The 69743-nt window shown below is 46.5% G+C and overlaps 8 protein-coding genes across 11 annotated transcripts in view; 2 read left to right on the top strand and 6 right to left on the bottom strand.

Moving 5' to 3' along the window:
* Positions 1-484, bottom strand: part of LOC8076983 — a 2350-nt gene extending 1866 nt beyond the window's left edge. The window contains exon 1 of the mRNA XM_002439897.2: positions 1-484. This exon is cut by the window's left edge and continues 1866 nt beyond it. Coding sequence (XP_002439942.1) covers positions 1-159 — 159 coding nt within the window. The 5' untranslated portion in view covers positions 160-484.
* Positions 17076-19524, bottom strand: LOC8076982 (pyruvate decarboxylase 1). Its single transcript, XM_002439896.2, has 3 exons — positions 18046-19524; positions 17825-17942; positions 17076-17716 (listed from the first exon to the last, which is right to left on the bottom strand). The coding sequence occupies exons 1-3, from the start codon at positions 19395-19397 to the stop codon at positions 17357-17359; spliced, it is 1830 nt and encodes a 609-aa protein (XP_002439941.1). The 5' UTR covers positions 19398-19524; the 3' UTR covers positions 17076-17356.
* LOC8061796 (RING-H2 finger protein ATL66) lies at positions 29183-30456 on the bottom strand. Its single transcript, XM_002439895.2, has one exon. It carries the CDS (start codon positions 30001-30003, stop codon positions 29386-29388), a length of 618 nt encoding a protein of 205 aa, XP_002439940.1. The 5' UTR covers positions 30004-30456; the 3' UTR covers positions 29183-29385.
* LOC8073071 (UPF0098 protein CPn_0877/CP_0992/CPj0877/CpB0906) lies at positions 36339-37396 on the top strand. The gene is made up of 2 exons (XM_002441199.2): positions 36339-37083; positions 37187-37396. The coding sequence occupies exons 1-2, from the start codon at positions 36655-36657 to the stop codon at positions 37277-37279; spliced, it is 522 nt and encodes a 173-aa protein (XP_002441244.1). The 5' UTR covers positions 36339-36654; the 3' UTR covers positions 37280-37396.
* Positions 37529-40586, bottom strand: LOC8072566 (ammonium transporter 2 member 1). Its single transcript, XM_002439894.2, has 3 exons — positions 39704-40586; positions 38734-39019; positions 37529-38252 (listed from the first exon to the last, which is right to left on the bottom strand). Exons 1-3 carry the CDS (start codon positions 40328-40330, stop codon positions 37690-37692), a joined length of 1476 nt encoding a protein of 491 aa, XP_002439939.1. The 5' UTR covers positions 40331-40586; the 3' UTR covers positions 37529-37689.
* On the bottom strand, positions 44776-54161 carry LOC8061795 (UTP--glucose-1-phosphate uridylyltransferase 3, chloroplastic). Of its 2 annotated transcripts, XM_021447833.1 has the most exons (17): positions 53347-54161; positions 52670-52823; positions 52361-52510; positions 51876-52037; positions 51570-51742; positions 51403-51469; positions 51090-51256; positions 50609-50767; positions 48949-49040; positions 48752-48846; positions 47435-47512; positions 47155-47250; positions 46322-46396; positions 46153-46244; positions 45908-46070; positions 45761-45830; positions 44776-45301 (listed from the first exon to the last, which is right to left on the bottom strand). In XM_021447833.1, exons 1-17 carry the CDS (start codon positions 54069-54071, stop codon positions 45189-45191), a joined length of 2631 nt encoding a protein of 876 aa, XP_021303508.1. In that variant the 5' UTR covers positions 54072-54161; the 3' UTR covers positions 44776-45188. The 2 variants fall into 2 exon arrangements, with proteins under 2 accessions (XP_021303508.1, XP_021303509.1); XM_021447834.1 differs by lacking the exon at positions 51876-52037.
* On the top strand, positions 55541-56876 carry LOC8072565 (GDSL esterase/lipase At2g31550). Its single transcript, XM_021446989.1, has 3 exons — positions 55541-56223; positions 56349-56604; positions 56689-56876. Exons 1-3 carry the CDS (start codon positions 55585-55587, stop codon positions 56874-56876), a joined length of 1083 nt encoding a protein of 360 aa, XP_021302664.1. The 5' UTR covers positions 55541-55584.
* LOC8072564 lies at positions 58725-61997 on the bottom strand. Of its 3 annotated transcripts, none has more exons than XM_021448256.1 (3): positions 60592-61997; positions 59969-60070; positions 58725-59271 (listed from the first exon to the last, which is right to left on the bottom strand). In XM_021448256.1, exon 1 carries the CDS (start codon positions 61972-61974, stop codon positions 60799-60801), a length of 1176 nt encoding a protein of 391 aa, XP_021303931.1. In that variant the 5' UTR covers positions 61975-61997; the 3' UTR covers positions 58725-59271; positions 59969-60070; positions 60592-60798. The 3 variants fall into 3 exon arrangements, with proteins under 3 accessions (XP_021303931.1, XP_021303932.1, XP_021303930.1); XM_021448257.1 differs by having other exon boundaries at positions 59969-60058; XM_021448255.1 differs by having other exon boundaries at positions 59969-61997.

Here is a 69743-nt window from a genome sequence, read left to right as displayed (position 1 = left end):
GGCAGCCGAGGACGATGGAGACGACGAAGACAGCATCGGGGTGCCGAGCGCGAGGTCGGAGCCGAGATCGGGGCGGCGGGCGCGCGGGGCGCGGGGGAGGCCGAGGTAGAGGTTCAGATCCATCCGTCTGCTGCTCCGCGCCGCGTCATCGGCGGCCATCCGGCGGGCGAGGCGCCCACCTTAGTTGTCGCGCGCTCCCACGCCCCTTCCTCCGCCGGCGCGGTCGCGGGCGAAGCTCACGCCTTCCTAGCTCCACCCCATCATGGCAGGCCTCGGCGCGGGGCACGCGCGAGCAGGCCAGGGAAAGCCGGTGGAGTTCGGCGCATAGGGGCGCCGGTCCTCGCGGCGGCCGCGGGCGGCGGCTATGGCTTCGGATGCGGTGGAGTTGGTGGCTGCCTGGCTGCGGGGGCGGCGGGGGCGGCGGCGGTGAGGATGGGGAATTGGGAAGGGTGCGGGGTGGAGAGAGAGAGGGAGGGGGATGGGAAGCACGCAGTCCGTGCGCGAGGTTTTGTTGTTGCGGGAACGGAGCACCACGTCACTGTGCACCCGGCCCACGGGTGATGAGGACTGAGGAGGCTGGTCCGACGAGCAACCGGTACGGCTCTCTCACGGTCGGCTTACGAAAAGGAACGCCGCTATACTTGCTGCAACGAAAGTCGCGATACCGTATACTGTAGTAAGACTTATTTAGGCAAGTCTCCATGCATGTTTGATGAGAGTGTCATACACATTAAATAGGGTGCCACATAAGCAAAATTGCTGACTTGGCAGGGTTATTAAATGAAGGAGTTTCATCACATGAGAGAGGAGTTTCATCCCCATGAAACTTTTGTGGCTCGGTTACCTAGTTTATAGTCTTGGTAACTGTGTCATGAAACTATGCATTGAGACTGGCCTTATGTATACATTCGATAGTCTCTCTATACAGTAAACCCATCTAATTTAGGCCAGGACTTCTCCAGCGGCCTTAGAGCTGTTTGAAACAATTTTCTGTGAAACGGGCTAAAATAAAACGGCTTCACCATGAAATCTCTAAAATCATGTTCTCTAAGAACTTAAGGGTAGAAAGGAGCCACAAAATAGCGGCTTCTCTCAGCTTCATCTCATCCTACATAATGTTTTGTGAGGGAACTCTATATATAGAGCTATTTTACCAAACAATTCAACAAAACGGCTCCAACTCCACTAATAGAGTTCATGAAGCTGAAGCCCCAAAAGATATATAGCTTCACTAATAAAGTGGAGTCATGCAAAACGGGCCCTTACTAATTGAGCTTAAAATGACCTACATATATAGCGCTCAAAATGTGTAGGAGCGAGCGCCCTAATTCCATTCCGGTGGTCGATTGGAACGATGAATTGTTCCCGCAAGTTCCCCCTTATTTGGAAAAATGTATTATCCATAACTTTTCAATGTTAAAAAGTAACTAAGTTGTACATATATCTTACGGGACATAACTTATTTCTATAACTTATACTAACACATTTCACTACTACACAAACTTTTTTTAAGGTGGGCGAAATAGATTAACCAAGGTGGCATCACAATCGCCTTGGTATAAAACTCATGATAAACCAATCCACTGCTGAGATCCAGCCTTCGGCCGCCGGATCTGTGCCTGCACGCTCCCCGCTGCTGGGGATCTAGCCTTCGGCTGCCAGATCCAACCATTTCGTAGATGCCGCAATCGCCGGATCCAGGCACCGAGGACACGACGCTTGGGGAGGGGAGCAGGAGGCCTTCAGCTGCCAAATCCAACCTTTTTCGCAGATGTCGTAGTCGCTAGATCCACGCACCGAGGCCACGACGCTTGGGGAGGGGAGCAGGAGGCCTTTGGCTGCCAGATCCAACCTTTTCGCAGATGTCGCAGTCGCCAGATCTAGGCATCGAGGCCACGAAGCTTGGGGAGGGGAGGAGGAGAGGGTGGTGGCGCCGCTCACGGAGGGAAGAAGGAGAGAGAGGTGGAGAAGGAGGGGCGCTCGAGGAGGGAAGAAGGAAATCGGTGGCATTGTGATGTCGCGAGGAGAGGGAAGAGAGGAGCCATGAGCCTATTAGGAGAGGAGGGAGTCGGTTAGAGGGGGCGGAGATGAAATGAAACCCTAAGTTACGTATTTATACATGAACACCCATATCGAGCCTCGCCTGGGTTGTTGGGCCTCGGCCTGTCTGTGAAAATAGAGGCTTTTTGAGCCTCCATTAATAGATTTTGGGAGGCGGTTATTTTTAACCATATCTGCACCTCTCTAGCTTGTTGCTCAAATTCTTCACTTCATTTTTGAGCTCATTGTTCTCCTTCAAAAGGTTAATCTCACAAGACATAGAGGTAGAACAAGCATCTATATGTGAAGAACATGGCATAGATAGTAAATCATGGCAAGAGGTGGATACATGCTTCTTCCCTACATCACAAGGGTTAGTAATAATATGTGATTGATCATTTGCCCCAAATGATGAGCTCTCACTAGTTTTAGTTTCTTCATTGGAAAGCTTCTTAGTGAGTAAAGCATGGTCTTGTACCAAATTATCATGAGCAACACTAAGTTCCTCATGTGCCAATTTTAGCTCCTCATGTGAACAAGTAGTAACATAGAGTAGATGGTTTTGTTGTTCACATGTGGTCTTTAGAAATGAGTTTTCATTTTTCAAATTTCAAAGTTTTAGCTTTCTCATTTTCTAAAGACATGGTCATGCTAGCAAGTCTACTGACAAGCTCATCGTATGAGACAACATGATCAACCACAATAGCATTATATACCTTGGTGTCACCTTGTGACATGAAGCTTTGTGGTGTAGTGCATGAGCTTGTAGTAGCATCATAATCATGGCTCGAGCATGAACCATCATCTTCACCATCAAGTGTGCATGAAGTAGTATCATCATTTGTATCACTTATGGCATCATCATCAATCTTGTCAAGTGAGCTTGTGGTAGACCGATCATCATCATCACTTGACCATGAGGTGGAGCAATCCTCCACAACCACCATGTTGTGGTCATGCTCAACATCCTCATGTGCCTCCACATTTGGATCCCCCTTTTGAATTTGCCATCATCCCATGTGGAGGAATCGCCGAAGGTGTGTTTGATAGACTCTCACATTTCATAAGTGGTTCCTTTAGAGTTTATCCTATCAAACAACTCAAAGCTCAAAGATCTCATTAAACAACAATAAGCTTCACAATCAAGTTCGAAGAGAACCTTTTGAGCTTTGGTGAGATTCTTATGGTCTAAGTTGTGTGTGAGATCATTAGTGACAACCCACCAAAACTTAGGTCTCTTTGCACGAAAATGATCAAGCATGTGATTTTTCTAAAGTGCAAAGTTTATACCATAAAAAATGTGTGTCTCACAATCATCTATCCCACTAGACGCCATCCTCTCGGGTCGGTAAAGACCATAAAAGAGAGACCTAGCTCTGATATCAATTGAAGGGTCGAGATGACGGACTAGAGAGGGGTAGTTCTTTCTAAAATTTATCGCACTGGCTAACCGAAACAAATGCAGAATTAAAACTATCGGTCTAGCTAAGACTACACCCCTCTATCTAAGTTCTCTAGCACCTTGTAAAAGATCCTAAACAAGCAAACAAGGTGCTACATTAGCAAGAGCTCATCTAACCAATTCTAGAAGCAAGGTCACACAAACTTATGCCACTAATACTTTGCAAACCGGGGAGCCACCGGACGTTCGAAGCTAGCGTCCGGTGCTCAGACAACAGCCACATGTCACTAGCCATTTGAACTCGACCGTTGCTGCCAACGGCTAACGCGCGCGTGCCCTACACCAGCCACACCGGACTCTCTGTTGTTCCACACCGGACGCGTCCTGTGCACACCGGATGTGTACACAGAGAGTAATGCAAACTCGTAGGGTCATCGGTCTCACACCACCGAACGCGTCCTGTGCCTCTGAGGCCAGTGTCCGGTGAGAAAAACACTTCCGCAACTTCTTCAAACTTCCTACTGGCGCAATAGAAAATATATGTTTCATTTTCTCAAAAGCGTCGAATCCCAAAATCCCTCTCTACCCTAGGAACTCCACCTCCTTTGCAAATGTGCTAACACCACCAAGTGTACACCACCATGTGCAAGTGTGTTAGCATTTTCACAAACATTTTCCCAAAGAAGTTAGCCTCTCAACTTGCCACGCCACTCGATCCTAACACGTATGCAAAGTTAGATCGCTCAAGTGGCACTAGATGATCGATATGCAAACAAGTTTGCCCCTCTTGATAGTACGGCCATCTATCTTAAATCCAGTCATAAACTTCTCTACACACCTATGACCGGTGAAATAGAAATGCCCTAATTTATACCTTTGCCTTGCACATTCCATTCCATCTCCTCCAATGTTGATGCAACACATGCACCAACCAATCACCAAATGATATGATCCACTTCATAACATCACGTGATCGTATTGGTTCATCGATCCTGACCTCACTTGCTCTTCACCATTGCCTCGGTCCATCGACGACAAGTCTTGCTTAAGCTTCACCATCACACGCGGTCCCTCGCTTCAAAGCCTCCGACTTGCCCTTCAAGCCTTCACTCTTGCAACCGGCTATCGAGCCAAGCCTCATCTTGATCTTCTTCACCTTGGTCACATGACTCTATATCATGTCTCATATGCAATGAGCTCCTCCATCATCACATAATCATCTATGGACTAATCTCCTATGTATCTCACATAAATACTATTAGTCCACCTAAGTTGTCACTCAATTACCCAAACCAAACAAAAACCTTTTAGTGGCACCAAATGGGATTAGGGTTAGGGTGCACCCTCCCCTCGGCTTATATACTGGCCCGAGCCGCTAACGGGCCAGACGTTGTTAGCGAGTCGGGTCGTGCCGCCCGGCATGTCGAGGCATCGGCCCAAGCATGACCTGCTACATGCCACGGGCCGACACGTGCCCGTTTCCCACCGTGCCAAGCCATGCTCGTACCAGGCCAAATTACCGTGCCTTGGGCCGTGCCTCGGGCCCACGGGCTACATGCACATCTTTACTTACAGCCGGCTCAGGCACAAGAACCAATAAAGTTTGTGAGAGAAAAAGTGGGTCATGTATTAATAGTGATGAGCTAGCCACTATATAAGTGGGTTGCAAATAAACCTTATAGCTAGCAGCTGGCTATATTATTAACCTTGCTCTTACTTGCTGGAATAGAGATCACGATACACGATACCATCTAAACATTTGGTAGTCTCTATATGGGCTTTGGTGGACATTAAACCCATCTAATTTGTTAATGGGCCTAAAATGACCTATAGCTATAGCGTCTCAAATTGTGCAGTGAGCAAGGACATTTCTGTTTTTTAGTGCTACAAAGATCAGGCCTCTCTATTATTTCTCTAACAAAGAACTTCCAGTTGGCAGCTGCAAAAGGATCAAAGATACACCAAGGATGAAGGAAACCCCGTGAAGAATATATTATGTTTAACATTGATGCGTCTTATGATGATAATAATGGTTGTGGAAGTACAGGTGCAATAATTAGAGATAGTTCTGGAGAGATGATTACATCAACAAATAATTATATTCCTCAGCTGGTAGATGCCCTAATGATGGAAGCATATGCGTTGAAGGAAGGGATGATGTTAGCCGAATATATTGGAGGTAACCGTCTTATTGTTCAATCCGATTGCATGGAAGTGGTTGAAATTATAAAGAATGGAGGATTCATGCGTAACTCAGCGGCGGCAATATATGATGAATGCAATATTGTGTGGGGTGGCTTTCAAGAGATTTCTATCAAACATTTAAGTAGGGAAGCAAACCAGGTGGCACATGAATTAGCTAGGCAAGCTTTGCTCACAAAAGTTTTTTTTGTATGTGGGACGATGATCCCCCAAGTTTTATTGTTCCTCTTTTAGTAAATGATGTAACTTTACTAAATCAATAAAGCTTGCCTACGGAATTGATAAAAAGGTCTTAATTATCTAATTATCTTGGTTGCTTGGGAACTTTGGAAGTATTAGAAACACTTGTATTTTTGAAGTTACAAGGCCGAGATTAGAAGTTGTCTTATAGGCTATTTGTATCTGAGATCAGCCTATGGTGTTTTGCCGATGCTTTAGGGCGTGTTGGTTGCTCGTATAGGATGGTGCAAAGACCCATCCGGGTCTATTTACGTCAGCAGGCTCATGTTTGGTTTCCCTACTCGCACTATTTTCCTGCATCGCCTTGTGCTTTTCCACCCCTCCATCCTAGCTCCCCCCGTCTTCTCCAGGCGAGCTTCGCTCGCAAGCTGGGACGGTGCGGCGCAGCGAAAGGAACCCTAGGTGCGCGAGGGAAGGCTTGGCGGGGGATGGATCCATCAGGGTGTGCACAGTTCTAGAGTTAGGGTTACCGCCGCCATTTCTCCAGTCCTCTCCTGCCTCCACTTCTCCGGTGAGATCTCTGCTTCCCGCTCCCGAGCGTTTTCTCGTCGGCATCTCCGTTGCCTTGGTTGGAAAACCTCGCCTTACCCCTCTTCCTCTTTCTCTGGTTTCGTCGTCTTTATTTTTGCCTAGGGTTCGTGTTCTTTTTCTTGCTTGTACCCATAGATCTATGAGTTCATGATGCAAACCGCTAGTTCTTGGCTCAGATGTGTTGTTTTACTATGATTCTGCTATGGATTTAACTGAGCACAGTGCATGGGTTGATGATTATTACTGTTTCCTGCTAAATTAGGCGATGGAGGAGCACCTGATGGTGCGGCAACCCTGTTTGTCTATGTAATCTGAGGTGGGTTCTTGCTTGGCCTATGATGCAACTACTTCTAATCTGAGGTGGCTCTTTTTGTTACCCTATTTCTGATCCTTTATCAATGTAACCGAATGGTGAATTCCATTCTGGATGGCTGACAGTGGGCTTTTGTGAAGTCATTGTTTATTTGTGCTACCAATGATGAAATTATTATGCATGTTCTTTAGCTGAGGCTAATTAGTTTTATATAACTATACATGTTCTTTAGCAAAGGTCCACTTTTTAGGCCAATGATGATACAATTGAGACTTATCCTCATTTGTTTTCTGTCACTTGATATTTGTGTATCTAATGCAAAACATTGGTGGTAAGGTTACCAAACTCATACATAGGTGATCACAACTCATTCCTATATATTCAACCAAACACATGCAACCAAACTAGTCCATACAGCAAAATGGCACATGCGGGCAACCAAACAGAATCATACTCATGTTGTACAATACCTTTTTTTGGCAACCAAACACGGGTACTTGTATGGTTTTGGCTTGGCTAAAACCTCTTTGTCCCGGATCTATTGCTCAGGAGCAACCAATCATGCCCTTAGGGTGTGATTGGTTGCGATTGAAGGAGACATCTAGGATGGTGACGAGGTTTAGGTCCATGATGTTCAGTACACAACTATACAAGTAGGTTTGTTTGGTTTGTAAATAGACTAGACCAGGATGAAGAGAGTTGTTGATTGTTTGGGTGTATGAAGAATTTTTTTGTGTGGCTGCAAATGGACCCTAACATCTTACCTGTATCATCTCAGCTTGTATCACGAGGGAAGCTCGATTTCTGCGTACACATTGCCTACATCAAGTTAGCCTAAAATGCATGGTCTCATGCATCATTTTCATTCAGTAGAGGAAACCAAACGCAACGCTCGTACAAGACCACCCAGGTAAAGCATGCGAGGATAAACAGATCCACCCTACCAATCAGCCCCTTAGGGTTCCAAGAGTTGCTCTTGACTCTTGAAGTCACTTGTCCTGGGCAAAAAAAACTCTTATTTTACTAGAAGATGTTGGTGGTGTGTCTCTCTCTCTATGAGCATCCTTATGAATCTCTAAAGCTCGCTCCGAATAATCTAGATATATTCTAGAAGGAGCTGATACAAGCTACCACGAGTCTCATTAGTCATATGGAAGTCGGAAGTTACTTGAGCTATTCCGCTAAATATTCCTCTTCAATTTGACAGTCTTGATTTTTTTACCCTCTGAGCTGGTTTGACACTTATACAATAGGCTTCTGACTACTTCAGTCGTGCAGTTCAAACCACACCATAGAGCTATTGGATCGCTATACCTTGCCGCCAAATTTCACGACACGGAATGGGATAATATGGTCGCACGAGTTCAATGTTGCTCATGAAAGGTATGCGACATGAAGTTACTTTCCTTTTTCGTTCACTGAACAATACAAATTTGTTTATTTTTTTAAAAAAAAGATCCGGTTACCAGGTATTTCATTAAAATAAGCAGAGAGGGGCAAACAACAGTTTTACATGCACGAGTGGCGCTACCTAGACAGCCTAGGCTGCAGGGGTATACCATCACTTTCCTGTCATGTCTGACGATCAAATACATTTGCTGCTGTTGTGCAGCAAATGACTGAGTTATTTTAAGAAAAGAGCCTCATATTGCTCCATGGGTCCTGTTATCGAGCTAGTGCCAACTTCAAGTGCGACGGATAAACATCAGATCAAGCCGACTCCATCTCCAACTCCAGTGGATAAGCATCAGATCAAGCAGATTCTAACTCCAATTGATAGACATCAGATCAAGCCAAATTCAACTCTAATTCCAACTCCAATGAATAAATGACAGAGCAAGCCAACTCCAATTCCTATGGACAAATAGCAGATCAAGCTTGTTGCAGCTTCACTTCCGACGAATAGCGAACAGGCAGTAAGCACCTCAGTTCCTGCTCTGAGGCACACACAATCTTCAAGATGTGTGCTTGTGCGCAGTTTATTTGAGAAGAAGGCCACAGGCCACAAACAGGTCACCAAGGAATGAAGAGAATCGGTAATCACGAAACAACGAAGAGAATCAATATTGGCGGAGGCACATAAATCATAACTTGGAGCACAAGTTAGAAGAACAGTATAATCAGAGAACTCTGAAGGCTGGTCTTGCTTCCTTTAAGAGATAAAAGAGATCAAGAACCTCACCAGATGGAAGAGAATAATTTAAGAGATTCTGGCAATACATAGCGCAATAAAAATGCCATCAACACATTCAGCCATGGCAATCAGTCAACAATCTGAAAGTATGGTGGTCTGATCTAGTGCGTGGAACATTGTCAGGCGACATAGAATATAGAAATCTGATCATCACCTATACGCCATAGAACATTTGGAAGGAAATATGTCGTCGAGTATACAACAACAAGGCGATGACAGAAAATACATCTAGTGGCTGTAAGGTCATCCTCAATGGGAGTTTCACATCAATATTTTAGAAACAGTGCATTAGAGTTTCATGGAGATGAAACTCTCTCTACTCCAATAAAAATCTTATCATCTCTCTTTTCATTACTATAGCGCCACATCAACATATTTATAGTGTGTTTGGTTGAGTGGCCAACTCTTATCCAGGCTCTAGGAAGCCAGTTTTACCTTGTTTGGTTGTCTGGTTAGTAGTTAACCAGGCTTGCTGAAGCCAGCGACCACCTGTTAGCCAGGCCAGCCGAAAACAACGAGACCGACCGTTTTTGTGTGGCCAGGCCAGAGCCAGCGCAAAACTACGCTCGCCTCACCTCCCACTGTCCACGGGCGCACCGCCCACCCGTTGACCGCTTCCCAGCAGGTCCTCCGCATCCGTGCGTGGCCATTGTTTCCGGCCAACTCCTCTGCTTCCCAGGTCAGGCAAGCTCGTCGGCGTACGCGTCCGTGCAACGGCAATCGCTTCCCAGCAACTCCTCGGTGTTCGTCGCTGGCCAATGTTTTCGCGGCCATCTCCTTTGCTTCCCAGCGGTCCGTTCCCAGCACGCTCGTCGGCGTCTGCTTACCGCTGCATCTGTGCACCAGCCACCGCCTCCTCAGCATTCAGCAAGGTCATGGGCTTCGCCACGTGATGAGTGTGAGACCCTCACGGAGGTACATGCACAGCTACGTAGGTGCACTCGTGCACGTGAGCTCCACAAACAAGCAAAACTCTCATATCCGTATGTTTTTGCTTAGCTTATCTTTACTTCTCTACATCGGCCAATGCCATTGGTGGCCGTTCTGCTCTCCATCTCCGGCAGCAGCATCCTCTCCATGGGCGCCCGCCTACTCCCTAGCCAGCACATCTATCGTCGAGCATGGCATAGCCACGCCATCGCTGGAGCGGAGGAGACAGAGAGATTGGGAATCCCAATGACCGGCTCACTGGTGGCTGCCGGAGAAGTGCGAGGCGAGCTCAGCTGGCTGACTCGCAGAGGCACCACCTGTTCCATAGAATGTTTAAAAGGAGGTAACCATACCCGACTAAAGACGTGGTGATTCAGGCCTTGTTTAGTTCCGAAAAGTAAAAAAATTTTGATACTGTAACATTTTCGTTTGTTTGTGATAAATATTATTCAATCATAGACTAACTAGGATCAAAAGATTCGTCTCGTGATTTACAGCTAAACTGTATAATTAGTTTTTGTTTTTGTCTATATTTAATGTTTCATGCATGTGTCACAAGATTCGATGTGATGGGGAATCTTGAAAACTTTTTGGTTTTCAGGATGAACTAAACAAGGTCTCAATGCAAGATAGAAATGTAACCAAACAAACTCTCAACACAACCAGACTAGGTGTAGCAGTCAAACCAAACAAATTATATTGGCTTGCTAGGGACAGACTAAGTCTGGCTTAGTTTTGCTAGCCAGGCTTATCTTGAAAATGAACCAAACACAACCTTAATGTGCATGAAACTCTCATGAAACTCCATTGAGACTGGCCTAAAAAGGCAGGAAATGGCGGTGCTCATGCAGGCGAGAGAGATGTTTAAGACTTAGCTGGCATTGATTTTTCTCATCTTTTTCTATCCACCGTTCTTGTTAATTTTTCCTGACACCTAAATAACTACTAATGTATATGTTTCAACCCCCTACTTTAATGAAAAGGCAGAGCACCTGCCATTGCCCTAAAAATTTAATTCAAGAGGTTGGAGGGCTCCCAACTCTTGCCTATGTCTTTTTTTTCGAAAAATGCTGGCAGAAATGTCAGGCAAATATATTAATATAGAGAAGGTTGTCTATATGTCTGATACAGATGATTGGAGGCAAGTTAGTGTTGTGGTTGTTTTTGAAACAACTTCATCACGGCAGAAACATAGGACCATAGGAGTTGCCATTGCCATTGCCATTGCCATTTATTTGGTGGATAGAGTTACAGACTGGGTTGTCTGCTAGACTGCAACCGAGATAAAATGTGTCTAATGTGGACGTGTTACTCCTCGTTTGCATCCAGCTTGTACTGCAATGCCATATTGATTGGATTGTCGAGACATTTTTTCAGCTTGGAATCACTAAATTTAATAAGCAATATGCAGGTTACTCAAGAGTAAATTTTGAAAACATATTTATCATTAATGAATTCTCTAGATGCAATAATAAACAATTCTTATCCGTAGAAGAACTGGAGTGCAAAACAATTAACACATTATTTGGGTCCACACTACTCAACTTCCTAGTAGGAACAAAAAGTTGTAGGGTGCCAGAGACTACATAGTAGTACGGCCACCAACAAAAACACACTGATAATGTGTTATTTGAATCTCTTGCATTTGAGGTTTGCGTTTTGGTAGTTTGCTAAAATTATCGAAATGAAGTATCCAACAGTTTTACATTTGTGTTTTGCAATTTGGGCAACTTGACAATTTAGAGAGGGAACTTGGCATAAATGTAAGGCCACGGGTCGCTTGGCAAACGCCGATTGGGCGCTCCTCCCACGCTACTCCCGCGCGTGAGGGACTCTTCGCACCGTATATAGTCCGTCTGCTACTTTGTCGCGACATAAACTTCCTCCTCCGCATCTCGGATACAGGTACTAGGAAACGACGATGACCTGGATGCTCGCAAACTAGCGGCGCGGCGACGAGAAAATGCCGCAAAGAAGAAACGCGCGCGACCAAAAGCGCGGGACCAGATACGGCGTGGAAGAAAAGTCGTGGCAAACAATTTTGGTATTTGGCAAGTCAATTATGCCAAACACTTGAAGATGACTATCCACTTGCCATATCGTTTTGGGAGTTGACAAACTACAATAAATGGCAAACAAAAAATATCAAACTGTTGGAGATACTCATCGATAATACACATAACAAAAAGACACTGATAACACACTAATCCTTATTTAACTCCGACAGGAGTTTTTTTTTCTTCTGTTCAATGGACAGGAGCTCTTCTTGGAGGCTTTGATCGATGTCACGCCGGAGCTTCTTTTTTTTTGGATCCAATGCAACATGCTATCATATTGCCGGCTAGGTAGCCCACTGCACACAGCAATATGGCCGAGCGTTTCTCCCGTCGAATAATCCGAGTGACGATGTCTTCGACCTTTTGAGTGTCCAAGTCGCTACGTCGCTGGGCCTCGACGGAAGCCCCCGACGGCGCATGACCACCAGCGGTTGGTGTTGGCCGAAGTGCACGCTGAGCAGCGCGCAGTACTGGATTCATCTTGGATTTGGTGAGTCGATTGCTTCGGTTCTGATTTGTGTGGCGCGCTTCGTTTCTGATGTCTTCTGCGGTGTTGTGCATATATATTGGAGAAAGGAAGATTCGGTAAGCTGACCCTGTTTGGATTCGGGAGTTCAGAGTAGAATTCGGACGTTAGATAGGTAGAGCTCCAATCCTGTTTAGATTCGGGGGTTCAGTACTGAAACCGGACCTTCTAGGTCTTCGGATCCGACTTGGAGACGAGCAACTCCAACCCACCTGCTAAACAAGTCCCTATTCTAAATCTAGAGACTTGATTCAAAAAAAAAAATCAACTTCAACCCACCTTCTACCTGGGCTCCCATTTTCTATCCTACTTGTTTATGAGGTGGGTTGGAGTTGAGTCTTAATTTGAGCTCCTACTTTTTTTATCATAGTATGTAAATAAAAATTTAAGGGCTTAATTTAGGGACTTGGGTTGGAGTTGCTCTTAGGCCTTGTTTATAGTTCACCTCAAAAACCAAAAAGTTTTCAGGCCCCATCATATCGAATCTTGCGGCACATGCAAACAAACGAAAATGCTACAGTAACGAAATTCAAAAAATTTTCGCATCTAAATTAGTAATCCGAGGACGGCGTCGCAACGAGTTGCGAATGCTGGAATACGAAGCACTGATGAGGACCATACACCGTTAACACACCTCTCCTCCATGCTCTGATGCTCAACTCCATCCGTCCACCGTCTCCCTGGAGCCGGTAATAGTAAGCCCCCGTGCTTTTCGATGAAACGGCTGTCTAGATTCTAGAACTCTGTAAGTTGCAACATTTCATATCGCTGTACATCCCTGTAATTTTTTTTTAATGAAATCCCTGTACTAAATTAGTTCCGGTAACTCTGAAGGTGAAAACAGACAGAGGGAAGTGGAAAATAGGATGTTTAGAAGTCGAGAAATTTGCAAGAAAAAGTTTGAGGCCGAGAAAGCTCATAGGTCAACTTTATTGTGGCGTTAAATTAGTTGCAGTGTACGACAATATTAACTTCTGAGTTTTTAACCTATTGTCAATACAGTGAGATATCATCACTAATACTTTTTTCTTCTAAACTTTATGCAACAAAGTAAACTTCGTACAAATGTGCCTCCAAGCAACAGAAGAAGTTTCTTTTTAGGTGATTTCATTTTCCATTTTCTGCCAAACTTCAGCCCACACTATTCTGTCCGGCAGTGATCTAGGATCTATCTTGGCAGGAGTCTATCCAGTTATACCACAAATCCATTCCCGCGAGCGTTCACTCCTTTCCGTTTGAGCGAACGATCCCGAGACGGACGTGTGCTGTCGTAGGTGCATCATATTTATTCCTCCACTGAACATACGCTACCACAAGTGCATTCATCTTTATCTTTTTTATATATTTTTTCTTTTTTCTTTATATTTTATTCTTTTATATGTTAACTAATTTAATTTTATTTGCACTATTTTGATCCCTTCTTTCACCTTTTCTTCTTCCTATTTTACTTAATCTTATGACCATAAATTGTATAAAGTTATGTATATAACCTGTTTTTTCATATGTATGCTATCTAATTTAGTTAATTAACTTATTATACAAAGTTATATATGTAACTTGTGTTTTTATGTGTATGCTATCAAACTATTTGATTAACTTATTGTACAGAGTTATATGTATCTAACTTTTGTTGTGTGTGTATGCTATATAACTTAGTTGATTAACTTATATTATCCAGAGTTATGTATGTAATATGTCGTTTTCATATGTATGTTATCTAAGTTATTTGATTAACCTATTATACAGAGTTATGTATCTAACTTGTGTTTTCATTTGTATACTGTCTACTTATTTGATTAACTTATTGTATATAGTTATGTATGTAACCTATTTTTTCATGTGTATGCTATGTAACTTATTTGGTTAACTTATTGTTTGAGTTTTTTTTTGAAGAATAACTTATTGTTTGAGTTATATGTACTTTTTATGTGCATGTATCCTAACTTATTTGATTAACTTATTGTAGAGTTATGTATGATTAACTTAGTTTATTAACATAATGTATAGAGTTATGAATGATTAGTTTCTCAGATGAAAAGAAAATGCTGATGAAACCTAAATAGAATGTTCTATAACTTAGCACGCTTAACTTATTCTTTTGAAGTTATGTTGTGTAACTTAGTTTGTGTAAGTTATGTGCGAGAGAAAACATAACGATAGGTTCGTGTACACGCGCGTGAAAAGAAAACGAGATCAACACGTCTGCACGCGCAACAGATAAAAAAAATGTCTGCTTACCGAATAGGGAAAGTGGTGGGATTTGTTTATTCCTAAAATAGAAATTGCAGCCGCTGTCGGATCGTTCGCTTGATTCAAATCGAATGAACGTTCGCGATTTAGTCAGGTCGTACACGAGCCATATATATATAGTGTGCTAATAGGTAATGTTACTCTTGGTATTATTATCATAATATAAATTGCAATTTCTGAAACTATCTTGCTAATAATTCTGTATTGCAATCAAGCAAGATTGCAATCTGCTATCCAAAGTAATACTTTTGCGAGGTTTGCCCCATTACTATCTCATCAATCCATCACGTAACACAAATGCTTTCAGAAAAATGTGCTATCTCACAGGTGATTATTAGTTGAAGAATTGTTAGTAAGTCAGGAGATGCTATCCTTTTGCTCTAAGTTCCTCTGGTCGAATTTCAGTGTACAGTAGCATTGTAATTTTCACAACACCTTATATAATCAAGGAAGGAGGATGTTTAAGCCTCCTATTTACACCCGTGGTTGGAGGCACCTGGTGCTGCAGATTGGGTTATTGCTCTCGATATATACCCTTTATCATTATTCCTAAATATTCCTATATTTGCGGGCAAGTTGTGTTAACATTGCACTGCTAGGAGACAACATTGTCTTATCTTTTAGAGCAGTGTTGTACTACTTGCATTTCATACCAATCTTGAGCTATGAGATGCAATTGCCGTCGCAGTAATAAGCATCATGATGGCTGAGCTTAGGCCATGACTACACCACAAGAAAGTCACTTCACCCCAAATTTCCTTTGCGATGCTGTACATCAAGGTAGAGAAGGTTGATCGTGGCAATATTAACCCTCTATGATGAGAATGTTTGAACAGGTTATCATAAACACTGTTTTAATCAGGTAATAACTAACTAATGCAAGGAAACAGCTTATTCAGATTTTATTTGGATATCATGGTAAATTTCTATATACAATAATTTTTTTAGAGTGAGTTGTGGTGTTGGATTTGCTTTGCAGCCTCCTTTTTTAAGTGCACACATCCTAATGTGACTCCAATGACGCAGTGTGCAGTGTGTAAGTAGGTTGACACAAAAATCGAGAGTATGAACACTAAACACCCATTGATCATGTAATATGAAATTCAACTTTTGTTTTCTAACTTTTAATTTTTTTCTTTCGCAGTAATGATAAAAATTAAGATCAATGTTATCTACACAATTGGCTTCAGTAAGCGTCCACGGCTGCGTGGCAACGCCGTGGGTTGTTCCTATTCTATCTATTTTAAATTATAAGTTATTATGACTAAGTCAAAATATCTCAAGTTTAACTAAATTTATATAATAATAAAATAATAACATCTACGATATTGATACCAAATAAGTATTATTAGATTCTTGATCAATTATATTTAATTATTTTTTATTCATAGATAGAAAAACTAGAGTGCAACCTGAACATAACAATAAACATACTCAACTTTCTAGTAGGAGGAACAAGGTTGTAGGGTAACAGACTACACAGTAATACAGGCCACCAAAAAACACACACTGATAATACACTAAAAAACACACTGATAATATAGTAGTCCTTATTTCCTCTTACAAAACACAGCCTTGCTTTCAGAGAGTGAGATTTGAAGGGGAAATTTGTACTATCTCTGTCTCTTAATATTAGTCGCCACGTTTTACATGTCAACAACTTTGACTTAATTTATAAAAAATACGTACAATACTTTATCTCTAAATAAATTTATTTAAAAATATATTCAGTTAAAGTTGTTTTTCGAAAAACAAAAATGATAAACATTTAGGAACGGAGGCAGTAGACGGTTAGGAGGCTCAATAAGGTGCCCACTCCGTAACACATGAACACGCTATGCGCCTCCTCTCGAACAGCCTGGGTGATGATGTCTTTTGAGCCTCGAAGTTGCAACGTGGCTGGACCTGGACGGATGGCCGCCGGTTGGTGTTGGCCGAAGTACACGACGAGCAGCGCTCTGCAGATTTCTTCTGTGGCGTTGTCAATTGCTTCCGGTTCTGATTTCTTCTACGGCGATCCTGTGTTTGGATTTGGATTCGGGAGTTCAGAATAGAATTCAGACGTTAGATAGAGCTTTGGATTTGGGAGTTCAGAAATAGAATCCTTTTTTTTTTTTTGCGAGCAGTTCAGAATAGAATCCTAACGTTAGATAGAGCTCCAGTCCTGTTTGGGTTTGGGAGTTCAGAAATAGAATTCTGACGTTACGTAGAGCTCCAGTCCTGTTTGGGTTCGGGAGTTCAGAATATAATTCTGACGTTAGATAAACCTCCAATCCTGTTTAGATTCAGTAATCAGTACTGAATTCGGACCTGAGATCCGTCTATGAAGATTGTTGTGAAATCCTGTTCAGAATATAAGGCTGTTGGCTCTGGTACAGGGAGGTAGCTCAGATCATGTGAAATCTTTTCCGACCATGAATTTTATTAATGCAGGAAATGCAACTTGCAAAATTTACAACAGAACTCAATTCCAAACAACTGAATTACAAATAGGAAATAATAAATAGGATAAAGATTGGCAGCAGCTTCCATCAGCAGGGAAGTACGAACTAATAACTGACTGAAAATGAACCGGACGTTTTCACGGCAGGCAGACGAAGGAGGCGCCGTTGCAGCGCAGGAAACGCTGGAGTGAAGAGGCCGATGGATGAGCATGAGCCAGCTAGATAGCTCACTGGGGGTTGGGCGGCCTGCTGTTGGCGGCGGAGACCCTGGAGCCCCACTCGAGGAGCTCCTTGCTGGTGTCGTCCTTGTGCACGATCACCTCGATGAAGCAGAGGCAGTCTTTCTTGGCGCCCGTCGCCGTGGCGATCGCCTCCTTGAGCTCCGCCTCCGTCCGAACCTTCATGGTCCAGCAGTTGCCGTCGCCGTTGTGGATGGCGTTGATGAGCCCCGTGTAGTCCCAGTTCTTGATCACGTTGTACGGGCCGTCGTGGATCTCCACCTCGATGGTGTACCCGCCGTTGTTGATGAGGAAGATGATGCTCTTCTGCCCGCACCGGAGCATCGTCGACACGTCTTGCGCCGTCACCTGTCAGCAGCCATGCATGCATGCATATTGTGAGCGCAAGAACAAACAACGACAGATGATGCAGCCATGGTCCATGGATGGATCATCATGGATGTCCATGTGCCCTACCTGGAAGCTTCCATCGCCGATGCACGCGATGACACGCTTGTCCTTGGCCGCCTGGGCGTACCCGAGCGTCGCGCCGACCGACCACCCGATCGAGCCGTACTGCATCTGGAACTCGTACCTGTTCAGAGCCAACAGCCTTGGGTTACTGAATTTTTAACAGTAATAAATCTATAACAGCCTACTCCTACACATGCGACAGTGATCCAGCGACAGATGCGTACCCGCAGCCCTCGGGGAGCCTGAGCTTCTGGCAGTTGAACCACGAGTCGCCGGTCTCGGCGACGACGGCGGTCTCGCCGGACAGCATGCCCTTGATGTGCTTGAAGAGGATGTTGACCCTGAGCGGCTCGTCGGGCTTGCCGTTGAGCGGCTCGCGGTCGGGGACGAAGATCCGGCGGTAGTTGTCGTACGCCGTGGTGTTGCGCCTGAGGCGCTTGGCGAGCCCGCGGAGGAACTCGGACATGAGGATGCACCCGAACGCCGGGCCGTTGCCGACCACCACGCGGTCGGGCTGCACGATGATGGCCTTCTCCCGCTTGAGCAGCAGGGAGTAGCCGACGGAGCTGTAGTCGTTGAAGATGGGGCCGGCGAAGAGGTACGCGTCGGCGGACTCCACGATCTCGGCGCAGAACGTGGTGCTCACGGCGCCCCAGTAGGTGCCGATGAACCGCGGGTGGTGCTCCGGCACAAGGCCCTTGGCGGACGGCATCACGGCGAAAGGGTACCCGCTGGCGTCCGCGACGCCGGCGAACGCCTCCCTGGCCTTGGCCACCCGGATCTTGGGCCCGCCCACCATCACCGGCTTCACCGCCTTGTTGAGGAAGTCCGCCGCCGCCTCCACGGCGTACTCGAGGTTCGCCTTGTTGCTCAGCCTGGGGGAGATGAACAGGGGCACCGGATCCCGGCTGAAGGTCGGGTGGGAGAGGCCGGCCAGGTTGCAGCCGACGCTGATGTACACGGGCTTGCTCTCCCTCAGCGCCGTCGCGATGGCGGTGTCGATCTGCTCGTGCGCGTCGTCCAGGTTGTTGATGACGGCCTGGTAGCAGGTGATGGTCTGGAAGCAGCGGAGCTCCTGGGAGAAGTCCGGGAGGCCGATGGTGTGGTGCAGGATGCGGTTGGTGCCGTAGTCGTTGGAGTTGGGACCGCCCACGATGCAGATCACGGGGAGGTTCTCGCTGTACGCGCCGGCGATGGCGTTGAGCACGCTGAGCCCGCCGACGGTGAACGTGACGGCGCAGGCGCCGACGCCACGGGAGCGGGCGTACCCGTCGGCGGCGTACCCGGCGTTGAGCTCGTTGCAGCAGCCGACGAGGCTCAGCCCCGGCTCGGCGATGAGGTAGTCGAGCAGGGTGAGGTTGAAGTCGCCGGGGACGGCGAACACGTCGGAGGCGCCGATCTGCACGAGCCGCCGCGCCAGGTGCCGGCCGAGAGTGGCGCCCGCCGGGGCCGCCGTCGTCGCCGGCGGCGCCGCGCCGATGACGGCGTGGGAGTTGGCCACGGGCAGAGCGCCGACGCCGTTGCACATCGGCTTCGCCACGCCGTTGGCGGGGTTGCCGACCAGGAGGGTCTCCATGGCACGTGAAGAAACAGGGAGAGAGGGGTGCTGATGTGGGGGGCTGGAACACTCGAGTTTTGTTGTGGACTCGTGTGCTTTCGTGATTGTACGAGGTTGCGGCGATGATGACCTGGGACTGCTGACTGGTGATGAGTGGTGGGCATTCCATCGGTGTTTATATAGCACGGATCGGAGCTGAAGGCCTGAAGCCCTCAAGGATGGGTGGCTGGGTGGTGGGTGCACACTGCAGACTGCACACACAGTGCCAAGCCGCCAACGCAGGCGGTTTGATGCCAAAAAAAAACCAGGGGCTTGGACGCTTCGTGAGCTGTTGGTCTTGTTTTAGGCCTTTATGGAGTACTTCTAGGACTGGACTTGTTTAGTTTCAAAAAATTTTGTAGAAATTTTTAGATTTCTCGTCACATCGAATCTTTAGACGCATGTATAAAGTATTAAATATAGATGAAAATAAAAACTAATTATACAGTTTAGTCAGAATTAACGAGACAAATCTTTTGAGCCTAGTTAGTCTATGATTGAACAATATTTATCAAATACAAACGAAAATACTACAGTATGGATTTCTAAAAAAAAATTCAAACTAAACAAGGCCCTAGCCTAGCTGGCGGTCTCGAAAGTCTTCAGGTATACAGTACTCCACCAGTTTTTGCCGGATTCTAACGTATAGAGCAATAAATAAAGGATTTCATAAATAAATTAAGCTAGATTTTTAAAAATTAGGGGATTCAAACATTCCACCAATTTTTACTCAGAATCCAGATTTTAGAAACTAGAGGCAAAAACTAGTTTTTAAGAATCCAAAACTGAGCCAAACAAGCTCTTCATTTACACGTTTGGCATCACCAAGTGCAAGGGCAAAATAGTTTGTGTCTAATCTACTGTAGTTCCTTCATCCTAAGGCTTTGTTTAGTTCCGAAAATTTTTCGGTTTTCGAAACTGTAGCACTTTCGTTTTTATATCCAATCATGGAGTAACTAGGCTTAAAAGATTCATCTCGTGATTTACAGTTACAGGTAAACTGTGTAATTAGTTTTTATTTTCGTCTATATTTAATGCTTCATGCATGTGCCGTAAGATTCGATGTGACGGAGAATCTTGAAAAGATTTTGGTTTTTGGGGTGAACTAAACAAGGCCTAAATAAATCAATTCCTAGAATTTGTACCAATTAAACTATCTTAAGTTTGACTAAGACCCGTTTGCATGACTTTCAGATTCTTAAAAAATAGTTTTTGCATCTAGTTTCTAAAATCTGGATTTTTGAGCAAAAGTTGGTGGGAGTGTTTGGATCCTCTAGTTTTTAAGATTTTGGCTTCATTTATTGCTCGCGGGTCATAAGAAACTGACAAAAGCTAAGTATCAATAGCTTCTTGGTTTTTAAGAATCTGGCAAAACTAATACCAAAATTAGAGAAAAACAAACTTGTTTGGGTTCCACCTAGTTTTTAAAAACCAGATTCTTAAAAACTAAAGGATCCAAATAGCGCCTAACTTTATAAAAAAGAAAGCAACAACATTTATGACATAAAATAAGTACATCATGAAAAATATATATTATGATACATCTAACGATACTAATTTAATGCTATAAATCTTGATAGATTTTTTTAAAAAAATTTGATCAAAATTTAAAAACTTTGACTTAAGAATAGCTCTAGAAATTTATTTATTTAGGGGTGGAAGGAGTATGTTAATTACGAATTGACCAACAAATGAAGTTGTTTCCTTCGATCTTGGTGACCACTGACATCAAGGGGAAAAAATAAAGCAAAGTATGTCTATTGAGTGATTATATTGGAGAACTGGATCTGTTTCGTTTTCTTGAGCCGCCAAAAAGACATTTCAAGGAGTCAAGGAAATATGCATGTTCCCCCTAGCTAAACAGCTCCCTCCTTTCCAAATTATATAATCTAGATGCATAACAAAATGCATGTATCAAAAAAATCAAAGCGACTTATAGTTTAGAACCGAGGGAGATGACACAATTAAATCATGTTCATTGAAGTGAATTAGAATAGAAGTACTTATTTTTGTGGATTTTTTATATAAATATTTATATTTATTGATGGAGACAATTTTTTTTGTTAAATAGTCGATGAAGGAATTCCATTTTACTAATACTAATTGGAGGCCATAATGTTAATTCTCACTGGGTGCACTAGAAATAAGTATAAATACTAGAAATTTTCATATTAATTAGGAATATCTAGCCATCAAATCTATAAGCTCTCTCACAACTTGTAACCATTTGATCTATTTTATTTCATAGAAAATTACCCACCTCTGTCATTATTATAGATTAAAACGAAAAAATCCAATATTTATCGTCTAACCACTAAATTATTAGTCAAGTCAAATAAAATTTATCTGACAGGTGTCGCATGTTCCTTTGTGTTTCACACATGTGCGATTAATGGAGGCCGAATGTTAATTCTCATCCTAGAAATAAAGATAAATACTAGAAATTTTCATATTAGTTAGAAACATCTCACCAACAAATCTATAAGCTCTCACGATCTGTAATCGTTAGATCAATTTTATTTTCTAGAAAATTACCCACTTCTACTATTATTATAGATTAAAAGGAAAAATCCATTATTTATCACCTAACAGCTAAATTATTATCAAGTCAAATATACGATTTATCTGACGGGTGCCGCATGTACCTTCGTGTTTCCACGCATACCTCACCGGGATGACGGTCAGCATGCTGCCAGGCCTTGTTTAGTTCGTCACCAAAATCTAAAATTTTTAAAATTTTCTGTTACATTTAATCTTTAGACGCATGTATATAACATTAAATATAAACAAAAATAAAAAATTAATTATACAATTTATTTGTAATTTGCGAGACGAATTTTTTAAATCTAGTTATTCGATTTGAACTGAGAAGGCAGAGAAAAATGTAGAGAGAGGGGCAAGATGAAAGAAATGCATAGATACAATACCTTCAATAACTCATAAGAATCTAAACCGTGTAAGAGCACGGGTTGATGAACTACTAATAGAAATTGAAACGAGAGGAAAAACTGAAAGCTACACTACTCGCTGATGTGCTGGAGCGGAAGAGTAAATTATATGGGCACAAAATATAGATACAAGTACTACTAGTAGAGTAATAGTGTTACGATGGTCTTGATTGCGACTTTGCTAGGCATGCATGGACATGTTGTCTATCTTCTATACTAGAAATGATTATTTTTTGGCAAATAAACAAATATGCTCTGCGGTATATACATACATTAACATTGTACTCCTCTCTGCTCAAAATTACATAAAACAGTAACTTTGCACGGCTAGTTTTTTTCATATCTTTAATCAATTTATAATTTATTTTTTTAAAACCTTTATAGTTAGAATATTTTCTAAGTATTTTGATTTTTTTCAAACTAAATAATATAATATTTATCTATGCAGTTTAAAATTTGACCGGATCTTGTCTTCCACAAGTTTTTTATGACTCGTGACGTCATTAGCACTTAAAACTCATGAGTATGAATTACTAGGTGAATCCTCCGCGCGTTGTTGCAGAATTTTTTTAAAAATAAATGACATGGTATTTCACATGATATAGATGACATGGTCATTTTTTATAATTAATATGTGATGACATGGACTTAGTAGGGAATAATGTGGACATCTTGTACGAAGAGAGAATTCATCTAGTGAGGTTTAGCTTTATAAGAGTTATAAATTTGATCACCATACAATGGTGCCCGATGTGCGAAGTTAGTATTTTTAGTTCAATTAGATCCCATTTCATTTTTTTAAGCTATATATGATTAAGTACTGACTGAGTGAACCTAAATACCTAATGACCAAGGGGAAAATATAACTTCCCTACTACTAGCTATCTTTTGTTTTACGCGTCTTCAGAGTTTAGACCTCGCCGTCGTCTTTGATTATGACTCATGACACTGTTGCTGTACTACATTCGTCCCTTCTGGGCTCTGGACTCTGGAGTCTCGACCCTGATGGCATGAACAGTGAAGACACATGTTCCCACTCCCCAACAGGGCATCCTCCGTGCGCGCCCCCGGGCTTTCACGTTCCATCCCCATGTTTTCCATGCTGGGCGCCGCTGTCGCCTGCGTCGGCGGGCTGCGCACACTGCTCGGCGTTCCATCCCCATGTTTTCCATGCTCGGCGATCCGCTGTCGCCGCTGTCGCCTCTTGACGTACTACTACTACTACCGAATTTGTGTTTCACAATATCGTAGCAAAAAGTGTGCGACAGGATATTCTGGAGAACGCACAAGATCCTCTGCCGTGACTGATTTGGCTTCGACATCGCGCGCGCGCAGTCAAACAAGAACGGCAAACTCAGCGCTGAAACGAGAAGGCGGTGCAGTGGCTCGGAACTACCAGGGCGGATCCCCGGCCGGTTTGCTGTTGGTTTCAGGTGCTCCCGAGTCCACACCACACAGTGCCCATCCCGAGGCCGCATTTTTTTTTTCACAAAGCCGAAAGGCGTCAAATGCAAGACCCAACTTGTGCCCGTGCCCCCCACTGATTACCGATTATTATTACACCCATGATAAACCCCCCGAAAGGACGCTTCCGTAGTTCCGTGCGTAGTTTGAACTACGTCTAGGCTACTTGCATTGCAAGTAGGGGGGGCATGAGTCAGGCCCGTTACAGCCACGAGATTCTCAATCCGTCCGAAAGAGAGCTACTAGCTCCGCTGCTACGTACGGCTGGCTGCTAACAATTGCCATAACATGTTGATCGATGTCGTTCCAGGATCCATCCCATATTCCCACGGGCGTCTGTACCCGGTATGCACGACACGGCCTCTGAACTGGAATCGCATGCATGCATGCATGCCAACACTTGCCACGCGAGTCCTGCTGCCTGCAGGAAGTAGCTGCCGCGCGCGCGCAGTCTGCGGGCGCCGGAACGAGAGCAAAACCCAGCGGCGACGGCGGCGAGACGAGGGGGAGCGGATCTGCGGATTCCGATCCGTGCGTTTGACACGCTTGGGATCGTGTCGGCCTCGGGAATCTTCGAGCCTCCGCCCGCGCGCGCGCGCAACGGGACGAGGAGTCAAACTGGATGGCGACGTACGCGGCGCAGGTCAAAATTCGCGTGTGCCACCCACGCCGGGCGGCCGGCCGGCCAGCCGAAACTGAAAACTAGCGTCGTGGAGTCGGTGTCGGTCGGCAGCTGAGCACAAGTCACGTCGGGGATTGGCTGGACGCGCGCGGCGCGATACTTGTGTGAGACTCAGGCGAGTTCCCAAAAAATTTTAAATGTTTTCATCACATTAAATCTTTGAACACATACATAAGATATTAAATATAAATAAAAAATAACTAATTACAGAGTTTGCGATACGAATTTTTTGAACTTAGTTAATTTACAATTAAATAATAATATTAAATACAAACGAAAATACTATAGTAATTAAATTTAAAAAAATTCACGAACTAAACAAGGTCTCTCACGTTAAAAAAATGCGTAACTTACATGCCAGTTTAATGGTCATTTTCATCGAACTTTTTCCAATGTATAAATAGCTGCACGCATATGGTTTGACAATTCCTTCGTCGTGACAGTAGTAGTGGAACAAATATTCAAGCAGTCGAGAGAAATCATGGGCGCACTAGTATACGGAGCACATGTTTTTTCGAAGATTTGAGTGTGTGTGGCAGCCTCCTTTTTTTTTAGTGGCATGGCATAGATAGCCGGATAGATAGCTGCGAAGTTTTGAGTGTGTGTTGCAGCTTCTATTTTTTAGACGTCTTGTTGCAGTTCTTTTTATTATCATTTTGGATATGGTCTCGATCGGGTAGCAAAAGTTGTCCTTTACGAAAATAAGATTATTTATTTTAAGTTGTTTGCTTGAAATTATCAGCAATATTCTATAGAACAATGTTTTCTCACTTGAGATCTGAACGTGAAAATACGTAAGCAGTCGCATCGGACGTCAGCTATGGCGGATCGTTCTTTCCCATGCGACGATGAAATAAAAGAAGTGCCCGGCCGGGCCTCCTGGGTGACACCTGGAGACATGCAAGCTCAAGCTACTATACGCAGCCGTGTACAGGGCGCTTGAAACACATGACGGCAACGCCGCTGATAGATTGATTAACGGAAGCAACTGGAGCTGTGATGTGCATGTGCTCTGACCTCAACATATCCATGAATCCAAGACGGCAATGTCCAGCGATGTCAGTGGTAACAAAATGCAGTGAATAGGTCTTTTGTGGCCTCTGTGTATGCTGGTCGAACTGTATGTGCGAGCGCTTGTTCGGCAACCTTTTCTCCTGCGTCATGTACCGTACCGGCAAGATGATTACTCCTGTAGTTGTGTGTGCTGCCAGGATGTATATGTGACTGACTGACTGACTGTCTGACTCCGATCGCAAATGAAAACGCTGTCCTGTTTGCAATGTATACGTAGGACGGTAGGAGCATATTGTCCATATGGGTTCTCAATTCTCATGTAGCCGACTGGACCTGAAACATTCAGAACCGGGTCGAGAAAGACCCAAGTCGTTTCGTGGGCAGAAAAGTGCTTCCAAGTCAGAAGCCCATGTGAGCTAAGAATGCCAAATATATGGGCTACAGCGATATATAACCTGGCCCAGTATCTAGCCCATTCTACAGTACTGCTGCGTCCGCGCCGCTTGTGCGCTCGGCGCCCCGGCGGCGCCGCGCGGTCCGTGGCAACCTGCGTCGTGCGCGGTCTCGCTGCTCGGTCGTGCGTGCGGTGACGAGTGATGATGACTGGTGCGGTGGCGGGCGGTGCGTGGTGCCTGGCCGTCACCGAGGCAGAGGCTCGTGCAAGAACATGGCGATCGTCCCGGCGTGTCTTCCGGCTCCTAAAAATCTCCAATAGTTTTCGAACGTCAACTCACAAGTCAGCATGGTTAATTGGTTAGAGCATCCCCAACCGTTTTACAAATAAGCTTTGCATTAATGTATTTGTAAAAAAATCTTAAAAACACTTATCCAACGGTTTGGCATTTAGACTTTGCAATTTTGTTAACTTGGCAAAAAGAGAGGAAGGATTGGCATATATGCCAAACATGTTCACACTTGGCATTGGGAAATTGGCGCGAAGTGATTAATGCCAAACCATTGGAGATTGCCTCTTTTCACCTTTGCCATATTTTTTTGAGACTTGGCAAACTCCCTCATTTGCCAAACTAATTATGCAAAACGGTTGGGGATGCTCTTATGCATCCCGACCACAAGATCTTTTTTCGGCTGGCTGATTTTTTTAGTTAATGTTGATGCTGATTTATTATGATAGAAAAATATTGTTCTATTACTGAAAAGTAGTTTTGATAAGTTGAAGCAGACCTCTTTAAGAATTCAACTTCAATTTGGACAGTTTGGTTTCATTTTTTTTCCTCTGTATGAGAACTCAACTTGAATTTGGGCAGGTTGGTCTCGTTTCTCGTTTTTTTTTCTGGCGTGCCTGGGGGAAATTTCCAGGCGCCGGCCGACAGCCGATAGCAGCACTACACTGGCCTAAACAAAACAAACCCTGGGCGTCCATCAAAAGCGATCAGCTCGGTGCACCTGCACTGAAGCCACTGGGAGATGATGATATGATTAGCGATAACCCCATCCTGTCTGTCCTGCGCGGTCTCCTTTTTTTCAAATCCACACGCATGACATCTAGCAGGCTGAATTTAAATACTGCGTGCTAGCTAGTGCACTGTGGGGCAGACAAGGAGCACGACTAAAAACAACATCAGTTTCGATATCTTTCACCTTTTTCGCCAGAGAAAGAATATCATCTTCGGCAGAGTAGTTGCTATGCTACCTTCTAGTACATATTAGTTTGTAGTTTGCCCTTGCAAGTCCTTTCTTGGATCAGAACGAATGTGCCAGTTGGGGAAAAGCGGGAGACGGCATGATGGACAGCGGGATGGAAGTTGTATACATGCGTGAAAACTAATCAAAGCCGAGACCATTAAAAGAATTGGTCAAGTGCTGCTGTGTGGCGACCCTGTCCCTGTTCGTGATAGGATCAAGCCTGCCCAGTATATAGGACATGTCGAACTCCATTCAGAATCCAAGTTGCTTCCAGAACCTGCAAGTGGTAGTGCTGTCTAATAAAGTTGCTTCATTATCTTCATCCGCAGATGTGAACGAGTACCTTATGCCTGTGACAGCCTGAGAAGATGCTCCCTTGAACAACATAACATATTCCATGGAAACTCTTGACAATTACGGTTTTCAGAGTTTGTCTCTGATGAAACCTTATCTATTACTCGGAGTACTAGTTGCTACCACTATAATACAAAAGGTACATTATTTTTTTTGGTAAAAAGATAATCAATCAGACATCATGCCTATTATTAAAACTAATACAGTACATCACTTCGTCCTCCCACTTTTTTTTTTTGAGAGGATCCTTCCACTTCTTTTCGGCATAAACAAACCCAGCAGACACGATGGGCCGCCGTCTTACTCCAAGGATCCAAGCCCATTTTAGAACGTAGGTATGAAAGGTAGCTACAATTGCAACTATGCACTATCCTCCTGTTCCAAAACCAATAACCTCGAAAGTCTTTTAAAATCTTGTACTAGAATAGAAAAAGAAACAATAGTGGAGAAGATGTTGAAGATAAATCTCTAGTGGCTTCATGATATATTTCTAGTGGCATATAAATAGAAATAGAAGAATCTTCCAATTGAAATATATAGTATCTACAACCCATAAAGAGGTGGCACACATCATCAACGAAAGCCATTGATTCATATGAGATTGCATTAGGAGCTCCTCCCCATATGGAAATTCAGTGCGTCCTTTGAGTCGTTCTAAAGTTTGTGCCCCTGCCTGGCTTTCCATGTTTTTTTCCCCGTCGTCGTCTCTCCCTGGCCCTTATTAGTGTTTGAAGAAGCACATTTCTAGGATTACTTTTCAGTGTGCCGCAATCTGGGACGTCCTTTGTGCGCTGCCCTGTTTATTACTTGTGTTGTTTTTCATCAGTTGTGCCTTTCTTTTCGTTTCCCTGTAGTTGACCCAGCTGTGCTATTTTCTTCCTTGTAATAAAGTTGTACTAGTCGGCAAAGCTCTTGCTTTTGTCGGAAAAGAAAGAAAACATCTCAATCAAACAACTTATTCAAATCTGTCCAGGCCCTCTAGCTGTAGATATTTCTTGTCTTGAGTTAGAATACCCAACTCCAAAAATTGTAGGAGCTGTACTGTACCCTAAATTAAACCTACACCATCAAGAGTACAAAATCTTGATGCCAATGCATTCTTTTCTTTTTCAGAATATGTTCATCCCTCCACCTCGCTAGACCATGCATAATTAGATGAACTAAATATGACTTTAACTATACGGACAGTATATATTTAGTCATGTACGACAGAGATATTCGCAAATGCCACCTTTATGAAAGTGTACCCTGTATGGACTCTGCTCTGTGGAATCAAAACGAAAAGGCACACAACATAACATCGAGTAGTAGTGCACTAGTATTAGGGAACTTGCTAGCTTTTGTAGTGAAGAAAGGCGTCTTTGCCCGTGTCAGTGCTGCTTGTTACGCTAACATATAAGATTCCTCCTGATGACCTGAACCACCACCGCATACGTTAAATTCTCTCTGGTTATAAATACTCAAAAGCTATGTACAGCTTACAACACCTGCAATGGAGAGCCTTGCGCCACAGAGAAAGCTACAACTACAAAAGGTCCCCCCCCCCCCCCCCCCCCCCCCCCGGTGACCCCACGCCGGCCTCCAAACAAGGGCAGCGGGCACACCACGCCACTGCATTTTGCGACGCCATTGGTGATCAGGCCCTAATAAACCAAGGCTTCTTTTCAAGCGCACTCACATCTATCACAAACGAGTAGATCTGACGCAGTCTTGGCGGCCGCCACCATCACCATTAACTATAATGCGCGCGCTGATTAAAAGGCCGGGTCTCGATCGGGGGACGCTGATAGCAGGGGCCCGCTTGTCATGTGATGTGAGGATGCCATTGCCAAGTGCGTGCCTGCCATTCACAGTTTCACACTCACACGGCGTCGTTGGCGCCATCGGCCTTGGCGGCGGCTACGGAGGCGGCGAGGAGGCAGCGGCAGAGCGGACAGCTGGGCTGGGACCGGAGCCAGGCGTCGACGCAGTCCGGGTGGAAGCAGTGGCCGCACGGCGGGAGCACCTTCACCTTCTCGCCGGCCACCAGCGCGCTGATGCAGATGGAGCACAGCGCCTCCGCCGCCTGGTCGTCGTCGTCGTTGGCCTCGGCCTCGGCCTCGGCCTCGGCCTTCTCCCCGGGGACGGCGAGGCGCGGCGCTGACGGCGGCGGCATCGCCGCAGGTGGGCGGTACAGCGTGACGGGCAGCCGGCGGATGGCGTCGGCGTCGAGGCCGGGCAGCGACGCGGCCGCGGCCGACGAGGAGGAGGCGTCCCCCGCCTCCGGGTCATCGTCGGCGGGCGCGTAGCGGTGGCACCTCCAGCGGAGGTACAGGCAGAGCGCGACGAAGAAGACGATGGCGCACAGCAGGCCCACCAGCAGCGGCACCGCGCGGCCGTGCACCGCGAAGTTGCTGTCGCCCACGTCCCCGTACCGCCACCGCGTCACCACCTGCGGGGCCCCGCCGCCGGTGCCCGCGGCGGTCTCCTGCGCTGCCATTGTCGTCGTTACGTACTCGCCGTCGCCGGCGCGGCAACCGCAACCGCAAGCGCGCGCACCACGCGCAGGATCACACCGCCGCTGCCACTCGCTATATGTGGCAGAGGAGGAGCATGGGACGACGCCGACGACGTCGACGTACGGGAGAAGCAGAAGGATCGGAGCGTCGTCGCTAGCAACTCTCGCTCGTGTGTGTGTGGTCAAGCTAGGCGGCCGGCAGCCGGGAGGGCGCCGGGCGGCGTGTGGTTCGGCGAGGTTGGCGACCGCGCGCGGCGAGAGCGATCGCGGGGGTGGCAAGTGCGATGGGGTGTGGTTATAAAATTTGAAAGCGCCCGGGCAGTCCCTTTTAAGGTTGGCGAGAGGGGAGGAGGGCGGAGGCCACCGCCGGCCGTAGTGGGGTAACCAACAAAGGCCCCCAAACTGACGGCCAGATTGCAAAGTGGCAGCAACGAATGAGCGCCAAAGGCTAACTACAAATCAAATGGACTTTTACTGTCAGAATCTTTGCAACTTGCTTGTTGATTTGAGTTTGAGCAAAACCATAAAAAAACTTGGCACCAACAATATTGTATAGTACAGTACCTGCCGACTACTGCAGTCAGTCCGGCAGCCGGCGTGCCGACGGAACGGGAGGATCGGGTCTTTGTCTGGTTCGTTTGACTAGCCGCCGGCATGGTTCGTTCTCAGCCGGTCGCTGGCTAGCGTTTGAATCTGTAACAGTCATGGGAGACTTTTAGGCGTAAACTAATGTAGCCTGTAGTACTGTTCCTCGTGCCGTGGACCAGGGGTCGATGCATTCAGACGAACAATTCTGACCTCCGATCCATCTCCGGTGACTCATCAATGAATCGGCACAGGTACCATGCATGCGTCTATGTACATGTGGACGGGCGTTCGATCGAGGTCGCTGTCCGTTGTGCCTACAAAATGGGAGCTGTCCAAGACGTACGAGTAGACGACAGCCGAGACGGGGCTCGATCAGCACGGTCTAATACGACACGCAACGCATGCAATACGCCGCCGCCGGATGGATGGATGGATCGGAACCAAGAATCATATTTTCGGGCTTCATCGGCAAAGGTTTAATTTATTTGTGCAGATAGACCATAGACGCGTCGTCGTCGTCGTCGTCGTGCATGGTTCCCGCCGGCCGGCCGGCTTCGTCTGCCGTGGCGCGCACACACCAACACTTTCGCAAAGCTCGTCAAGCTGAGTTCCGTGCTGATGCAAACTATGTGTGTGTATGTATGCGTGTCTCTGTGCGCGCGCTCCAGTAGTTGACGCACACGCGAGTTTCGGCAAAGGCTTTTCCACGGCAGGATCGACATGGACTGCCGCTGGAACCCAAAGCCGGCCGTACGGGCTACACGGAGATCAATCATGCATGCATCCACGGGGCGCCCGGCCGCCAGAGCGGCCTTACTCACAGCTGTATAAAATCTTTGATGCGTGAGCACTAGCCACGACATACACACACGGCCAAATTGGCCAATCGGCCACCAAGCACAGGATGTACACACAGGATCGGAACTGAACTTGAGACAGCATGTGCGACGTTTACGTGCAGTCCACCGCGGTCTGGCGCGATGCAGCGCTGCAGGCACGCACGCTCGGTGTCACGTACAATACCCTTTGAGCTCTCGAGAGATAAGGCTGAAGAGAGGAAAATAAAGCGCAGCAGCAGCAGCAGCAGCAGCGCGTCATGGGACCCCTGCCCGGCCGGACTTGAGTGCCGCTGGATCATCCATATCATCACTAGCGGCAGAAATCATAAAATCACCATATCTTTTTCCCCAACCCGACCCACCGTTGCGTTACGGATCAACCCTATCCCGTCAATAAATTATTCACGCTAACAACGACAGGGCCACGCCGCGCGCGCGCTCGCTGCCAAAGCCCAAAGGGAGCACGGCAGGGCTAACCTAAAAGCCGGGAACCGCGTGTGTGTCTGATCTAATCGCCCCCGGACCCGGAGGAGCTAGCTAGCTAATAGCCCCAGGCGGCAGCCGGCAGGCGCCGTGACCTGCGAAAATATCCTGGGCCGGCGGCCGGCCGGCCGGCGGCGCCAAGCAAAGCAAGGCGGGCAGTGGCATGGCAAGATGGGACGCCGCTTTCCGTGTGCTTTATGGTCGTGTAGTGCAGTTCAGTAGTGCCGCAAGTGGTGAGAGCTAGCTAATAGCTAAGCCTTGCTTGAACAGAGGAGCTAGCCTTGTGTAGTACGTGTAGCTGATGAGTCGATCGGGTGGTCGTTCGTGCGCGAGGCGGGGGCGCACGCGAGCCTGCCGAGGCCGCATCCGGCAATAAGCGCGGCCATGTCATGCGCGCGGCGGAGAAGAGAACCAAGAGTAGGCGGCCGGCGAATATGAAAGCCCAAAGAGGTTCCAGCCGGGCATGCAGGCATGCAAAAGTGCCCGTGTCCTGGGCAGCATCGCACTAGCTACCTCAGCAAGAAGGGGATCAGGTTGTTGGTTGCCTGATCATCCATGGTTCTTTTCGTACAGCCTCGTGTCCACCATCATCATGGCTGCAATCCAGTTGCTGTACGTGCGAGGGTGCAAGTAGGCAGGTGCCAGTACTAGTCTACTAGCGACCTATCTCCCTCCTGCAACAGCGGATGCGTGCACATTGCCACATTGCCGAGCGAGTGCCGATCGAGAGGGATCGTCGTCGTCGTCTCGTCGTGCGATCCGGCCGGTGGATCGGTCGTCCTTTTTGCTGGTGCTGCTAGCTAGCTGCTAGTGCCTTTGTAGTATACCTCCTGCTGCTGACCGGGCCATCCATGATGAGATGATAGGCCGGCCGGGCGCGCGGATGCGGATTGCGCCCACTGGATCGATCGACCTCCAGTAGTCCATGCAGGCAAGTGTGCACAGCTGATAAGGAGATGCATGGGCGAGATGCGTTGATCTTGATCAGGTAAAGATCATGCAAAAGACGCGACGGTGAGTGCATGTCCGATGCGAAAGCTCGCGTGTGACCACTGCTGCACGATGATGGCACCGTTGAGGAAGTAGGATGGCCTGACGGGTCGCGTCAGTGCGCCGGCGGCCGGACAGGATGCATGGCGCGCGGTGGCAGGTGATGGATTGATGAGATGGACCAACGGAACGCACACCTCGATACGCCTCATCTATCGGCTATCGCTGGTACAGGATAAAACTTGTTCATCCACAAGAGGGCAAAAGCCGAAAGTGGTGAGGCAGGGCCTCTCGCACCTTTTAGTCGTATTGGCACGAAGCGACATTATTGTTGCCAATAGATCGCAGTGTGCTCTCAAGCTGCCAACAACGGCCTACCGCTACAGTTGTAAAGAGTATCTCCAGCAGTTAGAGAAAACTCTAAACCCAAAAGCTAGTTATTAATTGAGGAAGATACAAAAATGTTTTAGGTTTTGAAAGTCTTCTCTCTAGCAGAATGAGAAAATTCAATCCTCAAATAAAAAAAATAATGGATTAGGAGATAAGAAGTCTCTCCTTTATCTGATGAGTGGGAGCTAAGATTTGAGGGACCGAGAAAAAAAATTCGGTTAGATTTGGAAAACTGCTGGAGTTACAAGATCTTGTAGCTAAGCTGCCTTGCAGTAGAGATACAACGTCATGATTTGAGCTTGTGGCAAATTGCTGATAGTAACCTGACACAACTTGTTTCTCCGCACATCTATAACTCTTATAATTCTAAACCCCACTAAGTATTTCTCTAAGCATACAAGCTATCCACCTAAGCAATGCACTACCATATTGAGTTAAAATCCACTAAGTAAAACCTTAATAACTATTTATCTCAACATGCAATGTGCTACCACATATATACAATTAAAATCCAATAGCACATATGATAATTGTAGTGTCCACGCCAACAAGACAAAAATAAGTATAGTCCACATCATCATACTACGCAATCCATTAATTCGCAATTCCCGCAGCAACGCGCGGGGTATACTCCTAGTTTCATTATATTAGGGGCATAATTAATTTAATATATACTACTACCGATTTTATAATTCAAAGTGTTCTCAAGTCATTCCAAATTAGTAATCAGTATGTGGAACTTTCAGATGGTTTGGTCTCCTACACTACAAGTGTGCGTGGCTATTGTGGCATGTAGCTACAACTTTGTAAATAAGCTATAATTCCCTTCGTTCTAAAATTATGGATATACTGTGCTTTTTAGACATAGTTTATATCTTAGTACATACAAAAATTGTGTATCTAAGAAAGCAAAAATATCTTATAATTTAAAATAGAAAGAAAAATAAGCATAGTCCGCCATTTAGCTATAATTCCCCAGCTCATATGGCTTGTGCGTGGAACTAGGGGTGTTTTATAAAATACAAAATACAAAATGTCAACTACTTTGGAATGATGGAATGCAAAATACGAAAATTTTTAGGGTTATATTTAGTTCTATCCAAATGAAAGCCTCTTTAGGCTCTTTTGTTTTGTCTTTTTTTTGCCTCTTAAGGCCAAAATCTAAAATAGAGAATAACCATCTTTTTGCCAAAAAAATTTGTATAGTTGTTTAGTTTCATTATGTAAAATAACAGATCAAAACCAAAACATTTTTTGGAATAAAAAGGGAACTAAACACCCTCTAGATCTTCAAGGGAAAATGGCTTTAACTCTTGTGTAGTCCTGTGAGGAACTTTACCTCGAAGGGAAAAAGGCTCCAACTCCTTACAATTAGTCTGTGAAATAAAGAGTTGCCCCTACAACTATATGAACTTGACTCCTCCGGCTCCACTAGGGTGGGTTTATAGTGCTGTAGCTAGAAAAAGTGGGACCAAAGTCGTGTTAGGGTGCCTTTGGTTGAGCTGTGGTTTTTGGAAAAGCTGCTGTCGGTTGTGGCTTTTGAAAAAGCTACTTTTTAACGAAGTTTGAAAGCCCGTTTGGTTAGACACGTGCGGCTTTTGGGAACGCTTCCCTCCCTTACAAGCAGACCCCACGTGTCATAGATAGAAACTCCCTCTTCTTCATTCTCTCGGCAGGAGGGCACACCGTCACCCTGGCCGCCTAGGGCCGCGCACGGGTGGGGGCTGCCGGCGGCCACGCAGGGGAGGGGAGGGAGGTCGGGGTGCCAGTTGCTCGTGCTGGAGGGAGGGAGGTCGGGGCGCACCGGAGGGAGGGAGGTCAAGGCGCGTCGGAGGAGAGGAGTGGGGAGGGCGGCCGCCGGATGCCTGAGCCCGAGAGGCCATGTGGCGGAGTAGCCCGCGCCCGCGCCGGAGGGAGGGAGGTCGGGGCGCGCCCGGAGATGCACAAGGAGCTGCTCCGGCCCGCGTTCGTCGTGTGGCTCGCGTCCCGGGAGGCCGCAACGCGCTGGAGGGAGGGAGGTCGTAGAGCGGCGCATATATGGTTAATTAATTATTTTTTTGCGAAACATGTATGGTTAATTAATTGGATAAAAAGCTATCAGTTCGGAGCCTTGCCGATTGTTAATTAAAAAATTGACCCTGTCGATAGTTTAGAAAAAAGGACCCACATATTACAAAAAAAAACAATGGTAATGGATGCCTAGTGTATTTCTAAAGGATATAACACCTAATTTTAGATCACAAGATTATGCCCGATGATTTCCGCTCTAATTTTCTTTTCTAGTGATTTGGCCTCCTCCAACATATTAGAATTACTTTTGAGATTGGGATTTTCATTTGGATTCACTGGGAGGATGTGGTGTCAACTTAGCTCATGGAAAATGGAGGGGGCGAGGTGAGGTATCTGGTTTGAAAATGTTTTTGATGTTTTTTCTGATTTCACCCAGTGTTTAACTAGATCGATATGCATAGAGACTGAACTAATTTGGAATTATAGTATCCTTCAATTCAACTTTTTGAGGAAATATCCTCAAATTCATATACTATGGCACTATAAGAAGGAATTGAATCAGGTGAGTACCTCTATTCTTGATTCTGATGCGCTAAGTTCACAAGGGAAGCGTTGCGGTGCGGGTACCCGGTTTTTTCTCTGGAAGAAGCCGTTGCAGGGAAAGCTCCGTTCTCCGTTTCCGCAAATGGATCGCGCGCTGGGAGAGTCTTTTGGGGCTAGATTTATTTGGGTCGACTGGAACGCGACAAGCCCGAGTACATCTGAACTGTTTCATTAAGAAAAGCCCGGATACGGCCCAGGTAAAAGTTTGGCTCTTAGAAGACAGATCGAATCTTGCAGCCTTTTTCCAGAGTTCGCTCCGCGCCCCCCCCCCCCCACCCCCCCCCAAAAAAAAAAAACCCTCAAGAGCGTCAAGCTCGCCTACTCGAACGGTCGGTCGAACCCTCTCGACGAGTTTAGCACTTCACAATTACGAACACCGCCGTAAGCCAGCTCTCTAGCGGTAATCGATGCTTGAGCTGTAAGTTTCTCGAACGTTCTCATGGCCGGCGCACGGCCCCGTACGCTCTCCTATATCCGGAAAACACGACACGACTCCAGCGCCGACTCCACGTCCCCCCTCGTCGCCGGGACACGCGTCCGCCGAGCGCCGCTGCCCACTTTATTTCAGCCTCTCACTTGACGCCACCGGCTTCCGTCCTCACACACAAGCTCGAGGGAACTAGCTAGCTAGAACACTCGATCGGCAAAAAGAAGCAAAGCAAGCGGCGCATCGCAGTCGCGGGCGGCACCACCGGCCAGCAGGAGCATCAGATCGAGCGGCGGCCACGCCATGGCGCAGGAGGGCGGCCTGAGGCTGGTGTCGCACCCGATCGCGGCGCACGGCGGGCGGCTGACGCGGCAGTACTCGGCGGAGGGGCAGGGCGCGAAGAAGGACATGTCGCCGCCGCTGGAGTGGTACGGCGTGCCCGAGGGCACGCGGTCGCTGGCGCTGCTGGCGCAGGACATCGACGCCGACCCCGCCGTGCCGTGGACGCACTGGGTGGTCGCCAACATCCCGCCCACCACCAAGGGCCTCCCCGAGGGGTTCTCCGGCAGGGAGCAGGGCGCCGCCGCCCCACCGCGCGAGTACGGCGGCTTGCAGGAGGGAATCAACGACTGGAAGCAGCCCGGGTGGCGCGGCCCCGTGCCGCCCTCCCACGGCCACCGCATCCAGTTCAAGCTCTACGCGCTCGACGACGAGTTGCACCTTGGCAACAAGGTACTACTGCACGTTTTCGCGCGTACGTGTACGAATGTTTGATGCTAAAATTTTGTTGGGAGCGTGCTAAGTATAGACTTGTTGGTTTGTGATCGAATTTCAGGTGACCAGGGATAAGCTTCTGGAGGCCATCCAGGGTCACGTGCTGGAAGAAACCGAGCTGGTCGCCGTGTTCCAAGGAGTCGTTTCCAACTAACACCACCATGGTTCCTCACATCTCTGTTGGTGTGGTGTGGTGTGCTTTGTATTTGTGTGGCAACCTTGTAATTTTGATCGAATAAAAAGGGAACTTTACACGGGCTTATTGTGACCAGAGTCGTGTGGGTATATCTTTGCGTGGTTACCCCCTCACCCTCGAGAAATTGACGTTGGTGCTGACTGCTATTCATGATTCATGAACCACGGCGTCCGGGTCGCATTGACGATATGCAAAGGTTTGCCGCGGTGACGGGAAGTTCGACCGTGTTATGGCCCATTTACGCTGGTAATCGGGAACAACACGCGCTGGGCCGGTGGCCCAAATATGGTACATGGAACTCCGCTCTTTTCTCACAAAAAAAACAAGAAAAAAAAATGTCTGCTAAAACGCCGTGTCCTCCCGCCCGCCTACAGCTGAATGGTGACGCCCCTGGCTCCCATGCCTGACATCCGCTGATCCGCCGACCCATCCCTATCCATCATGCCACCGCCGCCGCCGCCCCTGGCCGCGTCGTGGTGCCTGGTGGCGTCGAACTTCTCGCCGTCGCCCCAGAGCGCGTACGCCTCCTCCCCGTGCGCGGCGTCGTCGCCGATCATGAGCTGGTCGTCGGGCATCCTCAGCGGCACCACGAGGCCGATGGCGAGCAGGATGAGCGACGTGACCACGACGTTCCACGCCACCACGAAGGCGGCCCCGGCCAGCTGCTTCCCGAGCTGCCTGGCCCCGCCGCCGTAGAACGCGCCGCGGAGTCCAGGCACGGGTGACTCGATCTCCAGCAGCTCCGGCGTGGCCAGCAGCCCCGTCAGGACGCCGCCCAGCAGGCCCGCCACGGCGTGCGTGTGGAAGACCGCCAGCGTGTCGTCCACCTTCATCAGCAGCGCCGACTTCTTGTGCAGGATCATCATGGTGAACCACGGCACGCTGCCCGCGAACACGCCCATGATCACCGCCGCCCACGTCTGCACCAGCCCTGCACACACACATGCGCATGCACACGGAAATTTTAGCGATTTCCCGGGCGTCTAACCATGTCGCGATCGGGCGCGCGTAGTATAAAGTAGTAACGCGGCGGCTAGTGAGGCGCGGCGCCGAGAACGTGGCTCTTGGAGCAGCAAAAGGTAGCAAACCGCCCTCGTTGGAGCCTGACATGCCCGCGATTGGCTGCCTCTTGCCCGTTTTCCGCCGTCCTCTTTTGACTCCGCATTAGTTTTTTCTCATCCGTTCTGATCGCTTGACGTTGAAATGAAACCTGATTTTAGGCATAAAATGCATAATACAGGCAAACGCCGCATGTTCCAACAACCCAGACGACTGATGAAGCCCAATCAGCAGAATGTCGTCTCGGCGCACGCGAGAGCGACCCGTGGAATGTGAAGTTTTTCTGGGATGTACGGAGAGGGGGGGGGGGGAGGGGGGAAAAGGCGTACGGGAGAGAGAGAGAGAGCTATTACCTGCTCCGGGGGTGATGCAGACGAGGCCCGTCATCATGCCCTGGACGGCGCCGATGACGGACGGCTTGCTGAAGAAGATGACGTCGAGGCAGGTCCAGGTGAGGAGGCTGGTGGCGGCGGAGACGTTGGTGTTGAGCACGGCCACGGACGCCGCGATGTTGGCGGCGTAGGGCGCGCCGCCGTTGAAGCCGGCCCAGCCCATCCACAGCAGCCCGCCGCCGGCGATCATCAGCAGGATGTTGTTCGGGGAGAAGCGCTCCCGGTCGCTCTTCAGCCTCGGGCCCACCTGTCGGCAACACAAAACCAAAACCAACGGCCGTCATCATCAGCCAGTCCGGTCGCTCTTCCTAGCTTGCCCTCGCGTTCTTGCCATTGCAAGATGACGCAACGACTGAGACTTGAGGACCCCAAGCATCAACATCAGCAACTTTCGTCGAGTCGGCCATGGCCATGGGAGGCGTACCGCCGGTCCGCGCCGTCCGTCGGCCTCGGCGGCTACAGCCACCGCCAAGCAGACGACGGAGAGGCTATCCTATCCTACCCAGCTTGTTCACATGTTCCTTGGGGTTAAAGTTCTTGGCCTTTTCGGTGTGCAGCCATCAGCAACATGCATGGTAGTGTCATGTGGTTGTCAAAAGGTGCAGGAAAAAAAAAAAGGTCTGCAACCGGACGCATTAATTTCTTCCAAGATAACTGAATCTAGACACGCTGTTGATCGATGATTCTATTATTGTGAATCCACACTGTCTGCCCTGCTGTGTCAAATGAATACAGTACTGTGTCTATACCGTCCACACCTACCTAACACGTTACCCAAACCCGACCCGAGCCGCCGGAACCGGAACAGTGACCTGACCTCGCCGCAGGTGGCCCGGAATAGAGTGACGTCACCATTCCGGTGACGACGTGGGGAACTGGGGATCGATCAGAACGGAAGTCAGACAGGCAGAGGCGCAGGTAACGGACGTACCCAGTAGGCGGCGGTGAAGCCGGCGACGCCGGAGGAGAGGTGGATGACGTATCCGCCGGAGTAGTCGATGACGCCCCAGTGGTAGAGGAATCCGCCGCCCCAGAGGCTGAACGCGCCGACGGTGTAGGAGAAGATGAGCCAGAGCGGGGTGAAGGCCATCCAGGCCTTGATGTTCATGCGGCCCAGCACGGACCCCGCCAGGAGCACGAGCGTGATGGCGGCGAACTCGAACTGGAACAGCACCAGCGTCGCCTCCGGGTACAGCGGCTCGGTGCGGGGCGTGCCCTCGTGCGCGGTGGCCGACAGCGACGCCCGGCCGATGAGGTAGCTCTGGGAGAGCGCCACGCCGGCCTTGCCCCAGAACGGGAGCAGCCGCTCCCCGAACGCCATGCGGAACCCCACCAGCACCCACACCAGCAGCGACGACGCGTAGGCGTAGAGCGCCATGAAGGCCGAGTTCACCGCCCACTTCTTCTTCACGATGCTGCCGTACAGCACCACCAGGCCCGGCATGGACTGGATGCCCACCAGCGTCGCCGCCGTCAGCTGCCACGCGTTGTCGCCCTTGTTCAGCCACTCCGGCACCGCCGGGAGCTGCGCCGCGTACGCGCCACCCGACGCCGCCATCGAGCTCGCTCCGTGCGGGGACGGGACGCGGTTCGGTGGTGGCTAGCTGCTCTGGCTATGCTAGTGTTCGCGCGCGCGCGTTTAATACGATGCGACTAGTAGGACTTTATATGGGTGATTAAATAGCTGGTTCGTGTTGATCTGCGATTAATTTGCAGGTTAACCAACGCGGGGAGTTCGTGATCGGCATGAAGGGAGCGACCAATTGGATTGCGAGACGAAGAGAGACCCAGACAGGAAGGTCAACCCGGCAGCCACGAATGGGACCACGGCTGGCATGCGGCGCGTTGCGTAGAGCGCTTTTCCATTCTTTCCCTTCTCCCGCTAGAGACACGCCGGCGGTTCTGAAGATGACAAGAGCATTAGCCGTTCCATTCCATATCACGACTTGAATCGTTTTGGTATAATATGGCCATCTTGTCATTTTGTGTGCGTGTTAGTTGAGGAGATTCAAGTGGACGAATGAAACCTAAAACGGAAGGAACGTGGAGTATGCAAGGTACAGACAATGAAATGGGCTCATTGGTCATGCGGATGCGGCTGATGGAGTTTGCAGACTTCATATACCTGCAATATGCACCAGAAGTGTTGATCAACCGCACCTTCTCGGAATCTGCTGCTTTCCTTGTGTATACTTGTCGAGTCGCTGTTGACAACGACGAGTACCGTTGATCTACACTTCTACAGAATTGGGCAATGAACTATTGTACGGAATACTAAAGCCGAAAAGCCTACGCAGTTACACGGAAATAGATTACACATGGCCGGGTTCATGTCAGCCAAAACGGCCCAGTGAGTTGTGGCCTTGATTAGTTTTTTTTTTTTTGAATTTTGCTACTATAGCATTTTTGTTTGTATTTGTCAATTATTATTCAACAATAGACTAACTAGGTTCAAAAGATTCGTTTCATAAATTATAAGCAAATTATACAATTAATTATATTTAATGTTCTGTGCACGTTTCGTAAAATTCGATGTGACGGGAAATCTTGAAAATTTTGTAACCAAACAACGCCTGTGTATAAGATTTTGTTGCGCTCGTATGCACTCAAGACATCCTCGACTGACGACTCCATCCGTATCCATTGGCAGCTCTGCCCACCGGGTTGATCGCAAGGTCAGCAGCCTATATGAAACCGGCTACAAACTGGATGGTGGTGGATGCCCTCAGAGCGTGACCATTTTAATCGTGCCCAGACTCCAGTGCCCCACGAAATGGGGTACTCCAATAAACACCACCTTGTAAGGAAGTGACCGTGGTGAACAACCTGCGTGGTCATTAATCGCAATGGGTGTCTTAACTGCCCCATCTCTAGTTTATAATAACCCCCAGGCCCCATAGAATTTTCTAACCACAATTTGACTATCCAACTCCAAGTCGCCAGTCCTCTATACTTGCAAGTTGAAACAGGTGAAGCATCTGATTGCATGATGTGGCAAACAGCCGAAGACTAGAGCGACCAGTTTCGAAATAATGATTTATTAATCCTTATTGTTTTAATCTACATTAAACTATGTAAGAGAAGATCCCTCAAAGCGACCAGGTACACCGGGACACTCACCGGAGGTCCGGAGCTAAAATGCTGGGAGACATGTCCACCATCATGTAGCATTGCTGAGTAATGAAACCAACAAGTTGAGATAAACTTCATCCGGGTACCGCAATAAAGAACTCCTGGTTCTGGCAATCCATCTGAGGCTTGCTTCCTGGATCGGAAAAGGTGAATCTGGGGAACAGGCAATCCATCCGCCGGAGTAGATTCATACAAGTGATACCGTGTAATTAAATTATGCATCCAATCAACCAACTGAACCTCCTTGGTTGCATTAGCAATCATCATAAATGTAAAACAACAAATCACGAGTAATGCCATATATCTCCTAAAAACGTCTGGTAAAGCTACAGAAAAACAAACTTCGAATTGATGGGATAACATTCAGGCCTTGTTTGGATGTAGTCGGATTCGCATCAATCCACATGTGTTGTGGTGGATTGGAGTGGAACTTGAACTAAATTCCACCCTAATCCACTCCAACACATGTGGATTGAGGTGAATCCGACAACATCCAAACAAGACCTCAAATGGAAACCATCTGTGGCCCTAACAAGGCCCCGTGAGTAGCTCCAAATGTTGGAGCAAGATAACCCTATACATATTTTTGAACAAAGCAGAACATGCCAAAATGAAAATGTGGATCTTACAGCACAATTAATAGCTCGGAACAACATTAGACAACAGACCTAGTAGCTCAGAAACAGCATTATTATACAATAAGAACCGTGTAAGGAAATGACCGTGTTGAAGAACCCGGGTGGTTGCTAATCTCAACTGGTACAGTGCTAAATGCTACTAGCTCTCTAATTTATCATCACCAAAGAATTTTCTAAAAACAACTTGATATCCAATTCCAATCATCTATGCTTGCAGGAAGTGTTGAAGCACATGAATGCATGCTGTGGCAAGCAGGTGGAGACCAGAGCAACCAGTATCATAATAACTAGTATTTATGAAGTATTATTAGTACTGTTCTACATGCAACTATGCAAATGCAGATCCCAAAGCACACAGGTGCACTGGAAATACTCACTGGAGCTCAACTGCTGGGAGACATGTCCACCATCATGTAACACTGATGAATCATTGAGTCACCAAGTTGAGATAAACTTCTTCTGGGGCCATAATAAAGTAATCAATTTCAAGCTTTCCTCCTGGATCTGGCAAGGTGAATCTAGTGGACAATGTCACTGCTTTAGCTTAGTATCTGGGTAACAGGTAGTACTAGATTAATACGGCGGCTATCCCATGAACTAACTATGCATCAAGTCAACCAACTAAACCTTAGGGCTAGGTTGCACTAAATACTGTTATATTTGGCATTACTTGTGGGTGAATAACAAATAATGCGAAATATCTCCTTTAAAAGTCATGTAAGCTTAATAAAACTACAGAAAAGCAACCTTCCAATTGCTGGAATGGAGTTAAATTAACAGTCAAATGGAAACCATCTGCAGTGCTGGTAACACGTTTGTTGCTCCACAGCCGCAGCAAAGATGAAACGCCATACAAACACAGACCAGGTTTTCTGAACTTAGAGCACACCAAAATTGATGTACAAATTGACCAACTAATACTATGAAAATGTGGATCTCACAGCAAATGTTTTTCTCTTTCGAATGACTCGGGAGGGCTGCATGTCATTTCATTAAGAAGAGAACAACAACAACGGAGGAGAGGCAGAGCCTGCTCCCCGAAGTAAACAAAAACAAGACTCGCCCCAGATTTTTTGATTTTGACACTGTAGCACTTTCGTTTTTATTTGACAAACATTGTCCAATCATGAAGTAACTAGGCTTAAAAAATTCGTCTCGCGATTTACAGTTAAACTGTGCAATTAGTTTTTATTTTCAACTATATTTAATGCTCTATGCATGTGCCGCAAGATTTGATGTGACGGAGAATCTTGAAAAGTTTTTGGTTTTTGGGGAAAAAGAAGCTATTGCAGAGGCCTTAGCTACAGCTCAACACCACAACATACATTCTCAGAAACTACAGCTAAGAAACTCTTTGGGCACAAGGACGAGCACCCTCAAAAATACATGCATTCCTATGTTTCCACAACTCCCAAGCAAGAGTGAATTCAGACCATTTTTTTTGCTCTTTTGGAACAGTTTTGCAACACCAGCTAGAAAAACGAGAGTCCTCTAGCTGCGACAAGGGGAAGCAATCCCATCACATGAAAGATAGCTGTCCAAACCTGCCTAGCAACCAGAGTATGCTGTATTGTTTTATCAGCCTGATCACATATGGGACAAACAGACGGGTGAGGAAGTCCTCTTTTCACAAGGTGGTCAGCTGTCCAACCTTACAACAAACAACGAATAGCTCAGACAACAACCTGGTTTGTATGTTATAAAATGCACAATTGCAAATTGATATCTCAGCCATTGGTAGAGGATCTGATAAATCAAGTGAATACCTTTTTTATTTTTTGAAGATGGTGCAAACCAATTTACTAAATCAAATAGAATGGTTTAGCATTTTTGTTAAGTAAGTCAGCAACACTCTTTAAGTAATCTAATATGACTTGCCATTCATTCAAAGAATACATTTTGGAAAACCAATTTTGTTTCTCAAATAAAATCAGCATCTTTGAACAGTGATTCAAGGAGAATCTGCAAAAGTGATTTGACTATGCTATTCAATTCAAAACAACATTGACATGCAGACAAAACACAAACCTGTGTCAATAAAACTCAACTGTCAACACCATGTTGAGCTTCCTAACTTTGTTAAGTGTTAACACATATTCAGGTACCTCAGACCTGACTATTTTGTACAGTACGTAGTTCCCCTTACCTGTGAAGAGCTAGGTTTCATCACCAATGCTCCAGATCGATTACAATGCTGCAGCAAAAACAAAAGAATTCCTGAAAAGCACCAAAATGGTTGAAACATCCAGAAGGTAATATAATTTACAGATTAGCATTTTACTAACAGAGGCAATTCTGACATACCTGAAATCTACTAAGAAGCTGTAACTGGGTGCCGCTGACAGTCTGACACCCACAAACTGACTAGGAATACAACAATGATGGAAGCAAACAAGACCAATGTTCTTTGATAACTTCAGAGAACAAGCATTCTCCTCATATTTGAAAAAAATATCTATTCTTGTACATCATCACCTCTTCAATGAAGAGAATAGTTCAGATGTACCGTACAAAAACAAAGCCCCCTTATCTTTACAACATGTCATCTCCTACAATCTGGACTAAAGTCAACCAACGTCAGGTGTGCCCTCAATAAAATTAAGCTGGCCAGAAATCAATGAATCAAGAATCTATAGTTGATACCCCTTATAGTTCTACCATGTTCAACTTTACATGGACACCATCAACGTCATACTTCCAATGCCAGGTTCCACTGTCCATCAGTTCATCGCGTATAAGATCCAATTTAACAACAAAACCTGTTGTACAAGAAGGAATTCATTCATCAGGAACATTGGATGCATGGCATAATAATGGGGTGGGGGAGTAAAGATGGAAGTGAACTTTCAACCCAAAAAAATTTTATTTTTACTATGAGAAATAATTGACCTATATGGCTATATCTAGTTATTACTATGAATTTCTGATAACATGAATATACAGTGCATGAATTTCTGAAATCTAGTTATTACTATGAGAAATTTGACCAAGTAATATCCATTGCACATAACAGCAGGAATAAAATGATTCAAACTTCAGAACACGCATTTGTAATTAGAATGGATAATTGACCTATATGGCTATATCTAGTGGGGGGCTGGAGGCCAGCAAGTATCACAACGTGCGAAGTAAAATCTAAAATGTTCACTCACTCATCAACTAGTAAATGAATTAAAAAGACCATAGAAAGAATCATAGGCTACCGCCAATTAACAAACCTGCTCTGTCTGCTCTGTCCTGAATGATGCACATTCTATGACCATTGGGAACTTCAAATACATGGTTACCCTAATAAAACAAGGAAATAAAAAGTAAGACAAAGAACAACATATTAAGACAATTGTGCTGATTATTAATAATTACACCTTCAAGACTACATCTTTTGCCTCAAATTCTGCATTTCCATGAAGAATAATCTTTAAAGATTCTGATCTCTCAACATCATGCTTCCAATAGACATTATTGGGAGAAGTCCAATTGATCCCTTCATTCACAATTTTAACACTTTGCAGTCCGCATCTCCCACACCTTTCAACAAACGTGGCATTAGAGTTCCATACTTACTCGATAGATGTTTATAGCAATCATGTGTTTAAAAGTAGGTAACAACCTGGAACCATAATGCAGTATATGTTCACCATTTTTGTTCTTCTTGGTTGAACCCATGATGTTGTCAGCTACAATAATAAGGCTTCCATCCAGCTATAAGAATTTAACATAACAAACTTAGTTTGTACAAACAGGCAAAGTACATGCAAAATTATCTTTTAAATTGTTACCTCAACATCTTTCCATAGAAACTCAGCCACCTCTATTTGCAACTCTGAACCTTTAGAAATAGAGCCACCTACGAACTGCATGGAGAAATTTTGGTGACCACCAAAAGTAGACAAGGCAAAGAATAGAACGAAAGATATAGACAGTGTTTAGAATGTAAGAAGCTAATTACTGCAACTGAGCATAAGAGTCCATAGAGGATCTTCCACACTACACAGGGCAGTATGGAGCAAGAACCAGCTTTCCCATCTCACAGAATGTTTGTAATGGTAATTCTACAGCATTTATTTTTTTTTCTTTTTAACATGACACAAGCAATTAGTCTTTCATTCAATTTCAGGTTTCTTGTGCTGCAATCGACCCATCTTCTACAAACATCTACAACAGTTCATATATTTCATGCACAACATGCTCAAGCTCAACGTAACATTTTATGCATATAAGATATAAGGAACATGCCATTATATCACATTAGGCAACAGTGAAAGGTGCTTAGGCTGTATTGGGATATTGCAGTATAATGTGTACTGTCCCAAACAACAGATTGTTCATTTTTGACAGAATCCTTTTGTATATGTGAGCTAAATGCAGATCAAAGAGTATATCATGGCATGTGTCAAGAACTGACGAATGATAGGTTTTGTTATGCTCAATGTTCATGGGGGATAATTTTTTTGTGGACAACCTTGTGTAAAGGAAAATAACTCTGCCCTTTTGAATCTTGCTTGGCCAGTTGCAGCTCAAAGACATATCTCAGGTAGAATAAGTTATCTAATAATGCAGAGAAGAAAGATACAGATATCATGTTTACCCATCAAATGCATACAAAGCATACCTTTTGTCGTATGATATCCCAAAATGGGCCTAAAGCAGGATGAAGAAATATGAGAAATGGTGGTCCAGAATGCAAATACTCGCTGTTGTCTTTAACCTGATGTTTGGAAATGTTTTAAATAAATTAAAAGAAAAGCGCTTCATCATGACTAAAAATACTTAAAAAAAATTATGAGAAAAGATAGTCCAGCAAATGCGTATAGGTAATATCACATGGAAGGCTGACTCATGCCAAATGTGAAATAAATTCACAGACAGACAAGGTACCGAAGTACACTTACCATGGGAATATCTATGCTGCAACTAGAAAGGAGGTCATGAGCATTACGCATAATGTCAAGGAGTGAACCCTCTGGAGTCTGTTGATCAAACAAAGTGTATATTTTGAAACATGAGTCAGAAATAATTTCAGCTACTAAGTTACAAATACATGTTCTATAACATAAGATTTAACAATATACTACATACAGATGTATTAGTTTCAGAAAAGATGTTATATACTTATATATCAATATTATCATGATATTATCAACACACCTTGTCTCCAAAAGAAATTAAGCGAGTAAGCAGTTTTATCTCTGTAAAAGAATGGGCTGAGCTATCCAACTGTAGGTGCAGAACTAATGCCACTCCATTAAGGAAAGAAGGCCTGGCAGACCCACTGGGGCCACCAAACTCATTCATGTCAACATCAGCATATCAGGCAGCTTATTTGGCGCTACACGTTGCTGATTGCTGACCTACCAAACACAAAACTCAGGAACACAAAATGACTAACAACACAAGATAATTTTACTTTTACAGTTTGTATGAAAAAATCCAAGTTTGTGTGATTCATTGGTTGTTGGTTTATAAAATGTACATAAACACAGGGATGTCCACAAAAGAATTATTGTATATACTAAGGACAGGTAGAAGGCCAGCATCATTAATCCATACTGTCCCAAATTACAGGTTGTTTTAGCTTTTCTAGGTACATATCTTTTGCTGTGCACCTATATATACAATATATCTAGATACATAGTAAAAGCTGTGTATTATAGAAAAGCCAAAATGGCCTATAAATTGGAATAAAGGGAGTAGTTATTAGGACCGGACCGGACATTGGACCGGCAAAGCTCTTAGTTCACGGTTTGATTGGTCTAATTGGTTGAACCGTCGGTTCAATACGGTTTAATAATACTAATATTTCGTTCCTGTCACAAACCAACTTCATATCATAGTGGTGAGGAACCCCCCTCTTGAACCAAAGGTCGTGTGTTTGAACCCTCCCCCAGCCTATTTTTGCTCATATTTCCTCCCATTTCCCCCATTCTGTGCACATAGTGGCACACCTCACATGCGCATGGATGCCTGCATCGGCCAGAGCGGCTTCTTGCCACCGGTTTTCACTGGTTTCTCTGAAAACCAGCAGCTCATCTAGTTTTCCCCAGTTAGATTGCACGGGTAACCTTTTACTTGGACTGAACTAGCGGAGGCTCCAGTTTCGGTTTTTTCCGGTCGGACCGCCGGTCCCGTCCGGTCCTAATAACTGTGCATTAATCTGCTGTTCTGTACTAATTGGCATGCGAATTGGAACACAGGGTAAAAATACTAACCTGGTGCAATGATCTGTCTTCTGATTTCAGCTTCCTTTTAGCTGATGAAGTGACTCTTTTCCGTTCATTGTATACAATGAAAGTGTTAAGCTCACCTGTTAAATATGAAATAGCTAAAACTCAACACAATGAAGTGAATAAATAGTTGCACAGAAAAAATAATAAATCAGTTAACAAAATGTTAACTACCTACATACTTTCTATTCCTTTGCTGCATCTGTAGTTATAAGTGTTCATAAAATTATCTGCAATGTTTTGCATTGTGCACTCTAGCCTGCCTCCAGCAGCACTGTTAAAAAGAAAAAAAATGAAAATAATAAGCAGTAGAATCATAATAAATGACTTAAAAGGAATAAACAATAGAAACTGCAAGGTTTGAGCCTTGGAAGGGTCGCCTAATTCGTAATTCCTTAGGTGTGGTCAAGTCTTGGTGTTTTATGTTTTCTTTTAGGCATAATTTTTTAGTTTGGATCCCTGACTCTCATATCCAGTCCCCGTATGAGATGAAGGGGTTGAATGGGGACCCTCCTTTTTTCTCTCTAATACAATGAAACGCAGCTCTCCTGTGTTTTCAAAAAAAAAAATGCATCTGCCAATTTATACCCACCTACATGTTGAGTCAATATTTTATGGAAGCAATTATGTTGTCAATACTCAGCACAATGTAATCATAAATAAAGAGCATGCCAAGGCTATGTGTTTGGCAGTAAGCTCCAAACTGGCTTTGCCCTGCAATCTAGCTCAACCTGGCAAGGATTTTCATGCCCATGCTGCTGAGCCAAATTTGCTCTCCAGCGCAGGCAAGGTTGGCTTTGCTGGCATTGTTACTCTCTGAACAAGCTCCTCTGCATCCATTGGAGAGCGACAATCCCTGCTGAATCAATTCCTTCCCACCAGATTAATGAACTTGCAGCGCTTATAAAGCAACTTGTGGTAAAAACCAAGCAGCTTATAGTTGAAATCGAGCTTCCTTGCTTGAATCCGGCACCTCGTGATGCAGGTTGACCTCCACATCGCTAGGTCATGGAGTTGACACTGGGATCAAGTTTCTTGTTCCACAAACCTCAAAAAAGACTTGCTGCATGGCAGCAGAAGGATAGACGGATAGCAATCTGCTGCTACCCATCAAACCAATCTGCACAAGCGTAAATAAGCTGCTCTCAGCCAGTGAAACTCAAGTCCAAATCGGTGCTGCTCCCCCCTCAAATCGACATCACAAACTCAAATTCATGCGGTGGCTCGAATAGATGCAGGAACTGGCCAGGATCTGATCTCCACCGCATGCCTGAGCAGCTGAGCGCATATGTAGGATCTGGAGAAGAAGGATAGAAGGGAAGCAAGGTAAACTAACAAAACGCTCTACTTTCATGGGAGATCTGACAGACTGAACTATTCCAAAACGTGATTCTGATTGTAGTGTTGTAAGGTGTGTTTTGTTTTCTTCCTCCACTCATGTTGCCTTGCTCCGCTTGCCTCACCTTGCCAGGTGATACAGGATTATAGAATGTGTTAAGAACATGGTCCAGTTTGAATGCTTTTCATGTTTAGGGACCTATCTATTATCTAGAATCCACTAGAAATAATCCATAGCCACCTCAGTGCAGTTACTTGCAGGTTTACTTTGCCAACTTACATCAACCACAAAGCAATACACAATGAGTTTAGGCTAATCTGATAAGACAAGTCTTCTATACATAAATAACTGATGTGGCAACATGTTAATGAATAGCCATGCTAGCTTCAGAAATTATTGTGTGATAAGCCTAACCCTAAGCATCTAGTATAAAAAACTCAAGGGTTGCCAGTGGGCATATAATAAAATAGGAAGTTTAAGGTGAATTACTGGAAAGGAAGTACCTACACTCAAAGCCCAGATGGTTGACGTACGATACTGCCTTTTTCAAATTCAGCACCATCCCTGGTAAGCAACTAGCATTTTTGCGAGATCCAACTTCCTCTACTGCTTGTAGATCAACATAGAGAATGTTTGTATTTGCTGGAAAGCTAACCTGCGAACTAAATTTAAAGAAACATATATGATAAACTAATTGATAAGATATTGCCAATATTGAACTGTAATCTATATAGAGAAAAATACCGATCTTAAATACATCGCTGGCTCTCTGCATCCAGTCAAACTAACTGAACCAAAGCAGGTATTCTTTGAAAGAGGTAGGAAGCACAGAACACAATGTTCTAAAACTATGATCATTGGAAAAGCAACAAAACCATCCCCCCCTCAACACACCCACCCTATAAGAGTATGCACATACTTTCATTCCGATTTGAAGACTGCATGATTTTTATGCAGTTGAGAACGACCCAAAAAAATTATTACCTGCCGGTAATTACTGTAGGTTCTGGGATGCCGTACTTTTCAAACTCAGTGTACTCAATACAATTGATGCCATATGACCATAGTCCCTCAAGACTTTGTTTCTCAATAAGGACATTCACTCCTTCAGTAGCCCCCGGTCTTCGCTCACAAGATGCAAAACCTAATTTCTGAAATCGTGATGTCGACTCAAAGAGTTTCAAACAACAGACTACCAACTTGATGGTGCAAAAATAGACATTATATAATGACTTGTATCAGCGACAAATGGGAGCCACCTCAGAATTGGATAGTACTTAATGCCTTTTTATTTTACCTTATTGCATCGAAGGCCTATTCCTGCCAATGCCATCATGGTCAAATCAGTTGCAGCAACAACATTGCTGAAAATAACAAACAGAATCCACAGTTATATCCCGTCAAAATGTTTTGTTGATTGACACCCAAAAAAAATAAAAATAAAAAGATCATTTGCCAGACAACCTGACTTGGCGTACAGTTGCACCTTTTCTGCCACAACTTCGTAACCATTGGAGTACACCTCTATCGTATGCAAGTTTCCAAATAGCACCATGACCACCAGGTTTACCAACAGGGAAAAGTGATTTGCTGATTAACCATTTACCATCCTCGGCGTTTACTACAGGTACCAAAGGCTACAGATACCATTGAAGAAATTTAGTTAGAGCTTCATAAAACTTGTGGGCAGGATGATCAAACTGCGATTCTACAGACAACAAAAGAACACTCTAATGGATGGATATATTATATAAGTCTCTGGTTATATACCTGTTCGAACAACCGGAAATTGTCACGGCCTCTACCAAACCAATCAAGTCTTTCACATATTGCAGTTATATGTTCATGATTATCCTTCACAGAACTTGTCATGATTGCAACTGGGGTTATACATTGACCTCCAAAGATCTTGAAGTGAAGAAACTCTCTAGCCTATCAAACAAAGTAGCGCCTCACATTATTATACAATAGCAGGCTATAGAGCTTTATAACTATTTTAAGCCTTTACAAATGTATAACTAGTCCAAAAATAACATGGCACTTACACAACCAAAAAGAAATTTTTAAAAAAAAAACTAGCTGCTACATTGCTATCCATTTGTTAAGGGGGCATGACCAAAGTGTGTGAAAACAGGTGTTACAGTAGAGGAAACTATATGCAAAGAAACATCAATTTACTACTGTATGTAGACACCATAAGTCAGTAAAAAAAGAAACTACATGCAAAGAGAAACTTCATATGCACAACAAAGTACCTGTAGATCCCGTATCAACCCTTCCAACAGAGATCTCCCACAGTAAGGGAGCAACGCAGCAGGAAGGGATTCACCAGTATCTGAGTCCACTAGACCAAGACGATCACCCGCACCACCAATTGGATAAATTTCACCTAGTTCTGGCAAACCCTAGAAAAGATCATATTTCAGTTTGTACCTTATAATAGAATACAGATGCCCTATTTAATGTGCAACATTATTCAATGTAATTTGCACTTGAAATAAGAACAATAACAAAATATCGATATCCTTATCGTCAATTTCAGATAATGTGGTATACAAAATAACCTCGATTCCCCACAGAGCTGCTTGAGATGCATATTCTTTATCCTCCAATAAATTAAGTCCACTGGGAACATGGAAATCAACAAACTTGTCTTTGCTTGGTCGGTGCATGTGATCCTTAGAGGATGAAAGGAGCTCCAATACCATAATTTGATAGCTGAAGTGGATAAAGGAAGTAAAGAACGTCAATAGTATTCGTAATCTTGTAGATATAACAGATTAACAACCAGATAAACAAAATGGCTTAAGGGGATAAGTTAGGACTAGGGATGCATGTCTTGTTTGTGTTGGGTCATTGGGTTGACCCAGAACCATCTGATTGAAGTGACCTGGATTTCAAAGCAAGGGGGCTGAGATAATATTGAACTAGTTAAACGACCCAATGCTACCAATTAATCCTTAGGGCCATCCAGTTAATGCTAACCAGATGTGTTGGAAGGCCTGTAGTTTCAAAACAAGACCCAACTTACCTTCCTGTATGGCTGCATTTTAAATATGATGCCATAACTCATAAATGTTGTTTTTGTTCCAAAAAGAAAATAGCTCGTCAATGTTCACTAGTACTACTTTGGACCTTTTCAGTTACTAACTAACTTCTGATTCCAGCACGTATCAAATTTGGCAACTTGTGCTACTTCGTTGCTTACTATGTCCCCCACATACAAGCAAGCAATGCTCACCCGATGATGCCTCCAATGCAGTCGTAGAACTCCTCGATGCTGTCGAGGAACTTGAGCAGTCTAGGGAGTACTTCCATTTCCTCGCTCCCCTTCTCGCCACCCACCACTCCCTCGGATGTCCACTTCCCGACCAAACCGGCCAGGCTATACAGTGCATCCCGCAGGGCACTCCCACCACTCACCCCGCCGTTGCGGTGGTGGTGCTCGTGACGGCCGTCGCCGCCGTACCAGTCGAGCTCATATCCGAGCACGTGCTCCTGTCCTGCCGCGACGAGGCATTTCAGCAGGAGCACCTCGCGGGGCTCGAGCGCGCCCAACACCCCGCGGCTCGAGTCCTTGCCGAAGAACGCCGCGACGCGAGGCTCTGCGTCGAGCGCGCGGAGCTTGTCGCGGAGCGTGCGCGCCGCGCGGAGCCTCTCGCGGGCGGCGGAGAGGCGCGCGACCTCCGCGGCGATCGCCGGGTCCCGGTGCGGCTGAGCTGGGGGAGGCGCGGGCGCGGGCGCGGGTCCCGGTGGTTGCCGCTCGATCGGCGCGGTGGAGACGCCCTGCGAGCGCGAGGCCGGCGAGGGGGACGGCGACGGCAGCGCGGAGAGGAGGCGGCTCCGACCGCCGCGCGGGCAGCGCGGGGCGCGCGTGTGCGGGAGTGGGAGGCGCGGCGAGAGGAGGGACGCGGCGTGGAGGCGGAGGTTGGGAGGAGCAGGAGGGGTGGGCGCGCGAGAGGCCATGGTTTTTGGAGGTGCGGCAGTGGGGACTGGGGAGGGAGCCGAGGCGCCGAGCGGGCGGGCCGGCGGTTAGAGCCGTAGAGGCGAGAGCGGGAGGGGGAGCCGCGGCGCGGAGGGGATAAGAGGAGCACACCGTGACAGCGAAAGGCCGAGGGGCGGACGGGCATATGCTCTCGGGGCGATACGGTGCCTACTGGATTCTCGGGTGCGCGGGGCCGCGTGGCGCGGGTCGCTGTCCCGGTCGCGGTCTCGTTGAGCCGGGACGAGGAGTCGAGGACAAAAGGGAGATGGTTATTGGCTTATGGCTCCGCGCGTCGGCTGACTGGTGATTTTTGTCGTGTTTGATTTGAAATTTGATGATTGGGTCCTGGAGGACAATGAAGAAACGTGCCCTAATTTTTTGTCAATATATCAGTTATTTAATAGTTTTTCTTTCTTGTAATAAATCATTGAGTAGTACTTGTAGTCATGGCTTACTTACTAACGACCTTCTTCATCAGAATCCCTAGGTGTTTGTACAAGATTTATGTGGGTATAATGCAAAATTTGACATAACTGGATGAGAGATCAAAGGAATTCATCTGCACGCGTGCGTTCTGCGTTAGCAAGACTCCTTGGTTGTGCAACAAGCCAAAACTTTCGTGCACTGCTTTTCAGACTTGTTTAGTTCACCTAAAAATTCAAAATTTTTCAAGATTCCTCGTCACATCGAATCTTGCAGCACATGCATGAAGCATTAAATATAATCAAAAACAAAAACAAATTATACAGTTTGTCGGTAAATTGTGAGATGAATCTTTTGAACCTAATTAGTCTATAATTAGACAATATTTGCCACGAACAAACGAAAATGTTACAGTGTCCCGAACCAAAAATTTTTGCAAACTAAACAAGACCTCACTCTTGCGCGATCAATCTTACCCGGGCAGGCCACTTCGGAGACCGGTTTCATTACTCCAAACTTACAGATAGAGCCGAAGTTCTAAGTTCTCAGTCTTAATGCATAGTTAGTTACCAAACTATAAATTAGATAACCGAGCCATATGAGGATGAAATTCCTCTCTCATCTGATGAAACTTCTTCATTAAATTAATGGCTCTGTCAAGTCAGCAATTTTGCTTGTGTGTGGCACCCTAATTAATATACATAACACTCTCATTAAACATGCATTGAGACTGACCTTAACACCAAATTCATCCAAGAGGCCAAGACTACCCAGAAAAACAGAGGAAATTGAGAACGTGCGGATGCTGGTCACTTAACCTGACCCCCACCTCGCCCGTTTCCCGCTGTCCTAGACTCCTACTGGGTCAGACGGACTCCAAAGCCTCCGACCATCCGACGTCGCAACGCACAACACAATGACACCGACCTTCGACCCGTGTGCCATGTCCCCGTACGTGCCCCTCCCGCGCATGCATGCACTACGCTAATATAAGGTCACCGATGCCTTTGCCCCGCGAACCATACCAAAGCTAGGGTGCCAAGCACGCCAACCCTAGCACAGCACGAAGCAATGGCGCGAGCCCTGGCAGCCGCAGCAGCCGCCGTCGCGCTCTTCGTCGCCGCCTTGCTCCTCCTCGCTTCGACGACTCTGGCCACCGCAGCGGCAGCGCCGACGACGACGAGCGGCATCCCGGCCGTGTTCGCGTTCGGGGACTCGACGCTGGACCCGGGGAACAACAACGGGCTGCAGGCCACGCTGGTGCGCGCGGACCACGCGCCCTACGGCTGCGGCTTCCCGGGGGCCGCGGCCACGGGCCGGTTCTCGGACGGCAAGCTCATCACCGACTACATCGTGGAGTCGCTCGGTGTCAAGGGCCTCCTCCCGGCGTACCGCGACCGCGGCCTCACGCTCGCGGAGGCCTCCACGGGGGTCAGCTTCGCGTCGGGCGGGTCCGGCCTCGACGACCTGACCGCGCAGACCGCCATGGTGTACACGTTCGGCTCGCAGATCGGCGACTTCCAGGACCTGCTCGGCAAGATCGGCATGCCCAAGGCCGCCGAGATCGCCAACACGTCGCTGTACGTGGTCTCCGCCGGCACCAACGACGTCACCATGAACTACTTCATCTTGCCACTCCGGACCGTCAGCTTCCCCACCATCGACCAGTACAGTGACTACCTCATCGGCAGGCTCCAGGGATACCTTCAGGTACGTGTACGTTTTGGATTGGATCAATAATCTAGTTATCAATGGCCAGACTAGCTATACGTAACTTAATTTGGTCGATCGCTAATGATGGTGTTTATTTGCCTTAAATAACAATAATCCGCCAGAGCCTGTACAATCTGGGAGCCCGGAACTTCATGGTGTCCGGCCTGCCGCCGGTGGGGTGCCTGCCGGTGACGAGGAGTCTCAATCTGGCGTCGGGAGGAGGCTGCGTCGCCGACCAGAACGCGGCCGCGGAGAGGTACAACGCGGCGCTGCAGCAGATGCTGACCAAGCTGGAGGCCGCGTCCCCCGGCGCCACGCTTGCGTACGTCGACGTGTACACGCCATTGATGGACATGGTCACGCAGCCCCAGAAATATGGTGAGCGGCAACAGATTGACAAGCTGAGGTACGGTAGATCGATTGAACAGCTGCTGACTCAAATTTTTGCTGCGTGCGTTGCAGGTTTCACCGAGACGAGGCAGGGCTGCTGCGGGAACGGTCTGCTGGCGATGGGGGCGCTGTGCACCAGCGAGCTGCCGCAGTGCCGGTCTCCGGCGCAGTTCATGTTCTTCGACTCCGTGCACCCGACGCAGGCCACCTACAAGGCGCTCGCCGACCACATCGTCCAGTCTCACATCACGAAGAGTTAGATTAGCTGGGTTTTGTAGGAACGGCAAGCTGGTTCGGTGCTTGTAGGAGTTTGAGGTTGTTAGGACATAGGATTTGTATAGAAAGAAAAGATATTCAGTCACGGATGTTTACATAAGAAAGTTTGTTAATTTAGAGTGATTTAGGCCTTGTTTGGTTCCCCTTGCTAAATTTTAGCTAGCTAAACTTTAGTCACTTTAGTAACTAAAGTTCCAAATACATTGACTAAAAGGAGCTAAAATAGTTTAGTTCCATTAGTCACCTAAAAGTAGCTAAAATAATTTTAGCTAGCTAAAATTTAGCAAGGGAACCAAACAGATCCTTATTTGAACAAAGTTCTGAGTACTTGAAATAAGGGCATGTTTGGATCATAACTCGATTATTATATATAGTTTGGATTATGCATAAGATTATTATTATTATCAGATATGGATTATAATAATTATAATGCTCGGGTAAATGGATTATGGTGATTAATAAGTAAAAATTTCCTACCTTATCATTTATAGTTTGGCAAGTTGGACAATTAGTTGGGAACAAATTGGACTTTCAACACCCATAATCCCCTATATCCTATATTCCTATATCCTCTAATGCCCTCTCTGGCTCTCTCCACTGCCTGTAACCTGGTCCCGGACGAGTAACGACAACGGGTAGGCAACTTGGCTCAAAAGTGAGACAAATTCGTTTTTATTCATCAAGAGTAGTCGACTTCAACACATGAGTCAATTCTTATCTCTCTCCCATGATTTGCTTCCTCCAAGTTTGATTCATCCATATGCCACATTAGATGATATATCGCTTTACTTTTTCTATTGGTTTTCTCACTGGAGATGGCCTTAGTCATATTTTTGCTCATTGCTTCTATTTTTTCATTAGCTAAAACAATCTGGTACTGAGTAGTGAGAAAACCATCACATGCTCATCAGCTTCTACCATTCTAAGCAAACTAAGCATGAATTATGATTTAGGAAACAAACACGCCATACTTCAAGGTTCACAAGAGCTTGATCCACATATCTTTGATAGCAATGATAGAATGGGCTCTTTGTACAATGCCACGGTCTCTCAATTGTGAGAAACAACGCACATGGACTTAGTTTGCACAGCTCTAATATGCTACAAGGCATCCACGGGAAAGCACACCAAATCTATGTTATGTTCACCTCCACTGATTATCCAAAATGCTAACAGCATTCTCAACGATGCTAGAGACATAGGTGGCCTAGCTAGAGTTGGAACTTGGAAGAAAGAAAATATGGCACGTGCGACAAAGCAATCACTCAAGGGTGTCCTAACAGCCCCACTGCTCTCTCAGTTCGCACTAAATCGTCCTCTCTCTCTCCTCTTCTTTCACTCCACTTCACACGATGGCTACACACGTTGAAGACGGACCTGAGTCACGTTCCGTGTGGCTGCTCATGCGGCCCATATGTCAGGACAGCAAGTCGACCGTTTCCGTTGTGAGAATGGACGTGACCACATGTCAGGACAGCGAGTTGACCATTTCCGTTGTGGGAATGGATGTGGACGAATCCAGCCGCGCGACTTTTTTATTTTTCGAAAGATCCAGCCGCGCGACTGCCATTTCTTGAATGTTTAATCACCCAGGTGGCAGCTGCCCACCGGTGTGCTTCTCCCATCTAATGATCCACGTCACATGCTGTTTCCTGCCAAAATGCTTTTGTTCTTAGCCTGGAGAGGCATAAATGGCCATGACTTGTAACATCCACTCACTTAAAAGGACCAACAGCTGCGTCAAGTACGTTATATTTACCGGTACCTAGGCAATCACAATCCTCTCCAATTTAAGAAAATTGCAAATACTCCAAGAATCCAGACCAAGCATGAAACGACAAAAAAATCATGGTATTGAAGCGAGCACAATTCAGTTGGAACTGGAGAGTAGTATTCGGTCAAGGAAATAGGAAGCAGACAATGAAGCCAGTTCGCATCATAGGCCAATTACAAGTAGATCAACACCAATATAAAGGCAGCAAGACTCCAGTGCCATGGACTCATGGAGACATGGACAATTGACACAACACACAAGCGGCCACAGGCTGAAGTAACATGTTGCTGTTCCTCATTGCCACTCCTTGTAAAAAAGTAACACTGCATCCATGTTTTTGGCTTGTTATGCAGATAGATCAAAAGCATGATCCTTTAAGAGGTCTACTAGGAGTTACGCAGAGGCAGAGCCCAATATACTCAGACAACTCTCGGCAGTGAAGTTCAATGTGGCATCCACCATGCCCAGACTTCAGCCAGCATAAACCCATTGCCAGAAGCCCAGAATGCATCCCATTTTGATTGTACCAAAATCAACACTGCCCAATGCATCCCCTTGCAAAAAGAGAGAAACTTCAACACCTTGACTTGCTATTTTTCAGTAACCTGAAAAGCAAATAATAAACATTAGGGATATCTGGATGAGTGATATGGCAAAGTAAGTCTTTTATTGGTTCTGTACTATATAATGTATAACTGAAAGCAAAGAAATGTAGTATAATGCTATAATCACATATATTACTCTGCCAAGAAAATGATAGATTTTTCATTTGTTCATACTCTGCTTATTTTCACTCATTATGTTTATGTATTGATTTTAAGGGAAAAAAGAAATGACCAGAAAAGTCCTCAATAAGAGCAGGCAATCCAAGTTTAGTTCAGTTTTATACTCTTATAGTTGCTAAGACAATAACCTATCATGATGACAAGGACAGGGACTTTTTAGGCTTTCATACTTGGTAGTTTTCTTAGCATAATTTCAGCTTTGTAACAAATGATGCCTAATAGTTCAAATAACAACTATATTCTGCACAAGCGAGTAAAATGCCACAGTGACTACTTTTAGTATCCTCCTGTTGTCCTACACAAGGGATTCCAATTTGCAACTACAAAAACTGTAAATAACAACCATTATTGGAGTAAAATGCTTGACCGACATAGCCATCATGCAAATTGAATGGTCATGGTCGAGTACATGCTTGTAAAATAATTACACCAGTGCATTTCAGGAGGCCAAGCTAACTAGACAAGTTTGCAGTATTCTTATCATGAATTAACCTATGAGAGTTAACTTAGGAAGTACCAAATGACGTATTTTCTGGTTTACTTCAATTCTCCGCATCCCTGTCTACACGAACCAATACATCTGGCAAGGTCTTACTTTTAATGTTGCCTGAAAGAGTACCTTCAATCAAACATAGAAGTAATGGAACAATCATACATCAGAAAAGGTATCATTGTATTTTTGACAACATAATAGATAGTTTTCAAATTTCAAGTACTTGACTGAAACCAACCCCTTTTTTTCCAATCACTATTATTCTAAGCCCTTGGGATCAATATTCAACTACTTATGGAATGAGGTGGATAGATTTGATTTGATCAAAGGTCTTGAATGACGATTGAAATAGAGTTAATCGGAAGCACCTAGCAAATAATTACATTCTCAATTATAGCTGTGCTGCAAACATAACTGAGATGTTGACCAATAGCATAGCAGCATTCTCAGATTTAGTGATACCATATCATTGTAAACGTCTTACATAATAAAATATAGTGAACAAAATAGTAGTGGATACCGTAATAATACCAATTTATACACTGAGATTTCATTTCTGACCACACTGCAAAAGAAAAGTTATGGATCTAGAATACAATATATATGGAAGAAACATGCATCTGAGAAAGCAAGTGAAAATTAATAACCTGCATAAGGGATACGGGTTGTTCCCAGCCATGGTGGGAGGACACATGCTTTAAGCAAAGAGGAGAAACATGCTGCTGCTACTGGATTTGCAGGGACATCCGTCATCAGTGAACTTGCAAGCACCTTCCTCGTGTACATGTCTATGACGAGAGCACGATTCCTATGGATGACATACACGGCATGTGCATTCAGTGGATCGATAACACCTATTCGCGGTGTCCCTTCCTGTGTTCCTGCATTGGCCAAGAGTGGGCTACGAGCCACCTGGTGCTCAACCTCCAGCTTTCATCATAATTGTGGATCACATACGCATGTGCATTTAGTGGATTGATAACACCTATCTGCGGTGTCCCCTCCTGTGTCCCTGCATCAGCCAAGAGTGGGCTAAGAGCAACCTGGTGCTCTAACCTCCAGCAGTCACCATCGTCGTCAAGGGCATACGAGCTAAGCACAAAAGGCTGTCTCTGGGACACCTCCACGTAGCGCAGCTTACCCTCACTGACCCCCATGCGCCGGTGCATACCCTGCACCGGGATTTCGTTCTTCCCAGGGCCGGGCACTGGCCTCACGCTCGCCCTCGGCAGCTCTACAAAGCGAAGCTCCGGCTGCTCGCTGAATGGGTCGGCGGAGACTGCGCCCCAGGTAAGATCATCGACCCACCACAACCGTCCAGCGAAGGCCACCACCTCGAGGTCCATGTCAATCCGCCGCGGCCGCGGGAGCAGTGAAGGCAAACCCACCATCTTGTCCCATACCCTTGTCTCCGAGAAGAAGCGCCGCATGACGAAGGTCCCTTTATCCCCTTCACCCTCCATGCTGAGCTCGACGACGGCGTACCTGTCAGGCGGCCCGTGCCCGCGCACGGATTGGGTGAGGATGCCTTTGGCGTGATGGCCACGGACCTTCTTCGTGCCGTCGATGTCCGGGAGGCGGAATATCTCGCCGCTGAGGGGGTTGCAGACGAAGCGCGTGATGTCGGGGTCTATGTCGTGCGTGTTGCCGCTGACCGTGACCGTCCTGCTTTGGCTTTCCCGAGCGGCACGGACCTTGGCGGCGAAGGCAGGCGTGGCGGGCCCATCGCGGAACTCGAGGAGGAGGAGGCCGTCGCCGCTCGTGGCGCAGACCATGCCGCCGAAGAGGCCCACGCTCTCGAGGTCGGAGTTGATGCGGGGCAGGGGATTGATGAGATGGCTGGGGACGAGAAGCTCGGAGAAGCGCGGGTGCTCCGCGAGCTGGAGGGTCGCGCGGCGCGACGTCGAGTTGACCAGCAACCCCGTACCATTGACGATCGCCCACTGAGGGCGCGAGGCGGCCGTGGAGAGGCCGCGGCGGAGGCGGGAGCATACACCGGCGACGAGGGCGCCGCGGAGCGGGAGCCGCATTTTGGTCCGATGAGAGGAGACCGGCGGTGGGGTGGGTGGGAGAAGACGAGGGTTTTGGCCTTTTTGGGGGTTCTTTGGAGAGGACGGCGAGTTGGCGGAGCGGCGGAGACGAGAAACAGAGAAAGTGGGCTGGGATTGTAACACCCTAGGTGTTAAGCATGCACTTAGTCTCACCAAAGCCATGCATAAGCATTCCATCAAGCATAAGCATCATGAGCATGACAATCTTGAGCAAATTACGATTTTATGTGCTTTATTTCATGTGTTTTAAATATGTTGAAAATATGATACTTGCTCCTAAAATTGTGAAAAATTCAAATTAGGTTGATTTATGTGTGAGAAGCATTTAGAATATTTTTGTGCAATTTTTGGAGCTATGGAATTGGAGAAATGGAATTTATACAAAAATATCCAAAAAGAATTTAATTAAAACCTAGAACTGAGTTTTAACTTGTAATTCAAATTCTGTTTGGAATTTGGTTTTGCTTGTTAAAACAAAGTGGTAGAGTTTTTGTTTTGGAACAACTTTGCTTTTGGGTGAAAATGGTGAAAATGATTTGAAAATAGTCAAAATGCTTTTGGAAGAGGGTTTGAGAAAAGATTTAAAAAAAAAAATTGGAAAAAGGGAAAAGGGGGCGCTAGCAGGCCGCGGCCTCGCTTCTGGCCCACTGGCCGAAGCCGGCTCGGCCCGCCCGCGCTCTCCCCTCCCCCCCCCTTCCTCCGCGCTCGCGCCCGCGTCCGCGCGCGGACGGCCTCGCCGCGACGCCGTGGCGCGCCGGCAGGGCTCGGCCGCCGCGTGGCGGGCATGCGGCAGCGAGGACGCGCCCCGGTCGGCCACCAAGGCGCCCCGGTCGCGCTCGCCTCCGCCCCCGCTCCCATTTGCGCCCCTCAGCTCTCTCTCTCTCGCTCTCTCGCCCTCGCCCCGCACGCGCAGAGCGCCGCCGTCGCCATTGGAGCCCGAGCTCCGCCTCGGCTGTTCCTCCCCCGTACGTGCGCCATTCTTCAATTAGTTCTTCCCCGAGCTTCGCTTTCGCTCCGCCGTTGCGAAACGCTCATCGGGGCGCTCGGTAAGGCACGGTGAGCCCCGCTCGCCCCCGCTTTCTTCTCCGGCGAGAGCTCCGCCGCCGCACGCGTGATCCGCGCGCCTCCATGCCTTTCGGTGCTACGTAGTTGGCGCATCGTGTTCGCCTTGGCACCGCGATGCTCGCAAGCCCCTCCAGCCACGCTCTACCGAGCCGGCGTCCCGTACCGACGACGAGCAGCGCCGCCGCTCCGCCATGGCCGGTGGCGAGCCTGCTCCGGTCCGTTTTAGGCCGCGCAAATGAGTGCCCTAGGTCCGCCGTGATCCGTAGAACGTGTAGAGCCGCTTGATTCGCCGAAAGGGGTCGCCGACGGTGAGCTCCGGCTCGCCGGAGCTCCTCCCCCCTCTGCGCTCTGACCAGCGGGCCCTGCTGGCAGGCGGGTCCGCTCGTCAGCGGCCGCGGGTGCACTGCACCGGGTGCACCCAGCGGGGTCACGAGGTGGGTGACGGGTGGGGTCCCCTGACTCGCGTGTCCCGCCTGTCAGTGACTCCGGGGGAACGGATCCGGGTGCGTTTAGCGTTTCAGGTGGTTTTCCGTTTTAAAAGTTTTTCCAGAAAATGATTTAAATGTTCAAAAATCCATATCTTGATGAATATAGCTCCAAAAATGGTGAAATAAATTTTGGTGTGTTCCTTGTTTCCAGATCTATGTCCTAGTATGATTGCATGTCATGTTTGAGTAACTTTTCTGTGTAAGTATAATTAATCCATGTTTTTGTTAAACTTGGAAAATGCATAGTAAATGAAATATGGCTCAGAAAAATGTGAAACTTGTTTTGCTGGCTCTGCATGTGTGTTTCCTCACTGAGAAAATATTGTTACATATTATTTGGTGTATAAATGAATTTATGGTAATTTAAATGCTTGCATGGCAGTACTTTATGATTTTTAATAATTAATTGAGTCATGCAATAAATCTGGAAGATTTTGTGGATGTTTCTTATGATATTAGATAAATTGTAAAAATATGAAATCTGTTGTTTGACACTTATATCACAATAGGGTGATTTTACTTGCCTTATTAATTAATCTTGTGATTTTTGTGGCTCAAAATAAGTAACCAAAAATTATGAAAAATTTACAGTGAACTTTGTGATTAACTAGTAGTCTCCTGTAATTTTTCTGGAATTTATTGATGAATAGAATTGCATGTGATTTTTAATGGGCTTAGAAATGAATAAAGAAAAATGATGAATGGTATTATATATATATAGGTTGAATGGAATAAGTTGGGTTTGGTGTATCTTTGAAGCATCATAGAGGTTGCTGGTTGCATTTGAAAAATAATGATCGAAGAGAATGTAATAGGTGTTGGTTCAAATGTTATTCTTGGGTGATGTTAACTACCTTGTAATAAGTATGACCAAGTGCATTACCTATGCATCACAAACATGACTCCTTGGTACTCTTTCATATAAGCATCCACTCGGGCATCTCGCACGCCACTCATGAGCATATACGCATCATACAGGCTCGCAGGAGAACGGAGTGAGACCCGAGGAACCCGAGGAGCTTCAGGAGCAGGAACCTCCGGAAGCACAAGAGCCCGGAGAGGAACTGCAAGAGTGCCCGGATCACCGACCCAGCACGTTTGAGAAAGGCAAGCCCCGGAGCATTCTAAGTCTCCCTACTCTCGCTAACTATATAAAGTGCTATACTTATTCTACTATATTGCATATTACGTGATAGGAGTTGCCTGATACCGTTGCTGCATATGTACTCCTTGTTACCCCTACTTGTTATCTACCTTGTCCTATGTAGATAGGCGCGGAGTCTATGCTTAGCTTGCTTAGTCCGGTAGAAGTCGGGTGATGTCCTGTCACCTGCGAGATATAGGTGGATACCTGCTTGATTAAGCAGTGGTTGCTGGGAAAAGAAATAACCAAGGGTGGAAAGTAATTGGAGACCGGGCAGGGTCTTATGGTGGGTTGCCCATAGTGCCCCTGCCTGTGTCGATTAAGGACCGATCGTTGACGGCCCTCTTGTCATGTTGAACGCATGCCCCACACTTAGCTGGAAGGATAAGTCGTTCCGACCGCGAAGCCTGAACACTATCCGGGCCGGGAATCGAGCCGCCATGCGCTGTATTGGTGATGGTTGAGGAGAACGACGAGGGCGCGGCGCGCAACCTTGGTATACCTTGGATACCTCGGTCGCCGGAACGGTCCTCGGGTACTGGCGGTGCCTGCCGAACCCGCGAATTGGTCCTGGATAGTGTAATACGGTGATCTGTAGCTCACTTGATCCGTGAGTGTGGTTTGTGTGGGGAATACCTCGCCAGCTGGTCAGAAATCGATTCGAATCGCCATCGCTCCTGGATAGTGAGCACTTGACATGAGCCCTGTCCTCGTAGTAAGGACTATGGAACACTTGGGGTATAATGAAACAGGTTTAGGATTGCTGTGATGAGGTGCTATCATAGTCTCATACTTGCTTGTAATAGCACAGGTGCAAACCTAGAGAATAGGTAATGATACTTTCAACTTGAGCAGATTAAAAGCAGAAAAGATTTTTGTAGGTTCAGGTAATGAAACCTTGCGGTCTTTGCAAAATGGTTGTCAGCTACCCCACTAAATAGCCTTCATGATCCTTGATGAGTCTTTATTTTAAGTTTATGACGGGTAAGTCTAGCTGAGTACCTTCTTGTACTCAGGGTTCTATTCCCATGTTGTTTTGCAGATGGTCAGATGTACTATGGTTATTGCATCCTCTGTCTGTACCCAGCTATGGGTGATGACTAGACCAAGGGCGATGGTCACTCTGTCTCTTCTTTTGCTTTTGTGGGAATGACCGAACTATGGCACTGTATCAGACTTATCGTGTGGGTTGTATTTTCGAAATATGAAGCTTCCGCTACTTGAAGAACTTGGTTTGTAATAACTATAAGCACTCCGATGTGTCTCATGAATGTTGTAATTTGGATGTACTTGTGGATGGCGACCGCTAAACTTATTACGATCTTGGCTGTATGCGATGTGTGGTTGAAATCCTTCGAGATTTCACGGACTACCGGGATTATATGGGCTTAAGCGTGATGGTTCGACCATGCAAATGGTCACTATTAGGCTTAATCTCTTATAATTTGGTCGGTTCTGTTACAGCTGGCATCGGAGCAAGGTTTAGCGAGTTACTGTTCATAAGTACGTTCTAAACAAAAGTCTAAACCGGTTTAATGAAAGATTTTAGTAATTAATAAAGATCAAGGTGTTAAACTAAGTTTTGGAAAACTATCTAGTGTGCCATGGTCATATCCTTTATGCCCAGTTAAGGACTCTAAGGTGGCTAGCTAAGTACTGACTTGGGGGTTAATGCATCATATTTTTATTTCGTCGCTCATACGGCGTGCAATAGTATGAGTGCCATTCATTTGAGTGGTAATGTATGGATCAATTTGTCCTCTACGCCCTGGTAAGTGGGAGTTGTGAGAGCATGATCGGATACACTGCCGGTCTAGGGAAGTGTTGTCAGGTGCTATGCCATGCACACATGTTGGTGTGTCTTGGGAACAGTACCGCGTGCTGGGAATTCCGTCCTGAGAGGCGATGCCGTCATTAGGGCGATGATGTGGGTAGTGACACGTCACATGCATGGACGGGTGTCTGTGCATGTGAAGTGTATAGTTTTAAATTTTATTATGCACGACCATACTGTGGGTGGGCTGAAATGAATTTTCTGCAGGTACACTAACCACGTTCTCGCTTAGAACGCTAGTTACGTTATGAGAGAACGTTGTGTGCCACCGCATATACCGCTTAGTGTTCACCTTTGTTTCTAAGTTTGTGAGATCGTAAGTTCGTGCATGCATCATGATCATTTCATATCATTGCTTACTTTCCCCCTTAATTTAATCTGTCCCAATTCTAAATAAAATAAATTAAAGGTAATCCTCGCTCTTACCCGCGGTATTCCATTTGCAGCAGATGGCACGCACTAGGCTCACAGCTCGCAAGTCCACTGGTGGGCGGGCCCCTCGCCATCCGTTGGCAGCTAGGAGCTCGCGACATAAGAGCAAGTTCCTAGAGGAGTTTGGGATGCCCACTTTGCTTTGGAGGGTGCTCAGTTCGATGGGGTATCCCGAAGGAAGGGAGCCTCGCTACTATTGGGATAAGGAGCCGCTTGGTGACGAGACCCTGGTGGGGATTGAGGCAGTTGTCCCTACCAGTGGAGGAGACCCTGCTTGGGGCGGCTGGGTGTACGAGTCCCGAGGTGTCACGCCTTTCCACGGTGCCAGCAGGGCAGCTTTCGCAGTTTTGAGGGACCTCATGGAGAGGTTTCCACAGGAGCTGGCCCACGCCTTCGCTGGGGTGTTTCCCCGGGGTGACCCTTACACTTCGGTGTGGGATCAGTCCGAGGTGAACGCTCTAGAGAGGAGTGCGGATGAGGACCAGCACAGTGACAGTGCAGCTATGAGTGCCATGCACGCGTTGATGAAGACCTATGGAGGCCTAGAGCGTTGTTTGGGTCGCTTGTCCGGGTCTCTTCTCACCGTCCAGGATGAGAAGCGTCAGTCGCAGCGTGAGTTTGACTCTGAGGTTGAGAGGCTACAGGCAGAGTTGGCTCGTGTGACCAGAGAGAGGGACCAGGCAGTCCAGAAGCACAGTGAGCTGAGTCAGGACCTGCTTGCAGCACGGGAGCAGAAGGACAGGGTGACTACTGCTCACAGGAACTGCGAGCGCATGCTAGTCCATGTGCTTGGACAGAGGAATGAAGCCTGGCACGAGGAGGACACTTTGAGGGCCCGACAGCTAGAGCTAGAGCAGCAGCTAGCTAATGCCGAGGAGTACAATGAGAACTTGCATGAGGAGATCCACCAGCTGCATAACCAGCTCCACCCTCACCACCTACCTGGAGCCGCGGAGCTAGACTCGGAGGACGAGATGGACGCGGATCCCGAGATAGGAGCAGCTGCTAGTGGTGACGAGGATGAGGATGGCTCTGGCATGGACAGTGACCACAGCGAGTAGATGCTAGGGCTCTAGAGCTAGTCTTCCCTCTTTTGTGATGTATGTTGCGTGGCATGTCATGTACTTTTGGATCTGGGCTGTGTAAGACTTTATGAGTTGATACGGAAAGTCCAGTGTATGTATGCTGGCAAGTTGGATGTACGCGAATCTTGTTGCGTGAATGATAAGTAATCTGTTAGTGATGTTGTTCGTGGATAATGAGTTGTTGTGCCTTTGTTTATTGTGTGAATTTATTCCCTCAGTAAATTCAGTATGGCACGATTTTACACATTTCCTACCGGTTGATGGCAACTCCTAACGATTGCTTATCATTGGCGTATGCAGATGGTACAAACACGTGGCGGGGGTAACGGCCATCCGGGTCTTGGAGCAGGAGCATCCGGAAATGGGGCTCAACGGAATGAGGATCAAGCACCAACACCACCACCACCTCCCCCGTACACTGCGGATGTGTTTTTCGCGCAGTTTCTGGGAAGCCAACGCAACATGGAACAAATGCAGCGCAACATGGAAGAAGCTTTGCGCAACATAGCTGACAACACCCGTCGTGGAGATAATCCGGGTGGTCGAGAGGTCAACCAGTACAGTTCGTTCAAGGACTTCATGGATACCAAGCCACCAATCTTTAAGGAGGCCTTGGAACCGCTCGAAGCGGATGAGTGGATCAACACCATGGAGCAGAAGTTTCGTCTTCTCCGAATGACAGAAGAACTCAAGGCTGAGTATGCGGCACATCAGTTGCAAGGACCCGCTGGGATTTGGTGGTCCCATCACCGTACCACCTACCCAGAGGGGACACCAATCACCTGGAACCGCTTCACCACCGCTTTCCGGGGAAATTACATTCCTCCTGGGGTGGTTGAAATGAAGGTTGGGGAGTTCATGAGGCTGTCCCAGGGGACGAAATCTGTGAAAGAGTATCTACATGCCTTCAATAATCTCGCTCGATATGCCCCTGAGTTTGTAAACACGGAGGCCAAGAAGATTGCTAGTTTCCAGAGAGGCTTGAATCCAAAGATGCTGAAGACCATGGGTACAGGGGCCAGGGCTACCTTCAATGCTTACATCAGTGACTGTCTCACCCAGGAGAATAACAACAACAACTACAGTGCATCCAAGTCACGTAAAAGGGCTTTTGAAGCTGGATCATCCCAGCCCAGGGCGCCAGTGACAGGGCGACAGCTGTATCGTCCCCCTGCCCCAGGTGCTAGGTTCCGACCGCCGCAGAAAAGGAACACTGGACATCCGACACAGCAGAAGCCGTACAAGGCGGCGATAGCTCCTGCCAAGCCAAGGGCAATTCAAGCTGCAGCATCTGCCGTCAACAATGCGCCCAAGGGTCCATGCTATAACTGCCACAAGATGGGGCACTTTGCTAAGGAATGTCCCTACCCCAAGAGGCAGCAGCCGACATATCCAGCTCGTGTGCATCATACCTCGATTGAGGAAATCCCGGAAGGAGAACCGGTAACAGCTGGTATGTTTTCTGTCAACCAACATCTTGCAGTTGTTTTGTTTGATTCTGGATCGTCGCATTCATTCATGAGCCAAGCATTTGCACAAAAGCATAATCAACCAGTTACAGATCTGGGCTATGGCTACCGCATCAGCTCAGCAGGGGCAGATGTGTTGACCAATAAAGTGGTCCGAGGGGCAACCCTGGATGTAAGTGGCCGAGTTTTTCGGGTAAATCTAGTGGTCATGCCTGGGTTAGTTTTGGATGT

The sequence above is a fragment of the Sorghum bicolor genome, chromosome 9, assembly GCF_000003195.3.
Source record: "Sorghum bicolor cultivar BTx623 chromosome 9, Sorghum_bicolor_NCBIv3, whole genome shotgun sequence".
Lineage (NCBI taxonomy): Eukaryota > Viridiplantae > Streptophyta > Magnoliopsida > Poales > Poaceae > Sorghum > Sorghum bicolor.
The sequence above is the reverse complement of the archived record's forward strand: the minus strand, read 5'-3'. Positions and strand labels throughout refer to the sequence as shown.

Excerpts from the sequence above, each read along its gene's own strand:
- LOC8076982 (XM_002439896.2), bottom strand. The coding sequence starts at position 19,397 with ATGGAGACCCTCCTGGTCGGCAACCCCGCCAACGGCGTGGCGAAGCCG. Across the intron at positions 17,943-18,045 it reads AGGCTCCCCGAGGGCTGCGG|GTACGAGTTCCAGATGCAGT; the intron begins GTACGCATCTGT and ends GGCTCTGAACAG. Across the intron at positions 17,717-17,824 it reads TCGGCGATGGAAGCTTCCAG|GTGACGGCGCAAGACGTGTC; the intron begins GTAGGGCACATG and ends GGCTGCTGACAG.
- LOC8061796 (XM_002439895.2), bottom strand. The coding sequence starts at position 30,003 with ATGGCAGCGCAGGAGACCGCCGCGGGCACCGGCGGCGGGGCCCCGCAG.
- LOC8073071 (XM_002441199.2), top strand. The coding sequence starts at position 36,655 with ATGGCGCAGGAGGGCGGCCTGAGGCTGGTGTCGCACCCGATCGCGGCG. Across the intron at positions 37,084-37,186 it reads AGTTGCACCTTGGCAACAAG|GTGACCAGGGATAAGCTTCT; the intron begins GTACTACTGCAC and ends ATCGAATTTCAG.
- LOC8072566 (XM_002439894.2), bottom strand. The coding sequence starts at position 40,330 with ATGGCGGCGTCGGGTGGCGCGTACGCGGCGCAGCTCCCGGCGGTGCCG. Across the intron at positions 39,020-39,703 it reads GCTTCACCGCCGCCTACTGG|GTGGGCCCGAGGCTGAAGAG; the intron begins GTACGTCCGTTA and ends TGTTGCCGACAG. Across the intron at positions 38,253-38,733 it reads CTGCATCACCCCCGGAGCAG|GGCTGGTGCAGACGTGGGCG; the intron begins GTAATAGCTCTC and ends GTGTGTGTGCAG.
- LOC8061795 (XM_021447833.1), bottom strand. The coding sequence starts at position 54,071 with ATGGCCTCTCGCGCGCCCACCCCTCCTGCTCCTCCCAACCTCCGCCTC. Across the intron at positions 47,251-47,434 it reads GCAGCATAGATATTCCCATG|GTTAAAGACAACAGCGAGTA; the intron begins GTAAGTGTACTT and ends TCCAAACATCAG. Across the intron at positions 46,245-46,321 it reads TTCTATGGAAAGATGTTGAG|CTGGATGGAAGCCTTATTAT; the intron begins GTAACAATTTAA and ends AAATTCTTATAG.
- LOC8072565 (XM_021446989.1), top strand. The coding sequence starts at position 55,585 with ATGGCGCGAGCCCTGGCAGCCGCAGCAGCCGCCGTCGCGCTCTTCGTC. Across the intron at positions 56,224-56,348 it reads GGCTCCAGGGATACCTTCAG|AGCCTGTACAATCTGGGAGC; the intron begins GTACGTGTACGT and ends ATAATCCGCCAG. Across the intron at positions 56,605-56,688 it reads CACGCAGCCCCAGAAATATG|GTTTCACCGAGACGAGGCAG; the intron begins GTGAGCGGCAAC and ends CGTGCGTTGCAG.
- LOC8072564 (XM_021448255.1), bottom strand. The coding sequence starts at position 61,974 with ATGCGGCTCCCGCTCCGCGGCGCCCTCGTCGCCGGTGTATGCTCCCGC.